General features: G+C 32.4%; 9 protein-coding genes and 1 non-coding gene across 12 annotated transcripts in view; 7 read left to right on the top strand and 3 right to left on the bottom strand.

The window, feature by feature from the left end:
- Positions 1-912, bottom strand: part of LOC114379287 (protein JINGUBANG-like) — a 3,022-nt gene extending 2,110 nt beyond the window's left edge. The window contains exon 1 of the mRNA XM_028337925.1: positions 1-912. This exon is cut by the window's left edge and continues 2,110 nt beyond it. Coding sequence (XP_028193726.1) covers positions 1-802 — 802 coding nt within the window. The 5' untranslated portion in view covers positions 803-912.
- A 12,233-nt stretch (positions 913-13,145) lies between these two features.
- LOC114378055 (proteasome assembly chaperone 2-like) lies at positions 13,146-16,817 on the top strand. Its single transcript, XM_028336566.1, has 7 exons — positions 13,146-13,346; positions 13,588-13,753; positions 13,833-13,891; positions 14,774-14,892; positions 15,033-15,270; positions 15,776-15,896; positions 16,543-16,817. Exons 1-7 carry the CDS (start codon positions 13,287-13,289, stop codon positions 16,620-16,622), a joined length of 843 nt encoding a protein of 280 aa, XP_028192367.1. The 5' UTR covers positions 13,146-13,286; the 3' UTR covers positions 16,623-16,817.
- Positions 16,818-17,813: 996 nt separating this feature from the next.
- On the top strand, positions 17,814-18,593 carry LOC114378056. The gene is made up of 2 exons (XM_028336567.1): positions 17,814-17,943; positions 18,054-18,593. Exons 1-2 carry the CDS (start codon positions 17,850-17,852, stop codon positions 18,287-18,289), a joined length of 330 nt encoding a protein of 109 aa, XP_028192368.1. The 5' UTR covers positions 17,814-17,849; the 3' UTR covers positions 18,290-18,593.
- A 4,417-nt stretch (positions 18,594-23,010) lies between these two features.
- Positions 23,011-26,206, top strand: LOC114378400 (cold-regulated 413 plasma membrane protein 1-like). The gene is made up of 4 exons (XM_028336991.1): positions 23,011-23,277; positions 24,711-24,818; positions 24,913-24,983; positions 25,617-26,206. The coding sequence occupies exons 1-4, from the start codon at positions 23,114-23,116 to the stop codon at positions 25,868-25,870; spliced, it is 597 nt and encodes a 198-aa protein (XP_028192792.1). The 5' UTR covers positions 23,011-23,113; the 3' UTR covers positions 25,871-26,206.
- Positions 26,207-26,555: 349 nt separating this feature from the next.
- Positions 26,556-36,643, bottom strand: LOC114378399 (long chain acyl-CoA synthetase 2-like). The gene is made up of 19 exons (XM_028336990.1): positions 36,373-36,643; positions 35,805-35,868; positions 35,098-35,187; positions 34,957-35,013; positions 34,485-34,533; positions 34,041-34,117; positions 33,523-33,559; positions 33,339-33,433; positions 33,060-33,224; positions 32,446-32,556; positions 32,269-32,356; positions 32,058-32,124; positions 31,898-31,973; positions 31,708-31,825; positions 31,195-31,440; positions 28,365-28,504; positions 28,035-28,217; positions 27,596-27,715; positions 26,556-26,887 (listed from the first exon to the last, which is right to left on the bottom strand). The coding sequence occupies exons 1-19, from the start codon at positions 36,519-36,521 to the stop codon at positions 26,849-26,851; spliced, it is 1,971 nt and encodes a 656-aa protein (XP_028192791.1). The 5' UTR covers positions 36,522-36,643; the 3' UTR covers positions 26,556-26,848.
- Positions 36,020-36,093, top strand: TRNAI-AAU. Its single transcript has one exon. It is a non-coding gene; the product is annotated as a tRNA-Ile (tRNA).
- A 5,579-nt stretch (positions 36,644-42,222) lies between the features above and the next one.
- Positions 42,223-44,560, bottom strand: LOC114378222 (RING-H2 finger protein ATL65-like). Its single transcript, XM_028336778.1, has one exon. The coding sequence runs from the start codon at positions 44,166-44,168 to the stop codon at positions 42,987-42,989; it is 1,182 nt and encodes a 393-aa protein (XP_028192579.1). The 5' UTR covers positions 44,169-44,560; the 3' UTR covers positions 42,223-42,986.
- Positions 44,561-46,345: 1,785 nt separating this feature from the next.
- Positions 46,346-48,526, top strand: LOC114379103 (mitochondrial import receptor subunit TOM6 homolog). The gene is made up of 2 exons (XM_028337668.1): positions 46,346-46,636; positions 48,279-48,526. The coding sequence occupies exon 1, from the start codon at positions 46,451-46,453 to the stop codon at positions 46,613-46,615; it is 165 nt and encodes a 54-aa protein (XP_028193469.1). The 5' UTR covers positions 46,346-46,450; the 3' UTR covers positions 46,616-46,636; positions 48,279-48,526.
- Positions 48,527-50,654: 2,128 nt separating this feature from the next.
- On the top strand, positions 50,655-55,975 carry LOC114377887 (CASP-like protein 5C1). Of its 3 annotated transcripts, XM_028336353.1 has the most exons (5): positions 50,655-51,434; positions 52,543-52,675; positions 52,768-52,871; positions 53,161-53,211; positions 55,440-55,975. In XM_028336353.1, exons 1-5 carry the CDS (start codon positions 51,304-51,306, stop codon positions 55,450-55,452), a joined length of 432 nt encoding a protein of 143 aa, XP_028192154.1. In that variant the 5' UTR covers positions 50,655-51,303; the 3' UTR covers positions 55,453-55,975. The 3 variants fall into 3 exon arrangements, with proteins under 3 accessions (XP_028192154.1, XP_028192153.1, XP_028192152.1); XM_028336352.1 differs by lacking the exon at positions 55,440-55,975 and having other exon boundaries at positions 53,161-53,529; XM_028336351.1 differs by lacking the exons at positions 53,161-53,211; positions 55,440-55,975 and having other exon boundaries at positions 50,658-51,434; positions 52,768-53,155.
- Positions 55,976-57,127: 1,152 nt separating this feature from the next.
- On the top strand, positions 57,128-58,137 carry LOC114377886. The gene has a single exon (XM_028336350.1). The coding sequence runs from the start codon at positions 57,226-57,228 to the stop codon at positions 58,012-58,014; it is 789 nt and encodes a 262-aa protein (XP_028192151.1). The 5' UTR covers positions 57,128-57,225; the 3' UTR covers positions 58,015-58,137.
- Positions 58,138-58,841: the final 704 nt, after the last annotated feature.

Genomic DNA, 58,841 nt, shown 5'->3' with positions numbered 1-58,841 from the left:
CCAAGCACTTTGAATCCGCCACGCGCCACACCTTGAGCGTCTTGTCCCACGACCCCGAGTACAACAAGCCTTCCTCCTCGTCCAGACTCAGGCTCGAAACGGCGTCGAAGTGCTTCACCTTCACCGCGTTCCGGTGCCGCCGAACCTCGACGTAGTTCTTCGGATTCATCGAACTCTTCACGTACTCTTTGAACGTCGGCAAGCTCCCGATGCGTTTATGGTTGCTCGGATTCTTCGACGAAACCTTCCAGACTCTGATCTTCCCGTCTTGGTGGCCGGTGAAGATTTTCCCGCCGGAAATAACAATCGTTTTCACCAATCCGCTGCTTGATTTGAATCCCGTGAAGTCTTTGAGATCCTTCCACACTCTTATGTTCTTGCTGTCAGAGCCGGTGTATAGCAAGTTGCCGGAAACGGCAAGGGAATATATGTGGCCCTCCTTGCGGACGAGGGATCCAATGAGGCCGTTTTCCGGGAGGTCGTTATCGTGGTGGTGGTGGTGGTGGTGGAAGAGGTTTATCGCCGGCGAAGAAGGCAATAGCCACGGAGATTTATTGAAAGGAGAAGAAGAAGAATTGTTATTGCCATTAGGTTGGTAGTTCCATGGGGACATGATGTAGGGAGAGGCATTGTTGCTGCTGTGCCGTTGGTTATTATGGGAGGAGAATTCATCGTCGTCGTGGTTGGAGGTGTAAAGCGACGTCGTTTCGGAGTGCAACAAGGCTCCGAACTTTTGTCTGTGTACGCTGTTGCTGTTTGTTTTATGCTCTACTAACATGGCGCCACCGTGTGCGTTTGTCATTGAACAACTACGGGGTTAGGAAACTAAAAACACCTAATAACTACTACTGCTTTTAGTTTTTTAATATATATATTTCGGAGAATGAATGATGCAAGGGCAAAAATTTGAAAATGTCGAGGTTTGTGTTTGAGGTTTTACTTGTGTGGCGTTGGTATATATATAGCGAGAGTTGGATAAATGTTGGGGTGATGGGTGAGTGACACGTGTGGCGCGGGGGAACCGAGTGAGCCGGTAATGTGCAAACTGAAAATGGCAACGATTCTTTTGTGGGGGAAATGGGATTAATTGAGCTACGTTGCGTGAGGATTGTAATTGAGTACGTGCGTGCTTTTGTGTGTTCCTTCCATAAATGAATGAGAATGCGATTTGTGAATTTGAGATTACTATGTTTGACTTATCAATTTCTATACTGGGGAAGGAAGGGATTATCTTATTTTGACCTTTTTAGCTTGTCAAAATAGCACTTTTCAGCTTATGAAACGACGACGTTTAAAGAATTTACTCATTTTCATACATATGCCGTGTGGCCTTTGGTGGACGGTTTGACTGGATTAATGTGGTTACTAGTACAATTAATTCTATTCTAACACCTATTTACATATTGTTTAATTGGAATGCTAGTTATTGAGTTAATTATATGTTTAATAATGACTATAAGAGATGTATTTTCTTTTTTCCTATTGAGTTTTTTCCCCCCCACTATGTTTTAAGGTATCCTGCTAGCTGAAGGCAGCTTCTTTAATTGCGAAAGGTTTGTGCATGCAATACATTTCAATTCTGTCAGTGATAATAGTCATTATTTACGTAGTCCTTAATGATTTACTAGCACCTGTTTAATACGTGGCTCCATCAGTTTTACACTCAGTGAAATTGTCCTCCTTTTGCATCCCTTGACTTTTGATTGCAGCACTGACTTTTTTATGTGAAGCAAAATTTAAAGTGCAACGTACAAAGATTGACAATGTCATGTTTTGTCATATAATTCAAACAAGTGATCACCTAACTCAATACAATAGAGACAGGTTAATGTTGAAAATGTTTGATGAATTTAATGTCAAATTAACATATACCGCCACGTACACATCTCTTGAATAGTTGATCTGGTCCAAATATATATGTTCAATTAATTAGTATGGGTTTCCAGATTAATTAATAATTATCGCATTGTTTACAACAACCAAAAAACAAACATTTAACCAAAAAGAAAAGAAAAGCAAATTAAATAGCAATAAAAGCATGTATGTTGCTTAATGCTTTTACATATGTCATTAATGTTCTTCGCTGTTTTGATGAGATTCTTAAATCTTAATTGTAAAACCTCTACTGATAATGATGAAGAAGAAGAAACTGAAGACATGTTATATCCGGAAAGCGTTAAGTCGAATTATTTCAATTTATTAAGAATAAGTTAGCAAGTATTTTTTTCTGCGTAAGAGTTTAGATGTATACATAGTACTACATCATTTATTTTTAATATGTGGATCATATGAATAATTAATAATGTATTACAAATTTAAAAATCAATTCATACACGTGACTAAGTATATATATACAACTACGTACAAAGAAAAGAAACATGTGACTAACGTCTATGGATTAATCTATTACTGTTTCAAGCACAATAGTATATTAGAAGGTTCAACACGTTCAGTGGGTCAATAAAATTCCCAATTCGAAGTGCAATCTGAAAACCATGCATATATATATACACAATTCGGTATTTGGGTTTCCATCACAAATTAGGAATTTTTCACATGACACAAGACACTGCCAAAAACTTGGGGTGTCAAGTCAAAATGTTTGTTGAACCATAAGGCCTTTTACGGTACCATAATCCAAAGCTATCAAAAAATGTTCGCAGCCGCGGTTTAATAATGCACTTCCTTTTTGAGCTTACTTAATTGCATATATAATGTCTTCATCGCGACTTATATATATTACACAAATTGCTTCCATCTATCTGGGCGCGTCTTTAATATTGCTATCAAAGTTTCAACGTTAGCTTGAGAACCACTAGTTTTTAGAGTGGAAAAAGTCTTGCCCAGATCGAACTAATACCTGGCAAAAGATCTTCCTCGCTTGTCTTTCCCCTTTCATACTTGCTAGGATCTCAACATTAGTAGAAAATAAATGTTACGATGTCAACTTCAATTTCTGCTGAATATGCATATGCTGCAGTCATAATTCCTTAATTCGTGGATAATTGATGTATAATTATACGGGTGAACGTCAATAATCATATCTATATATTCCATTGATTAGCCAAAATTTTAGGGTAATCTATAAATTACTCAAAGTTTACTACTCTCCTTCCATCTCGAATTAATTACGTCTCCGTAAGTATTTTAATTAATCTTAACATATTTGTCATTTTCGAAAAAAAATTAAAAAATATTAATTATTTTTCTTATAAATACCTTTATTTATTAATATTTCATATGAATATTTAAATAGATCAAGTTTTGAATTTCTCTTTGTAACAAAAACTAGCTAACAAGCTAAAAATTAATATTTATCTATATATATATATATATAATTCTAAAAAATAATTAGATGAGGAGATGTTGTGTAGGTAGAATAATTCTAATTTCTACATATTTCCGACATGGTTTGGAAGGTGATTTGGATCCCAATGCATAAGCATGACATATGTGCGAAGAATGGCGCACAGATAGTCAGGTACGTTTACATATCTACAAGTGGGGATTGCTACATTAGTATTTTATTCAAGCTTTAGTTTTCTGGAGGTGACCGACACCTGGCTGCTTCTGCTTAAGAGAGAACAATCATTTAAAATTGATTAAATTACTCATTTCACAATTTTTACCTTTTAGGTTTTATAGTTCGAAATTTCTTATAATTTATATTTTAATTCTCTTTTAATTTTTATAATTTAAAGTTTTTTTTTTTAATTTTTATAGTTTTTATTTTAATTTTTATTTAGTCTTTATAGTTTGAAAATAATATTTTTAATCCTTATAATTTATATTTTAATTACTTTTTAATTTTTATTATAAAAAAATATATAAAAATAATTAACTACAAATTAGTTATAAATTATCAATTATTATTTTATTATAAATTATCTTACGATAAATTAATTATAAATTATTTATTAATATTTTTGTAATTAATTATAATTAATAATATTACTTATATTTTGATGATAAGGACTAAAAGAAAAATAAAATATAAAGTATAAAGACTAAAAAAATACTTTTAAACTATAGGAACTAAAAATAAATTAAAATATTAATGATAAAAACTAATACCACAGAGACTACATAAAAATTAAAATATAAGCTTTAAAATCGTGAAACATAAGTAATTTAAGCTTTAAAATATTTGAGTTTTTGAATTTATAATTGCATGAAAAGTATCTTCTGAAAATTAAATAAGGTTAATGATTAATTTAATTCCTGTATTTATTCATACTTTACTGTTTCATTATATAATTAAAAAAAATCATATATTTAAAGTTCTTAGACAAACAAAATTAATACATTTTAATCTTTACATCACTTGTCGATAGTGCTAATTTTGAACTGCTACAAAATTCTTCTTCTAGCCGTGTAAAATAAAATTAAAAAACTGATGATAACAGCACAGTTATTTGTATAACAATTCATATAAAAAAAATATAAAATAAAGAGAGAGAAAGAGAGACGAATATGTGTTAAATAAATTATGCGATAAAAAGAGATAGACACAATAAATATAAATATATTGTTATATCAAATGTTAAATGAGTTATTATATAAATAACACAACTCTGATAGATAAATTATTTGAAATTTTCTATTATGGAAGAAATATCGGACATTTTACACTGTAAAAAAATTGTAGCATTCTTAACAACAATGTTAATAATAACATTAATATAGCAAAGATCAAAACATTAAACTTACTCGAAACTATAAAACTTAGGAAAAAAAATTTCATATAAAATCAAAACAGTAATACATAGAAAAACATAAGAACCAAGTTAATAGTTAAACAAATTAGCCATAGTGGACTTGGTAAGATACCTTAGCAGTTTATAGCAGTTTATAATCTATTTTGACCAAAACAAGTCTCATTAGTACATAAATTTATGTTAGTAGTTTATAGCTTATTTTCATAAGGTAATTCAAATAGTTTATAAAATTAAAAGTTAACTTATAAACTATTAGTTAGTTTTTTCTATTTTCTCAAAAAAAATCACTAATTTATTAGAAATCTCCTTTTATCTTTTTTTCCCACTAATTTATAAGCCACTAGTTAGCTTATAAAAAAATCAACGAGTATGCAAATGCAACATAAAAATATAATTTTGTATTTTATGTCAATAAATTTTGAACTGCATTACAGTACTCTCGAGGTTTCAAATTCTCATGTCTTATATGTTAAATATTTTTCGGGCTCTTAAGTGTTAAAAAATTTCGCATATATACCGCATGTATATATTAAAATAGGGAAATTGAAAGTTATGGAAAGTTTGCAATTAACTGTAAACAAAGTTACGAATTAATTAATCTCTATTACATGGGGTGATTATAAATTAATAAAAAGAAATTCTATAGACGTCACCCGAAATCTACAGTATCTAGTCATAATTCGTATTTGGAATTGGACAATATTTATATGTTTTTAAAGTGAAGACATGGCAGAAAAAGAACCGATTTGGCATAAATTTTCTTTGCAGATTGTATTCAGTATTCAATGAATGTATATAAATATTTTCTTTTTGCTGGTAGGTAAAGGTATCCTTATTATATTAGCTTCCTTAAAAATGCAAGCAAACTTTTTTACCTACATTTTGACTTTCATACATATCGCAATTGCGTTAGGGATTGGGAGCCTTCTTGCCCGTACATATACAATCTATCATTTACTTTATATTATCGATCATTCACTTTAGTTTATTATTATTATTATTATAATAGAGAAAAATACACTCCGTGTCTCTTTACATGTTTTAAACTAAAAAAATTTAAAAAAAAAAACTTACAACATAAGAGTAGAAAATAGTTACTAAGAGAGTTAATAGAAGTTTAAAAACTAATAAATGATAAAATAATGTAAAATTTGTGGATAGAAAAAGAAACATTTTCTTTATTAATAGGATATAGATTATTATATCTTTGATCAGTGTATCATCAATCCTCATGTATAAACAAAATATCCTAATTAAGATTAATTTTAGGTTAAAGTGGTAGTTAAACAAAATATTGTATATATCTTGTATAGTTTATTATGTAAATACTGCACTTGTTAGGGAATGTTTCTAAAAGATGTATGGTATTAAAATATATACTGCGCAATTGTGAAGAAGAGAATTTAAGAGAAGAGAAATATAATCCAAAAGTAATATATTTATGCGCAAGTAGGGATCGATGAGGCATGCATGATCGTGTAAGACGTCATATATATATATAAAGCTTGATACATGTGTCAATTTAAATTCATGTGTTACGAATGAACGTTCTGTACGCATGCTTGAATTCAATGAATTGCACCAAGCTCGATCAATTCAAGTTCCAAAGGGTGCTGTTAGTGTTAATTATACACGACTGTGATTCATATTTCTGATCGATACAGCTCAACTAGACAGTATATTTTGTGACTGGTAAACATGCACAAAAAAATGTTTATAATTAATCTGCATGCATGTATACGTGCCAATTGTATGTGAGGCCACAACAAGTCAAAATCTCACCTAAATGTCCCTAAGAATTTGTCTTGGACACTTGGCGAAAAAATGCAAACTTCATTTGGCTAAAAATGCAGAGTTGCTTCCTAGCATGTTTGCTAGCTCGTAGTTGCACCCAGCTACTCTGTCTTGAACATGTACGTGTAAGTGAACAATCCTTGCCGTATTGCTTCGGCTACACAATAATAGAATATAAAAAGTGAAACTCTTAATTCAAGCAAATACTACTTTAGTATTTGATTTTGAAGTAAATGTTTTTCTTTTTTTAATTTTACTTTTTGCTTTTTTGTGTCTGCTGATCATCAAACACGTTATATATCCTAATGCCAAGCATGATCCTTAATTACGTAATGCTATATACTTGAGTGGCAATCTAACTAATTTTTTAGAAGAAAAAAAGTCTCACTGATGAAGGACTATAATTAAAAATCGGGAAGTAGTTGTTTAGCAAAAACTTACACATTCAACATTGCAATTAACTAATCAGGGACAAGTGTCCCATATTGAGCTGCCACAGTTGCTCCGGTTGCATCATCATAAGAATAAAGTATTGAGATATTTTTACAAAAATAGGTTATTATTCAAGTTAAAAAGTTTATGAACTTATTCATCTATTTTTTTTAGATAAAGGTTCTCACATAAATTCTAATATTTTATGAGGGTCCATATTAAAAGAAAATTTGAATCTCAAAAATAGAAAATGAAAATAAACTAGCTAAAAAAAATTAAAAGGCCTAAAACAAAAAAATTTTAGACCAAACAAATGAAAGGTTTACAAGAATGAAAACACACTGAAAGGATCTAACACTAATTAGTTTGGTTTAGGAGAAAAGCAAAGAAAGGAGTGGTAATGGAAAGAAAAGATGAAATAAAGACAATAATATTCTTATTTATTATATATAATATTTTTTTAAGAAAGAAAGACTTATTTATTTCATTTCATTCACAATAAGACTTTCAATTCAGTTAGGAATATTATATAAAAATTGTAATGACTAACATAAAATTCATATGTGCTCTTACAAAATAATGAACAACTTAATTTATTTGTCGTCTAACTAAACATACTACAACGATTGTAAGATGAGGCAGTAGTGTTAAATTCAGAAAAAATTAGCATAATTACTATTCAAACAATCAACTACATATTTACAATCAAGCTCTATAGCAACATGCAACATGCAACATGTTGAGTTGATGTATCCAACTCATCCAAGAGATATATAATATTTTTTATTCAAAATATTTGTTATATATATATATATATATATATATATATATATATATATATATAAAAGACGTATCATATAAGAATGATCCTATTATGTGAGAACAAGAATGATCATTCTCATCCGCTTGATTAAGATGAAAAGCTAAAATTAAAACATTAAAGATTCGTTTAACCATAAATCTCTATAAGATTTATTAAACAAAAAAATCAAGTATTTTAAAATTTTAATTTATATCAAGATCGTCACCACAATTATCATCATCATAAATGTGATTTTTTACTTCTCAACAGATTTTACACATGCTATCCCCATTCTTCTTCTCTCTCTCTTTTTTCTTTCAATTTGTATTTCCTCTTCAATCCAAATTAGTTCACCTTATAGAAGAGATATATCGTGTAATTGGCTGGTTGGCTGGGGTTATGAAGCCAATCATAATAAAGTTGATAATTGCGTCAGCAAGAACGTCAAAGCCTATGAATGATTGGAATTTTTTGTTTTTTTATTCATGATTTTAAAATTATGTTAGTGTTGACAATGTGGCACTCGTTCGTTTCTTATCTTTTGCTATGGTTCTTCATCCCGGAGAAAAAGCAGTACAAGAAGAAAGTAGGTGCTGCTCCTTCTTTTTGCCCCCCAACAAAATCATTGTTTTCTGGTCCCATACTCTTTTTCTTGTGCTCTGCCACAAACAATTTAAATTGAAAAAAAAAAGCTTTTTTCAGCAAACATAGAAATTGTCTGCTTCCATTTGTAACTACTAGCTGCGGATGATACTTCCAAACGGGAAACTTTTTTGGTTTTGCTGCAATGAAAAATACCCTTTACTGTATATAATTAAATGTTTATTATCTTTATTATGTTATTTAAAGTAGTGACGATGATAATAATAATTAACTTAATAGATAAAATAAAGCAAATTTGATAGTACAATATAAAATAAAAATATATTTCAAGAACAGCTAGTTAAGAACTTTTTACTACAACAGTGTCCAGCAAGAAACCACAGGTTTTGTCATTTTCCGTACATCAAGCCTTTTTGTTTTGATTCATAGCTTCAGTTATGCTGACATAAAGCCCAAAAAACTTTACTGTGCCCTCTGTTTGTAAATAGTGATCAAATAGTATTAATACTAGTTTTGAGTTTTGACTATCTTGCTTCTAAATGAAATAATGTCACTTGAATATCCCTATGAGATTCTTCAAAGATTGATCAGTATCATCACTGCCGTATAAACTCATTTGTTAGAAATAATTCAAGTTCCAGATCGTTATTTTTCATATTGACAAATCAATTTCCAATGTATGATGAATTATGATGTTTTCATTATCATTATCTCATTTTCATTTAATAATTAAAGATAATAAAAAATAACAATAAAAACTTCTCAAAAAAGAATTCATACATGTGAAATAAATAAAACTTTATAACTTCATATTATAGTATGGAGGCATTATATATAAATCCTCCGGTTGAATTGAAAGAAAGAAAATGGAAGAAGAGAAAAAAAAATTGAATTGAGAAAAAAATAAAAGAAAAGAAAATTTTAAAATTTTGTCTCTAGAAGTCAATATTTCTCTTCCTATTTTTCTCTTCATTTCTCAAACCTAACAATAAAATGTACATTATTATTCGTATTTTTTTTTTCTTTCTTTTCATCTAAACGTACAAAAAAATATCATAAGAGCGGGGAGAAGATCTAGAACTTCCATTTCTAGATGAAAAATGATGAACCATATGGATCTAAGCTAGTCCTTTTACATTTGGCGAGCTGTTGCAGAATTATTGGTCCATAATCAACATATTGGGGTTAGAATGCCCAGAAGGGACAATGGGGCACACAAGACTCGAGAGTGTGTGTGTGTGCAAGTAACCAAATCATAACTTGATAGCCACCAACCGCTATTAGTGCTCTAGAGATGGCTATATTCTGCTCACTCCATACACATAGCTTTGGCCCATTGATCATACTATTTTAATAATTAATATCAATTAATATTATAAGACAATTATATTAGTTATTTATTATTAGTGGATTTATATGATCAAACTAAGTGAGTCCATTAGATAAACAAATCAGATGATATGGACTTAAATGAACAGATATGTTGGCCCATTAGGAGATATTGAAAACCCTATTAGGTTAACACGCTATAAAAAGACTATGATCCCTAATATATCAAGCCGTCACATATAGTTTTATTCTTCCATCTAAAGAGAGTTACTAAAGTTCTATTAAGGAATAAAGATGTTTCGATTAAGGAAGAACCATGAAATCATCGATTATTTACGGTTTCAGATTCCACTGCATTGGTTGATCAATCATTATGGATCCAGATATTCCTAAAACTCTTCCTAGTAATATAATGTAATATATTCTTGGTGTTTAATAGTATTTTATAAGAATTCCTTAAAAGTCCAACCCATTCCCCACAAAAACTAGCAAAAAGAAGGGTCTATGAGAAATAATGCATGCAGTCAAACTCCTCTTTTGATTCACAAACAAATATCTCCTCCCATGTAGCTCAATGATGGAACAAGATGAGGTATCATGCAGCTTCATACCTATATCTATTTAAGCATTGATTCTATATATATATATATATGTATGTATATATTGTCTTTAACAATAAATGATAATTATTATGAGTTGTTTTGTGACAAATTCTAATTAACTTCTTTGGCCACATGACTTCATATCTTCTATAAGTGGATTAATAATTTTTCTCTGGTCCGACAGGTGTTTGAAGTGATTTTGTGGGGATGATGTTGAATTGACAATATTAATCTAGGAAATGTAGTGTACGTGTCGGGTGCTGGTGCACTGTAGAGTACAAAACAATGAAGATGGGGATAATGCTGAGATATGGATATATGATGCAACCAATAATTGCAATTTCTAGAGCTGTCACGCTTCTTAAGCGTTGCTAATTGCGGTCTGCATACTCAGTTGAGAACAAGAGTAACGTCAAAATCCAACACATGGTTATTTCCAATGACATGACCGGATCAATGCATATGTAAGAAAAATCAATACCGTGTGGTACCAGAGATTTCTGGGTTTAGTAAGATCAGCAAAACCATGCGTACATGCAGACATTTGGTAAGACTTATTAGGTTGTGTTTGAAAACCTGTTTACTTACGCTCAATGTTAATCTATGGTGAGAGAAGTATTGACGTTAAACTTGCTTTAGAAGGTGGGAATCGAAGGATGCAAAACAAACAGACTCTTGGATTCTGTACCTTTTATAATTAAAGAAACCTTACTTAATTGGATATCCTATGTAATGTGTGGATATATATAGATGGTTCTAAACAAAAATAAATAAATTAATCAATTTATTTTAAAATTTACTGAATATTTTCCTTATCAAATTTCATTTATTTTATAATTTATTAATAACATTTATATTGGAAAATGTAAATAGCAATAAAGAAAAATAGAGGATAAAAATAACATCAAAATTCAAAGAGATTAACTTTTTTTCAAAGAAAAAAGACGTAAATTGTGATACACAAATAATGAGTTTGTCATATTCAAAATGCTTCATTTTTTAATCATGCATGTAAGATTGGATATATAACCAGATTATACCAATAAATAGAAGAGTCTTGTTATTTACACCCATTTTTCTAACTATAACCTCATATTCTCCTTTTACTCTCTGAAAATGTGTTTCCAAAATTACATATAACTATTTTAGAAATATATCTTTGAAATTATTATGACTCATAGTTTCATAAATATACTTCTGAAATAAATATATATTTTTAATAAAATATCACTTAAAAATTAAAATAATTGACAAAAAAATAACAAATGTTTATCTTATACCATTGTTTGTTAGTGTTATTTTTATCTTATTATTAGTGTTCTTTAAACCTTATCCAAAATCTTATTATCATCTTATATCTTTATTATTCTTTAGATCCTAATTTTAAATTATTTTCATCATATATTCATTATATAATATTGTGTTTTTATCATTATTATACAATATTTTGTTTTTTCCTTCATATGGCAATGTGTTTCAATGTATATTCATCACTAACTTTATGTGACATTGAATTGTTGACATAGACTTGATTAGAAAATGAATGAATGCACTTAAAGAAAAGAAACCATCGTAAAAAGCTTTGTTTTGTGATTAAGGTGTATAATATAAGAAGTTAGTAATGAACATATCTTAAAATGCAATGTCACATGAAAGAGAACATAAAATATTGTATAATCACGATGAAAGCACAATATTATATAATGAATATATGGTAAAGATAGTTTAAACTTTGGATTTAAAGAATAATAAAGATAAGATGAAAATAAAATTTTATATAAAATTTAAAGAACATTAATGATAGGATGAAAATAAAGTTAACAAACATGGATATAAGATAAGTGTTTATCATCTTTCTTTCTTTTTTTAGTCGGTCATCTTAATTTTTAAGTGATATTTTATTTTAAAATATATATCTATTCCATAAGTATATCTATGGAACGATGAATCATAGTTTCAAAGATACATTGTCATAATAGGTATACATAATTTCATAAACACATTTCTGGAAATAGGATATAATGGATAATTGAGAGGTAGAAAGGGGATACAGCGAGTATAAATAGCAAGAGCCTAAATAGAAGCAGGCCTCTCATCTAATACTTGTAAGCTCATCTTACTTGAACCTCTCTTTTCCTCTTCGCACTGCCTGCCAAAAAGTCTTGCACATACTTATAATTTGACAATTGTTATTCATACTTCCTAGTTTTATTAATATACTTCTTTTTATATTTTTTTTCTTTAAAAAATTTCCTTTTTCTCAAAACTACTTTTTGAAAAGGGCTAAAATTTCAACACATTCTAAAAAGTAGTTTTTACTTGTATTAAAATGTTAATGGAAACATTTGTACCGTTTGGGATAGTCCATGACGATAACATCTTAGTTGCAAAGAACTTGAATGCTTCGCTATGCTTCTTATTGTCATAAGAAATTTACTTCTCAATTAGAGTGAATACTTCATTGTGATTGAACTGTAGGTGCATCCACAGGATAAATATTCCTACAACTTACAAAATCACATAATTTTCACTTTTCTGCTAGATTTGTTTTTTGAAGAAATAAAAAAAGTGAGTATATCAACTTCTAGCAAATGCAAAACAACTTAAAGACAATTGTAGTCCCCATTTCTTTCTCCTGAAAATTGGCTTTCAAAATATACTCTCTGAAATGTGATAATTTTTTAACATTTTCAGAAATTACTTTTTGGAACGTTAGAATTTTTAACCCTTCCAACAAGCAGTACTTTCCGAAATGTGTAACGCATTCGAAAAAGTAATTTCCAGAAAAAATAATATTTTTAATAACATTGAGGTGTAAATATCAATTGCCTGTAACTTTCTAAAGCCCATGCGACGATCCTCTGTTTGGTCTTCCTCAAGTTGAAAAACTTGACGTTGATTAGAAAAGATTGGAAACAGCTGAAAAGAATAGCGTGGCAATCAGCAAAGGCAGAAAGAGCTGAAGGTGTGACACAAAAGTAGCAAATTTCAGCATTAGCGTAGAAAATGGAGTTCGTTCCTGAAGAAGGCAAGCACCTTCACGAGGATTGCTCCACTCTGATTTTGGTTTGTTCGTTTTTTAGGGTTTCGCCCACTCTTTATTTCCAATTCATTCATCTATCTTTTACACCGTTGTGTATTATCTCTATTCTGCAAAAAAGACATTAACTTTTCATCTATTTATTTCATTGATGTATTAGAAATGTAGGGTTAGCTCAATTTTATACCCAACTATCAACTATTAGTCTGGTGCTTAAGTATGTTTACGTATGTTGCATGATTGTAAGTAATTTGTGTGTGTTTTCAGCCTGCTCTGTCAATTGGCAATGTGGGGCAGCTGGTTGCAGATCTTTTGATTTCATCAATGGGATCAGAGAGAGTTGGGTATTTGGATGATCCTAACGTTTTGCCCTGTGTTGGCAATGATGCTTATGGACCCTTTCCTCAAGGAGACCTTGCACTTCCTCTTGAAGGTGCTCCTTTGCTTTGTGCCTTTTTATTTGTTTCTTTTTAATCTCGAATTCTCTGCTCTTTCTTATCATTTCTTTGCAGCTTATGATTCCCTTTCTAATGCTCTCACTATCATCCAACAGAGATCGCCGGTGGTTAAGGTATCACCCGAGGCTGCATCTACTTTTTTCTTTTTATTTTACATTACTTGCCTGAATCTAATGTGCTGATTTTCTGGCTAGTGTATCATTATATGTCATTTGCAATGTGTGGATTGTTCTTTATAAGCTTAGTTGTTGGTACACGGTAGTAAATATTAAATATAGAGAAGCTGAGGCTTCAGTTTTACACTGTTAACCTTTTTTGTGTTCATGAGCATTAACTTCAGGCCCCTTTGTTCTGTCATTCAAGTTTGATATTGAGTGTTTGTGCTCGTTATCACCTAGTTATTATTCCCTGCAGCATATTATCTCCTTCAGGAGTAATCAATAGATTATCATTGGTTTATAATGGTTAGTTATATTACTAGACTAGTGTTCTTGTATATTTTCATGTTGAACATCACAGCTGTTGCCCTACTAATCAGAACTGCCCAAGGCTGTGCATATTTCTTTTATGGTTGGTTTGCCTTCCCCCTTCAAAAGTGGAGGGGGTAAATTCCTAGGATGTGCTTTATATGAACAACTCTTTTTCTGAAATCTGAAATTGATACTTCAACTTTAAAAGGCTATGCCAAATACGCGATTGATTCTTAATGTAGTTTTGAAGAGTGATATGTTTAATTACTTCCTAATTTATGGATCAACAATAACATAGAATTGTGGGTATTTGACTAGTGATTTGGCTGAAATAACTTACAATTTACTGTGCATGCCACTTGTTAATATTAATCTTCTTGATTCTTTTGCACTATATACCTCACGTCCTCACCTTAATGTTAGTTCCTTGCTTAATATTTTATGTTAGCTTTAATGGTGGAATTAATACAAGTAATTCTGGAATCTGTTAGAAGAAATTGCACTAATACATGGTCACTTGAATAGGGTATGATGATTGAGTTTGCAAAAAATATGGCTGATTTTCTTGCTGGTAGTGGAAAGAAGCATATTATTGTTCTCTCCAGCTTAGATTTTGGAAAATGGCAAAAAGTTGACATGTCAAGGTGAGGCAGTATATTTCAAAATAGCACTTATTTGTAATTAAGATATTTAATTCATTTATTTCTATGGTTGTCAACTTGTCATATTGGTTTAGGAAATTGCATTGTGAAACTTCCCATTCTGATATTGGCGATCATATTAGTGGCTTGCAGATTCATTACCTTTCTAGTGCCAACAGCAATGGAACAGATGAAAACTGTGAACAGCTTGGGTGGAAGAAACTTCAGGAGTATGACCCTTCTCAAAAGCATTGGAAACATCTTAGTGATTTAGCTGAAGGAAATGTAACTCTGGAAGATATTACTTCTGTAGAAGATGAGCTAGAAGAAGAAAATTATTATGCTAGCTTGCCTTTTGCTGCACTTTTTTCTTTTCTCAAGGTAACTTACATGCATTTAAATCTGATGATGCCATATTTCTTGTTACTCCTGTAATCATTTAAGTAAGGAAAGGAAAAAAAAGTTCTCATCACTTAACAAATTTGTGATATGATTGGTTCCTGATGTCCTGAACTTTCTTTAAAAAGAATTCCTTCTAATTGGAAGTAGTTTTCCTAACACGGCATGCTCCATTTTGTTTGCATGCCATGATAAAGGCTCTACCTTGATTGCATGCCATGATAAAGGCTCTACCTTGATTGCATGCCGTGAAAGGTGAGGCCAAGTGCATTAGAAATTGTTTTCATATGAAGAATAAATCTCCATGCCAGAGAATAGTAAAAGATAATAGCTTAATTGCTCACCGTTTTATTTTAAAACAAAAAGTAAAAAAAAAATAAGGGGAGCAGGGTGGTTATCCCTTACCTTTTCATTGCAAAATTGCAGAAATAGAGCATTAATTAATATGGATTGATGATGGATATAAGGTTTTGGTTTAATGTATCAGGCTAAAGGTTTGAAGGTCACATGCTTGTTATGTTATTGCTCAGAAGGGGACAACATATCAGATGCTTTTCAATTAGGCGATGCAGTATGTAAACTTCTCCAGCTGAATCATCCTATTACTGGTGAGCTTTCTTTATCTTTGTTGTCTTTTCTTTTTTTTTTTTGTAATGATTTGTACGTTTTATTTATCTTTGTCGTCTTCTATAACGTTTCATTGTTTTTTTTATCAATTGTTTGTTATTTAGCTAAATAATTCATGCATTATTGCATTTGTTTGAATAAATGCACTGTGAAGTTGATGGATTAATTGGTTCAGACAAAAATTGTCTTATCATGACAAGTAATGATGATGTCCAATATCTTTGTTTCCAAGGATGTTATTATGATTCACTATTTTTTTTTTTATCTCCCAAACGTCACGACATGATATTTCTGCGCCGATTTTTCACTTGAATGTGGATTTTGAAGATTAATATTTCTAGTCCCTTGTCCAATTGTTGAGGCTATTTGTCTCTCCTGGAACCATTTCCATCTGAATGATAAATATCCCTAGCTCTCTGCACTGTACACACAATACAAGCTGTTCCTCAATTCCCTTTTAGTATTTATCGTATCAAAATCCACGCAAGTTAAAGATTTAAATGTAACAAAGTGAATAGACATGTTTGTAAGTAAAAAAATTAAAAAAAAAAGATAGAAATATTTGCTATAATTGCATTTTCAGGAATTGCTAATATTTTCCTATATTTGCTATAATTGCATTTTCAGGAATTGAAAGTGGCAAATGGAGAGTTCCACTTTCTTGGATGACTGTGTATGGACCACCCCTAGATGTGTCCATCTTCTAAGGTTGGATTGATGTACTAATTTGTAAAATTAAATGGTGGCTGAAGATAAAAATTATGGTTTTAGAATTTTCTCTCTTTTTTGGAATCAAACACGATATGTGTTATGATGTGATGTGCGTTTAGAAGTGAAGGATCAAGGATCCTTTGATTCGCAAAATTGTAGGAAACAGCACAGGATAGAACAAATGCTTCAAATTTTGTTACTCACAGTAACATGGAATAATTTTAGGTTCCAAATACAAAGTACTAAAAGACACTCATATTCTTATCTCATTTTTTTTTCCATATTTTCTCTCCCCACTCACGTATCCTCCACTATCCCTTTCACAAAACTGTATCAAAACTGTGCTTATGCTTTTCAACTCGTTTTTCTGTGATTTGAAAATTTGGAAGAGCGGCATGTTTTTCACCGTCAACCTCAGTAAAGCTATAAAAAAGGATCCAAATATTCAATTGAATGGGGTTTAGGAGTTTTTTCAATTGCAAATAAGTGGTACTGGTATCAATTCTTCAATTGGAATTGAAACCCTCACGTTAATTTCTTAGATCTCTTTCGTATTCATGGTAATTGAATTTCTTGAATTGAAACCCTAACAGTTGCTTACATAATTGCGCAAGATGAGTTAAATTAGTGAATCCAAATGCTATTGATGTATATTATTTTATAATAATAATAATAATAATAATAATAATAATAATGATGATGATGATGATAATATTAAAATAAAATTATATTTAATTAACTTATATTAAAATGGGTATTTAAGTAAATTTAATATTAGTTTGCTAGTGTTATCCGTTGTTTATCAAACAATGTACAACATGAAAAGTTATTCTGTAAGCAGTGTGGGGATTTTGTCTTCTGAAGGTTATTAATTATAGTTACCCCGTGACATGGTTATAGATTATTAAAAAGAAACTTTTGAATTAAAAAAATTATATCATTTCAAAAGATTTTTAACTTTTTTTTTAAAGCTTTTTTATTTTTTATTTTAATTTTAAAGTAGTTTTCAAGATTAATAAAAAAAAAACTAGCTCAAATTATGAGTTTTATCTCTTTTCGTTGAGTTTGCGTTTCAAAATGTTGAAAATAAAGTTTAAATTGTAAGTAGTACTGCTTATGAACTTAAATATAAGTAAAATTAATTATTTTTTGTGCTAATTAATAACATGCAATTCTACTAATTATATTTTATTGTAAATATATTTCTCTTATTTATAAACTCTATGATATCCAAATCCAATTCTAGTAACATGCAATTCCACACTACACTTTGTAGACGCAGCTCACCCAGCATCAACGAAGGTTTATCCTCCGCAGGTAAAATTACACTTTACGTATTATCTCTTCATGTTACCAACTACCAAGTAACTCGAACCGGATACCTATGATTTCTGACTAACTAACTGAGAGAATGTTATCTGTAATAGGTACTGGAATTCTGGACGAAGCGGAGCGCGTGGGGATGAAGCGTGTCACAACCTTGTGTGTTCATGTTATCGTTCAACGCGCAGGGTGGGTTAGTGAACCAGTTTCCGATTTTGATAAAGTGGATGGGGAGGGTTTGCACAAGCAGCTGGCGGAGGAGATCAGGAGCGTTGTTGCAGCATGTAGTTGGGGACCATTGTTTTCAGCCAAGCTGGAGTGCTCTTCAGTCATGGATTAAGATTAGCTATATATTGGTCATGGCTTTAGGCATATATTATATGGGGATTACTATTCACCCAAATCCATTTGTTATTGGTCCCTATTAAGGGGTTCACACTATTTCTTTCCCCAGATACCCTTTTCACATAGATATGAGTATATTGTATAATTGTGCAACAAATTGTTTACTGAAGGGTGCAAATAAAAAATAAGCAACAGAAACATAATTATGCTATATAATTGTACAACAAAATCGTGTTTTCTTTGTTTTTTTTTTAAAAAAAAGGTGTGAGAAAAAATAATAAAAGCATGATTCCATTGAATACCATACAACTGAATTTCGTTTCTGTTATTTTTGAAGAGGTGCAAAAAAAACCAGTGAAAGCACTATTTTGTTACACATTATACGAAATCATGTTTCTGTTTCTTTTTAAAGGAGATGCAAAAAAAAAAAAAATAATGGAATTATGATTCTTTTTTTCATTGTTTTTTTTTCAGCCCAAAAACAAAAACTGCCCTTCTGTTACCCATTTTCATCTTCTTCTTCCTCTACAAGAACATATCTAATGATGGTGGGGGTGCGCGAAACAAGGGAAGGAATGTGACAATGTGGTGGTGTTTGGACACGGTGCTGAGGATGTTTGGTGCTGGTTGGGCCGGTGAGGGGTCTCATGCTCGCATATCTGAAGTTGGGAACAACGCTTGACACTGATCGTGATATTGCGTTCAAATTTGACTGGTGAAGGGGTCGTGCGATTCAAATCTGACCAATGAGAGGATTGCACAGTGAGGCAATGACACAGTGAGGGGGTCCATTTTTTTTTAAGTAGAAGCAATTTTGGCAAACTAATTATATAAATAAGACTAATATATATTAGATCATGTATAAATTAATTTATATAAAATTTATTATATTATTTTTTAAAAAAAATATTTTTAACTTATGCATAAGTTAATTTTAACTTTTAAAAAAATTAAATATTTTTTATCCAAACATACTTAACTTTGCAACGTTTTCCTGCAATTAATTTTCACCCCTTGCACATGTATTTAATGTGTTTTACAAGTATATATGCCATACATAGTGCATGGATCAACGAAACTTGATGTCCTTGCCCACCCAATCCCCACATTAGACGCCAGTTCCACGCGCTGATCACGAACCCAACCCACATTTCTGGATCAGCCGTCTTATTTATTTGTAAGTTACTATTTATTTCCACAATTCTGGATGAGTACACGCTAAAGAAAAAAAAATGTTTGTTATTTGTCTTTATATATTTATCATAAAAAAAAAACGTTTATGATGCAAGTCAGAATTTCCTCCATATTCACCCATTACATCACAAATGATAGTGTGATACTGTTACTAGAGAACAATCCTTTCAAATAGATCATGATTGTATTAGAGAATACCTTGAAGCTCAATATAATGAAAATATAAGGAATTAGTTTTTCTCAAAATTTAAAAAACAAGACACAAAACAATAATTTAAAGAAATGTTTTAGCAACACTTAAAAGAAAATGAGGATATCATGTATTTCTTTGATTGGTATTCAAATTATCGTAAAATAAACAATTTAGATTATCCATTTAATATAGAGATAAGCCCTTTAGAAAAAAAGATGAAAGGTAAAAAAAACATGGAAATTTTTTTTTGAAAAAATAATAGAATTTGAATATATATTCTCCTTTAAAAGGAATAAAAATTTAAATAAAAGACTTAAAAATAAATTGGTAGATAAATGATACATTAGAAAATGACGTTAACAAATAACAACTAAATTATTTTGAATCGGATTCAGTCATGGCTCTAGACCTAATCCGAAACCAGCATGGTGATTTCCATCTTTAATTAGGTTAACAGTTAAATTAAATTAAATAATGTAGCTCATAATGATGGGAGTATGGCCAAGGGCCCAAAACATCTAACTCCTCCAGACACATATTATCTTTCAGACATATAATAAATGCACCCACTTGTAAGAGTTAATGATGATGGATTCTACACACAACATACTCTCCCATGAGTGGAGAAAAATTATAATAAGCCAAGTTTTCATGATGAGCAAGGGTGGATACAGAAAGAAATATAAAGTAACGAAAAATAAATAGTGTAATACAGCTGTGCATGATACTTACATGTCTCTGTGGCCTCACAATCCACAAGTTCTGATAATCAACTAGAATACAAAATATGGAAGAATAAATTTCTTTTTCTTAAAAATAAGTTACGGAAAAAAAAAGCACTTGAAATATGCTGTGTCTTCTTAACATTACTTTCGTATACAAGGTGTTTGTGTTTATATTTTTAATTTTAATAAAAAAATTGGCTCATCCCAATTCAACTTATCCCTAACTTAATTGACCAGTGAATTGACTGAATCGAGTTGCAATTGGACTAGAATTACAGTGAGCTGAATTTCTTCAGTCCAACTCAACTCTCATCCATGGTAAGTTAGGTTGATATATGCGAATTACAGTTCATTCTGGCACCTTTTAAGACTCATGATATGTTTGAAGGACAAAAGAAAGATAGAGAAAATAATTATGTATATTTTTGTTATGTTAAAGTGAAAAATAGAAAACGGTTTTTAAACTAAAAATTAATTTTCCTTTTTACTTTTATGTTTCTTATTGAAATTTCAAATTTTAACTATCGTCATTTTCTCTCAACGTATTAAAGTGTTGGGGAAAAAATCTTCTTCATGCACAATCAGGATCAACCGTATGGGATACACATAGCAAAATCACAAATATAAATAATGAAAGACACAAATTTTATGTGATTCAACATCTTGCCTAGAATCATAGAAACATTTCAACAAATATTTATTATCTAAAACAAATTATAATTTTTTAAGACAAACTTAAAAAATCCTCCTATTATAAGATCCCCTCTTACTTGGCGTAGTGACCCTCCTCTCTCTAGCTAGATACAGTGACAATCTAATAATTTTCTTTATTAGTGGGAACAAAGAAATAATCTTACGAAGAAAATATTATAAGCTTATAGAGAAATTAGGAACGGTTAAAATTAAAAACTAAAATGGATAAAATTAGTATCAAATTAGTACTAATTTATTTTCTTTATTAGGTTTTTTAATTTTTTTATATTTATTTTTTAAAATAATTATTATACAAGGAAAATACTTATTGTTTCATCGAGGCAAAAACTGACAATTACTTACACATTAAGTAAAAATAATTACTTTGTGGCACAATTTCTCTTATTGTCCCCACTGTACTTCTAGCATTGGCCGGATAATGTCTTCATTCTTCACATGATTCTTATATATAACAAACGTTCATAACTTCCTTCGTAATAAGCACTTAATGAACATTGACAATTCCACATATACACTTATCCACTCGTCATGGTAGTGAGATTCTCCTATAGTCAAAATACATTTACCCATTCTTAGAATGCACCTCTTGACTTTCCATATATATTTATATTATTAATTTTTAATACACATTTATATTAATTTTTGAAAATTTAAATTAATTTTCCCAACACAAAAAATTAAAATCAAATATATGATTCATTTAAATTTCAAAATTTCATTATCATGATTTTTTTTCCAACTCGTATCAAGATCATTTCATAATAGGTTGTGTCATATCTCTAATGATTACCTTCTTATAATTTTCATGTCTAATAAACTAAATCATATTTTAGTAAATAATTAATGAACAAGAATAACTTATCCCACTTAATTTATAACATTCCAAACATTTACATAATGGGTGGTGTCACATCCTCCTATGAATGCACTCATGCACCTGTCGTGTCTAATCAACTAAAGCATGTCATTGTAAATATTTACTTATCAAGATCAACTTACCTAAATTTAGAATAAGTTGATAACCTACTCATTTTGCATTATTATATACACTAATATACACTATGTCGGCATAAAACCAATTCAAACCAAAACAAAATACTAAAAAAAACATCTAACGGCCCAAAAACTAAACCGGTTGTTGAGTCGGCCGAATGTGACATATTGGCCCATACGGCAGGAGGGAGATATGTGTTGCTACGTGGCAGACAGGGCCTCTTTTCCCATTGTTTATTTCCTTTACTTTTTTTTAATACAAACACGTCATATTATATCATTAAGAATAAGAAATTAGATACATGATGGATTAAAGTAAAAAATATGTCTATAAGGAAAAGACCTGGCCATCCTAACTAGCTTCTTATGAGTATCTTGATTGACTTGTCCACATACAAACTTAATAAAAAAAAATTAAAAATACTATAAATTTTTTCCTTACATTGGGAAAGAATAGTACCAAATTCACATGACACCATTCACACAAATGATAGAATGTAAATAAAATTAAAAAAAATAAAAAAATGTCTTTTTTCTGATAATTTGGGTCGACTGTAATTAAGGTTTCTATATTTTTATATTGTTGAATTTGATGCTCAAACTTTAAAAATATGTAAATTTAGTTTTTATTTTAAGCCATTTTTGGTTTTTATAAATAATTAATTAGGAATTAAATTTACATGCTTTTAAAGGTATGGAATACATCAATATAAAAATACAAAATCTTAATAAAAAAAATACACAGAGATATAATATTAGTATAGATAGATGCTGGAATTTTCTTGCGTGTAGGACTTTTCTTGCTGAAAAAGTGTTGAGAGAAAGCAAGAGCAGCTGTCATACAGTCATAGGCTAGCGCGTCTATATCTGCCTTCATTATTGGTAAAGCATTAATCTCCACGTGGCCTTTCCTTATCATAGTGGTAAGATGTGCAATTGTACATATAGCTCTTAATGTTTGCTTTGACTTTGTTTCATAGGCTCCTTTTTGATTACGAAAATGTGGAAGAGAACGGGTTTTGAAGAAGAAGCAGTTCAATTGATCAACTCAGATTTCAGGGACCTAAGTCTAGCTGCTAATAGACTCGCCCATCATGCCATCAAACTTGGTGGCATTGGCTTTGGAGCCTCTTTTTTCGGATTGTTTGCTGCCATTGCTGCTATGTATGTACTCTTCTTACTTCTTACTCTCATTTTTTATTATTTGGGTAAATATTAGTTTATTACTTTTGTTAGAAATCTCACTTGAGTTATGCTTTTATTTCTTCCATTTTGCAATTTTATTCAAGTTCTTTAAAACTGTATCAGATTTTGCTTTCGTTTATCTTTTAATTAATTAATGACCTTCATCACTCAGTTGTTTTATGGATCATGTGAGTGACTCGCTTGCCCAGCAAGCGGAACTGGAATGAATATGAATAAGATGTTGCTGTGATTGGATCTAACTCCATATATCAATCACTTAGTTGTTGCTCTGTTTTTATTATATATGTTACGGACGAGAATACTTTCATGTTAAATTTGTTCTATAACCCTAATTCCTAAGCCATGTTTTCCTTCTCCCCCCACAAGAATGCGGAATAATGCATTCAAACTCTTTTTTTTATCAAATGTTAATTGCTAGTTTGTTAGTAATAGGGATCCAACACACTATCTTTTTCTTTCTTTCTTCTTTCTTAAACACTTAATCAACTTGTATCTCTCCATTCAAACTTTGTATTCATGCTTGTTGAGAAATTTTGATGTACTTGAATACTGGCATGATGTGCAATCAATGAGCCGGTCATTGAATTGGTTCTCAGATGAATTTTTTTTTTAGCTAATTAGATTGATTGCAAAAATATATAAAACTGATACAGCTCAATCTAACTGAACTAGTATGGATAGAATTCATAAGTTAAAAATATAATTACAAATTATTATGAGTTTTACAATATACATTAACTCGAGCGAAATAATTAATTTTATATTAAGATGTAATACATAACTTTATTAATAAGTATGGATAAAATGAAAAATATTGAGATAAAATATCATATAGTATGAATAATTTAAACATTTATGTGCTATGTTTTCTTTTACTTTAATTATTAATAACTGTATATATTTTTTATTAGAGCAATAACTGTTAACGATCAAAATAATTATAATAGACTATAGATTGTATCCAATACAAAATAAGTTGCTTACATAAAGTGGGTGGATGATGAAATCAATTTTGAGTATGGATAAGGTTCATTCGACAGACAAGATATTATTAAAGCAGGTCCACCATCTTATCTGCTCTCCTAATGTTAATACACACGCAGTCAATATCTTCTGTGTTGAATTGTTTGTGGTTATTCAAAGTAATAGTTTTTTATGTTATCCCACAAGGAACTGTGAAGCGCATGTGCATGGTGCAGCCAAACATTTTTCTTTTTCCATTAAAAAAAGTTGTATTCATATAAAAATCCATACAATCTATGTTTAGCACAACAAAATAGAAACAGACTTTGTTAGAGCCAATTGCACAAGCAAGCACACTTTGGAATTTACTTGGTGTTAGCTTTCATAGTTTTTCTATGACTTCCCTGATTATTGTAACATGTTTGCAGTTATCTGTTGATTTTGGATCGTACAAACTGGAAAACAAATATTCTCACAGCACTACTCATTCCATACATTTTCTTCAGCTTGCCTTCATTAATTTTCGACGTCTTCAGGTGACTAGCGTGTCACGCTTTATTGTGTTCAATTTTGTACCATCATTTTTCTGTAATATTAATTTTCCTTTTTATTATCATTCTACTTACGCAGGGGAGAGCTTGGAAAATGGATTGCTGCAGTTGCTGTTGTATTACGCCTTTTCCTTCCAAGACACTTCCCTGGTATGGTATAACTGCTTACAGTATAAGTTAGTGTCTCCTAGAGCAATGTGCTTTTACCCATTGATTAAACTTGAAAACATGCAACTATTTTGCTGCTATCCTTATTGATGATCAGTGTCATTCTAGAACAAAGTACAACCAACTCAACATTTCTTTAGGACAAAACTTGGATATATTTTAGTTTCGTTTCCCAATCAAAATTGAATTTTCACTTCATTACTTCGCTTGATAAAATTTTGCATTTAAACTCAGCATAAGTTACTAAAATAAAATGTCAATATTGATAGGAGAATGTTAAAAAATGGATTATGAGTCTCACTCAACCTTATAAAATCAACTTGTAAAGTGAGGATTGCACCCAACTTATATAGTCTATTTCGGATCTATCATTAATTAGTGTGAGACTTCAACATGTTTCCCTTTTGTCCATAACTACTGTGTCATGTGAGACTTTCAACACATCCCGCTATCTAGGAGTGACCTAAATTTAGGTGGTTTTTTCCAACCAAGAACAACACTCAAAACAATTAAGGAACTACTAACCCACTTGGTATCAAAGATATATATATCAGTCTTCTTAATAATACTAAAAATTAAGTATAAGGTTAATAACCGGTATGATTGTTACTGCAGATTGGCTGGAATTGCCTGGTGCTCTGATTCTTCTTATCGTTGTAGCTCCTTCTCTAATTGCAAGCACCTTTAGAGACAACATTGTTGGGGTGGTAGTGTGCCTCATCATTGCATGTTATTTGCTGCAAGAACACATTCGGGCTTCTGGTGGTTTCAGAAACTCCTTCACTAAAGCTCACGGCATATCAAATTCCATTGGCATAATACTTCTGTTGGTTTATCCCATCTGGGCGCTGGTGGTCATACTTTTTTAGGCACCACCATTTGGACTTGGTTGATATGTGAGAATTAAACCAAGTGTCTTCTGTATCATTCATTTGTTGCAACTTGATATCTATAAACACCCGGCCATTGTTTTGTGATTCATGTTTGTCCTAAGACCTAAAGTTAGCATGTGTTAAAAAGTGGAATAAAATCTCAGTTTAAGTCCTCTGGTTTCATAGAATGTAGCAAACAAAAGATGAAGAGGATTGATGTGGTGTCTTTCTAGCTGTCGTGTATTCATAAATCATGTATGATTTGGGAAATCGTTGTATTTTTACCTGTGGGATATAATATAAATTTACATTTGTTGCTGTTCTGTATTATTACATCATTTTGTTTCCAGCAAATGCATTCCTAGCAACTACAACAGAATTCCCTCTGAACATGAAAACTCAATATGCCAAATAGGTCAAGACACCAGAGGTTTTCGGGACTTGCAAAGTATAGCAACTTTAAAAGTAGTTGCAACTTATTTAGTTGGACTTTCTAGTTCTTAAAAATACTACTTTTATCTTTATCACACTTCAAAAGTGTAATTTCCGCCATCTCTTTAACTTATCATTATCAACATATACTCAAAGCATTGTTAACAAGCTTAAGGTCAAGAGTGGCGTGAAAAATAATACAAGTTCAGCATTACCCTAATCCACTGTATTCTAATGGCTATAGACTTGATGAGGGAACAAGCACTAGGCCCAAAATGGCTTGATAAAAAAAAGGAGCAAAAACACATGTTCCAAGGCCACGAAACATCAAGCTTATCAGAATTTCCAACTATCATTTTGTAATCTTTTTAAGAATGCTGAGTGGATAAACTCAGTTACTATTTCAATATAAAGTTTTATTTGTAGCTTTTCACTTAACTTAAGAACCAAAGTGTACAAAAAATTAAAATGGATTCTGTGGAAACTGTCTGGAATCAGTATAATTGCATATATAATCCCCGATAGCCACCTGGCTCAAACCATCTATGCCTTCGCTTCCTTGTATAGTTGATCAATACACTCCTGTAAATAATGTTGGCAAAGAGTAACATTTTTTATTAAATTTGGAGAAAGATTTCAACATGCATTTTAATTTCTGGTACTCTAACATTAGAGTAGGATTCCTCAAATGAGGAGGACAGAATTTCAGAGCAGATTTTTGTAATGTTTTCACATAGATCAGATTATGGTTCCATAGACATAACAAATGTCAAGGGATCAAATCTGACCTGTATTATGTACTTTTAGTACCACTGGTACTCATTAATATAATATTATTTTTGCAGAAAAAAAAAATGAGTAACATTTATATAATTAGTAAGTGGAAAAAACCTGGATGCAGTTCCTTGTGTGTTGTTTGTATTGTTTTTCAATTAGAATTGGAGTTTCATTTTGGTAATCCACATAATTTTAATGCAAACTATTATCACATGTTTTACCGAATTAAAACTCCAATTCTAATTAGAAAACAGTACAAACAAAACCTAAAAAACTGTTTCTAAGTTTTGTAATTTTGTTCTTAGAAAGTAAAGCACTCCAAAATCTAATTGAAATTATGAATAAGGTAATGCTTCCTATTAGCTGAAACTGGTGCACATTTTGGTACAAACCATGAATCATACTACTAATTCAAGATGTTAAGGAAACAAATAACAAAAATAAAACTGTACTACTATAAAGTGAAATAGAAAGTTACGAATTACAATGTTGATCACAGAACAAGAGACAAACCTTATACTGCTTGAGCAATTGAGGTCTCTTCAACTTGAATGTTGGTGTTATCAGATCTCTCTCCATGTCAAAGGGAATTGGTTCCAAATGAACTGCTTTTAGCAGCTCAAAACCTCTAAGCTGATAGAATATCAATAACGTCAAATGTAACCAGCAAGACCAAAATATAGCGTAACACCAGAAACTAAACGAGTAAACTCTCAGTAGTCCTTGAGATTGTTTGGGTTGATTATTCTCTAACTTGAACAAAATGACATTCAATTTTAGCCTTTCTTAGGTCCAAAACAATGATAAAAGTAAAAAAAAAAAAAAACTAAAATGAATGAGTTTTTTCGAAGTTAGAAACAAACATAGCATTCATGACCTAATTATAACGTAGGACTAATCTGAGTGTTTATTCAAAATTAAATTCATGGATTTGGGCATTCTATATACATACTTGGTGTTTCTGACCAGTGTTGTTGAGCTCATCCAAAATGTATTTTCTTGCCTTTGGATTTTCACATAAAGATTTGAAATCATCTGTAGAATTATGCTTCACTGCCCAATCCTCAAGGGCCTTTCTTTCAGGGACCACCACTGCCACCAAGAAAGATTCAAAACTGTTTCCATAGACCCAAATCTGCATATGGAATATTATACATAAATTTAATAGTTGAGCTATTTGTAAGTCCACTTTCCCAACAAAACTAGGCATCCAACACAAATGCAATGCAATTAATGTTGCTCTAATTTTACTGAATGTTCTATGCTTGAAGCAGAAACATACCGATGTTATAAGGGGGCACTGTAAGTATTTGTTTTCAATATTCTCCACAGCAACATATTCTCCTTGAGACAACTTAAAGATATTCTTTTTTCTATCAATAATTTTCATGGCTCCATTTGGCTGCCATTCTCCAATGTCACCTGTAATGATTTTCAAATTATTTTAAAACACGCTGCATTTTGATGTTCATGACAAAACTCCCTAACTTGATCTCCTATGTGCCCTCTTTGTAACATCCCAATTTTTCGTAAATAAATTTAAAAAGCTTTTTAGTAATAAATAAATAAATAAATAAATATAGAGCAAATAATAGGCTGAGTACCCTAGGTATAAATAGTTATGTTAAGTCAGCTGTCTCCTTTTGGCCTCATTTTCGTTTTTCCCCTTCTCCTCTCAAAACCCTTTCTTTTTCCCGCAGCCCACCAAACCAGTCTCAGAAAAACGACGATCTCGAACCCGTTCACCGTTGGATCGTCGTGAAATTTGAGTATCATGTTCGCAACACAATTCCGAGCATTCTCACCGTTGGGAATTTCGATATCATGTCTTAACTAAGAGAAAAACCATTCGCATTGTAGCCTTTTTCTTTCCCGTAGAAACCCAGAGCTGTCTTGGTAAAACTACGATCCCGGTTTCGTTAACCGTTGGATTACTGTGAAATTTGGATATGTTGTTAGAAATTCAATTCCGCACGCTTCCACCGTTGGGATTTGCGAGATAATATTCGTGGAGGGAGAAAAAGGAATCGTAGGAAGACAGTACAAGTGGAGGTTTCAATCTCTTCTCCGTCTCTCTGACGTTTGGAAATTCTATCGGAGCAGTCGGATGAATAATTGAAAGAATTTCCGGGAACCGCTAGAGATGTTGCTATCGCTGGCTGAAGACACGTGAGCCCGCTTAGAGGTAAGGGATGAGTTATTCACAGTTGGGGATTAGTGAGAACATGTGTAGGGATCCTTAGAGGATTAAATTGGGATTTTATTTTGGGATGTTTGTTAAATTGCAATTTTTCCTTTATGACTATAAATAAAATATTGATGTCCTGATGAAAATTGCTTGATAAATTGTGCTCTTGATATTTGTATATTTGGACCTATGATTTGGATATAATTGCGTAATATTATTTGAGGGGTTTTAGTCCTCATGTTGTGATAGTCTTTTATATAAATTGTTATATTGAGGATATGAAATGATAATTCAAATTGTGAGTATGTAATGAATTGTAGAATAACATGTTGCTTTGAGATTATAATATTGTTATTGAGATTGAGTATAAGTGTAAAGTTGAACATGTGTTAATTTGTGAGATACGTGTAAACATGTGATGGTGGATTGTGACACTATGAGATGTGAAATTGTGAATGAGTTCTAGTTGTGGATAAGTGTGTAGTTAACACTTGATGTGAAATTACTTGTGTTGTAAGCTATGAATTGTACAATACCCGACCAGCGTTATCTTGAGAAAAGCGTTGATGCGCAGTGTTAAAGAGAAAATGTAGGTTTCCTATTTAGGAACCAGTGTTAAATCGTAGCGCAATTGTGTTGAACGTGTTTAAAACACGAGTGTAAGGTCGTGAGTATTGTATAATTCATGAGCAGTGTCTGCATGTAAAAAAAAAAATTATTTTAGGGGTTGGACCTGAATCAGGAGGGAGAGGCCCTGACGGACTCTTCGGAGTGTAGGCCTTGGGGGTCACCGGGTTTGAGTGCTCCTTTAAGCCTATGTTGATCTCATATGGTTGGAGCATTCTCGCAAAACATCGTGACCCTGACTGGTCTCCCTATGATCTTACTTAGTGAGAGTGACCTGACAAACCCATTGTGTGGTGTGTCTTGTTATGTACTCCTAAGCGCCCCAGGGTGGTTTTTCACTGACATGGTACCACATTGCATATAGAATTGAGTCTTAGCATAACTATTGCATATGCTTGCTAATTGATGTGTTATTATATCTTGATCGAAGTGTGGGATTTTTGTGTAATGTGATTGATAATTGAAAAGTGAATTTTGAATGACGAAGTGGTGAAGTTACGTGAACTATGTTTAAGCAAGTGGTATCTCATTTATATAATATGTATATTTAATTGTCTTGTTTCTCTATTAGCTAGGAATGTGATAACTCACTCCCTATGTGTTGTTGTGTTTGGATCCTGTGATGATCTTGAACTTGTGTTCGGGGGAGCAGATGAATAGGTGGATGACTATGAAGAACCTCATGCTAGAGGACACGGGAACACCACGCTCTGATAGGATGTGACATTAGGATATAGGTTCTATATTAATTGTATGAGACTTATATGACTTTCTTTGAGTCGAGATGACTTTATTATTTATTTGGACAAGTTTGAATATGATGTAGAAGAAAGTGAATGTGAGCCTTTTACCCATTTGAAAAGCTTGTATTTAAAAATGTTTTAAAAATACTTTTAATTAATATTTGAATTTTTATTCCTTTATTAATATATATGTGAGGGGTAGAGGGTGTCACACTCTTCACTGGGATTCCAAATTTAATGACCATAGTTGAACTAATTCTTATACGAAGGTCTTTCTGGATTGCTCAATTATCAATGAAAATCCCCTTGAGGCCTTGACCATTTCAACACAGCATATCGAGAAATTACCTAGTGTTAATAGTCCATAAACCCCTTTTGACTGTGTATATGCCATTCTATCTAGTAGCAGTTTACATGATTCTGAGTGGTGTCTAAAGTCTAAACAACTAAGAATACTGAACCATTAAGTGGAGAATCCTAATGAAGCTTGGAAAAAGGAACTCTTCATTGGCATTGTAGACCACCGTTTATTTCACAACAATATGAGGGTTTACCTGTATGAAACCAACCATCAACCATAACCTCTTCAGTAAGATCTTGATGCTTGTGGTAACCAGAGAACAAGGTATTCCCTCTAAGGCAAATTTCTCCCCGGGCTTCACTGGAGAGTGCATCATACCCCATCTCTGGCACAGATTCAAGCCTGGACTCAATGGTTGTCATAGGAACTCCAATCGTTCCCATCATAGAAAACACATTGCTTATTGCAGTGAAACACCCACCACAACTTTCGGTAAGACCTGTCACATCAAAATGATAATAAATTAACATTGCATAATTAAATGGCTACACACCCTCATAAGCAAGTGGATTAGAAATATGATTAACATGTAACTAATACTTCTATAGAATGCATTTAAGAACAAAAAAAGTAGAATCAAATCAAGGAATGCCAGAATCATGCTACAACAGATTAACAGAATTAAAATTTACTATTGAAGAGCTGTCATAAAAATGACATAAAACAATACACCAGCACTTTTTAGCAAAAGATGCAGATACCATACCATATCCTTGTGACATAGTAGCTCCAAAAGTGACCCTCAAAAACTCCTCCACATGCCTAGGCAAAGGAGCAGCTCCTGATAACAGGAGACGAACCCGTCCACCTAATGCTTGTTTTATCTATCCATAAAACCAATATTTCAATTTTCAAAACGAGTTTCTGAACAAGAATCACAGAGTAAAATAGAATACCTTATCAAACACAAGCTTATCAAACAAAGGTGCTGCTTTGTCTTGGGGAAGACCCTTCTCCAGATATCCCAACTTGCTGTCAGTAGATTCTAGATTAGTTTGCACTAGGATAGAAGTGGAGAAGTCTAAAATGGTAGTAGGGTTTGGTAGCAGTACATACTAGTTATATGCATATTGAAACAATGTACTTTGCAGTGCTCCTCCAGATGAAATTTTGCTACTGATACCTTCAGGCACAAAGCATATAGTCAATGCTTATTGGACAACATAGTTAGTACTTACAAGAGTACATGTAGCTTAAATTCAATACTTAGAGCACTATAGCACATACCAAGATAAGAGCGCTAGTACAAGAAGCATTCTAGCCTTACCAGCATAAACACGATCATAAACTCTAGGAACGGCACAAAATAGAGTTGGTTTCAGTGCTTGAATATCTTCCATCAAGAATCTGACATCCTGCCAGAATTAACATAACAAAAATCCGTGAGAGAAAATATTAGATAATGAGCCAGAATTTAATAATAGGAATTGAATACAAAACTTACGCCTTGCCAAAATCCAATTGAGGAGCCCTTGTAAATGCAATAGGTCTCCATTATCTGGTCATATACATGAGCAAGAGGAAGGAAAGAAAAGTACACGTCGTCTTCTGTTCCCTATCAATAATACATAGTTTATGCTTCATGTGAGCACATATCATTACATAAATATGACAAGCTCATACATGTCTTTTTCCTCTTCATTCATCTACTTATAGTAGAATATGACTAACACATTCGGCATATGTCCCAAGTCCCAAGAAAACTGATGAGCTTTAATTTCTGTAGCATCAGGAAACTTCATTAAGTCTAGCCATGCATTTATCTAATTCATGGAATCATGGAAAAAATATATGGCACCTATGTTCTGTACTAACTTTAGAGACAAGGTCCTGAGCACCATGTTATTGTGAGAATGACAAAATAGAAGTGCACAAAATGAAAAGGAAATGAAGCCTTGAAGACTAGCATCACCTACAATTCTCACATACTTGTAAATAAATAAATAAAAAACACAAATGGCAAAACTAATAAAAGTTTTTCTGAGGGGTGGAGGTGGCAGATTTTTCCCTAGCTTGAAAAATATAACATGAAACTAGTGAGAAAAATGATTATCTTACCACTCTGTCAGTTAAATTAAGTATTTGGTCAATAGACAACACTTGAGTCATGAAAGCCTCATTCTTAATAATGACCCCTTTGGGCTCGCCTGTTGTTCCACTTGTGTACATGATTGTGCAGATGTTAGTCTTCTTTTTCAGTGGAAGGTCTAAATCCATATTTCCCTGGAGAAATGGAGATACAGTATCAAGTATTAAAAAATCTACTTCACGATACTCAATCAAAATGACTCTATTAATTATAAACATCAATATTAAATTAAGAATCAGGGTTCCTACCAACTGGAGAAACTCTTCCCACGAGAAGCAAGATGCACCAAGCTCCTCAGCTTCCTTCTTTTGTGTGGTTGAAACATTACCAAAACTCACAACAGCTACATCAGTAAATTAAAGAGGTTGGTTACCATTAAAAGATGGAAGACAACTAATAGTAACAGAGACATAATAGACACATTTGACTTACTTTTAAGACTGGAACACCGATCAAGGCATGACAAAACCTGTGGAAACAGTCATCACTTTAGTAGGAATTGAGGGGGAAAACAAAAATATAAGAGAAATACCCAATGCTGTCCCAGATGATAGGATAATTATCTTCAGGAAGCTCAATGGATTACTTAAAATGTTACAAGAATTAAAGCAAATAAAAATATAAAAAAGGACTGGCAGTATGTGCAACATTCTATCAATTTCAAAATATAATACCTGATTTTAACTATTGTTTTAAACAAGTGGTTTACAGAAAATAAATTTATATAACTCATTTTAAAAGCTACTAATGAATTTCTGATCCTACAATTTGTAACAAAACAGATTGATGGCCAATTGAAATAGTTATATGTTGAAGGTATCTAACATGCAAAGCTAGCATCCAGAATAATAAAGGGAAAGAAAAACTCTAATATGGTTCATCTTGCTGAAATCAAAATCCCTCCAAGGAAACAATAAAGGTTATGCTCCAAGAAATATGATAGAACTTACAGAAGGAAACTTGTTATCCTGTACAAATGCAATCGAAACTTCAGCATGGTTTATGATAAACTCCACAGCATTAGGACCTGTTAGGCATAAATTTAGAGTCGTTTTCTAGCTGAATGACACGAGTGTAAAAGATACATGACAAACTCTGAGTTCCCGAATTCCTTGGGAAATTTTTTTAAAGGTTTAAATATATTTTTGTCCTTAAAATTTAGTATTTTTTTGTTTTTCATTCTTGTAAAATTATTTTTTTGTTTTTAGTCCTTAAAAGTACCTTAAACAATGCTTTGAAGAGTGAAAAAAACATTATCTAAAACCTCATAAAAACCACAAGGACTAAAAACAAAAATACATTAAATTGCAAAGACTAAAAAGATATTTAAGCCTTTTTTAAATAAGTAAAAGCAAACACATTGAGAGTTATTGGAAAAGGAACAAAACACAAACCCAGGGTGTCATATAATGGGACATATGTTACTGCATAACTATTGCAAGCCTGCAAACAGCAAATTTGAATCATGTCACTCAAGTCCCACTGGAAAAATTGCTGAGGATGAAAATACAATATAATTATAAGGTATCAATCCTTGTGATGTTAAGTGAAGAACAATAATACAAACAAGGTTACAAAACTAATTTTTTAGTTGCCTATTCATAATTTTAATTAGGAACAATAGAGAAACGTTACCAACGCACTCTTTCTAAACATACTCTTTAATTACTGAATGAATTTCCAATGTGGGCACAAATAAATATCATGAGCCCACTCTCTATTAGGCGAGTCTGTGTGAAAGAATATGTAGATATCATCGCTCTTCAACCAAATAATTACTTAAATTTAATTTTATCCCTAATTGTGTTTAACATACTAAAAGGGTTGGTTAAGTGTAATTTCCCCTACAAAAACAAGGTGTCTTACCTCCATTGCAATTATCCATTCGGGGCAGTTGGACCCATATATGCCACAACGGTCTCCCTTGTTATATAAAAAGAACGAGTTAGATTTATTGCATACATATTTCCCAATACATAGTATCTTAAATAGAGCAAGATGGGTTACAGGATTGACATCACGGCTCCTCATGGCGGAACCCATTCGGATGGCAGCATCATAAGCCTCCTGATATGTGATCCATTCATAGGGACCCACCTGCAAATTCAGTTCAATGTTCACATAGTGTACCTAATGCATGTAATGTTCATAATCTGTAATGTAATGTTGGAGGATAAATTTGACATAATTTTATTTTGTACGATCAAATTGAGGGATCAATTTAACATTAAGTGTGTGTTTAGATGTTTTCATTATAGAATCAAATTAGGATTAAAATTCAGTATAAATTTATTAATCTAACAAAAAAGTTACTCAAAGTAACATCAATTAAAAGCTACTTAAAGTTAAGAATAAAACTAATATAAATTTTTCGCTAATTGAAAAGTGTCAAACAGATCAAAACTAAATCAAATTTGATTAACTATAGACTCAAGTTTGGTGGTTCCAAATGTGAAATCAAACAAATTCTAAGTTTGACGACATAACATAATTATTATATTTTTACATATATACTACAAAATTACTGTATTTAAGAAAAAATTGTTTTCTCAATAAATAACACATAAGGAGCTGGATTACAAAAATTGATAGGCTACAAATAAAGTCAAAACTAGAATTGCCAGGCTACTTCTTGTAAAAAGAAATAAAAAATTGTCAAGCTATTGTCAGTAAGAAATGATGGAAGAAACAAAAACACATGAAAAAGTTGGTACCTTGGAATCGGATTTTTGACGCCGACCCAGCATTGGGTTGCTGGGGCACCTCGTTGTCGTGTCCCTGCATAGGGAATCATGGAAACTGCTAAGAATGATTTCTCAAACCCCACTACAACTACAACTCACTCGACCACTTCCAATGCAATCTCCATTAGAGATACACCGTTTTTGTCTTTTGATGAATTACGTAGAGTTTGAAGTTTCTAACAAATGGCCTATTAGCTCAGTTGGTTAGAGCGTCGTGCTAATAACGCGAAGGTCGCAGGTTCGAAACCTGCATGGGCCATTTTGTTGATTTTCAAACTGTTTTTGGATTTTAATTTAACATCAAATATAGTTATCCAGAATTCATGAAATGAATTAGCTAAACATCTAATTTTTATTTTTATTTTTTTATTTTTGGACCTGTTAATGTCTAAAAAAATGCGTGAAATGCAAAGAATGATTTGACTTCTAAGAAGAACAAAACCGGTTTCCCTTGAGTTTTTCATCATAACTTAAAAACGTTTGTGCATTATGTACATAAACATTGGAACAAGGAATGCTATGTATTAATGAAAGTGACCTGAAGAATTCCCATGGAGATTCAAAATGAGAAGGTAAAACAGTCAAAGCATCCTTGGCATAAATGCATCTGTAGACAGGACCTGCTGATGGCTTTTCATGAGTTGCTGGCCTTGCCTCTTCCACCTTCACGGTGTACACCTCCGGCATTTTGAGTGGGGATTCGATTGTTAAACAAAATGGTGGTATTTTGTTGTCTAAAAAGCCTTTAAAGAATGGTAGTAGTAGTAGTAGATGGCGTTAGAAGAGTTGGTTGAGCTGAAAGCTGAAGCAATAAATTCCAAGATTACGTTTTGGATGAATATCTCAACTATTTATGTAACGGGTTTTTTTATTAGCCTCTCTATGCAGTTTGCAACACTAGTCTGTTTTCAGCACTGCAACCACCTTAAGCATTTATTTTCTCTGTCAAAGTTAGGTGTGAAGTTACCTTACCTCTTTTTATCTCTCATCTATCGTGCATATAGACAACTAGCATTTTTCTTCGGTAAAAACTAGAAAACTAGTATGTAATTAGTGGGTGTTTAGAAAATTATCTGATATCTTTTGTATATTTAAAATATCTACCAATAAAAAAATTGTATTTGAAAATGAATAAAAAAGGATAATAGTCACTTTTGTTCTTCAATATGTAATTCGCTGACAAATATGTTCCTGAAAAATTAAAATACAAAATTTGGTCTATGAAATTGTAAAAGGTACGACAAATATATTCGACAGCTTTGTCACCGAAATGATTGTCAACGTGGTTATCTCTAATTGCCAGCATAGGAGTATATTTGTCATCATATTTTTTTTTACTTTTTTCGTCTTCTTTTTTTTGCTGTCAAATGCGTTCCTGAAATATGAAAATAAAAATTTTAGTCCTTAAAAGGGTAAAAAGTGCAAAAAATATATCCGGACGTTAATAATAGATTGTGATTAATTATTATAATTTTGAAAAATTTATAATGACTGCGACAAAATTTTGGGAGAATTATATCACACCAGTAAGTGTCTGTTTCCGTTACCTAATTTTTAAGTTTCGTCAATGATTGAGACATGCATAAAATATTAACAACGGAAGTGAATTTTTATTACTTTTCTTTGATTACAAACAAATCAATCTTATGATTGTTAACTCTTGAATAAATACTATCAACATAGAAAAAGAAATTGTAAAACAATAAGAAAATCATTTTTTCTATTTAATCAAACACTATTTATTTAATTGTTTTTTTTAAATAAATTTTTTATAACAAAATATGAATGTCTATTAGTATATGCAATGATATAAAATTATAAATTATAATAAAAAGTTTGTTGATTTTTTTTAAAAATCATACACAATTATTTTTTATTGAATGATCATTTAAAAAATCATAACCTTAAAAAAAATTATTTCAAAGAAGGTGAATGTTTTTACAAATTAAAAGTGTCATTGCAATTACAATTTTCCCTAAAAATTATTCATGAACCTAATTTAATTATAATGTTTTATAATAAGCATTTTTTTACTTGAACCTTTCATCAAGCATGAGAGTGTAAAAAAATTATTTATAGTTTATAAAACAAGAATATTCTTTTTTCTTCTAGATTCAATTTAATTTACGAGTTTGTTAAAAAAAATGTCAGTCATTATAATTTTTTTTTAAAAATTTATAATAATTAGTCACAATCTCCTATTAACGTTTGGATACATTTGTTGCACTTTTTATACTTTTGAGGATTAAATTTTATATTTTCATCTTTCAGAAACGCATTTGTTAACGGAGTAGAAAGACAAAAAAGTTAAAAAAAATATTTTATGACAAATTTTAATAATCATGACGGACGGAAGTTAACCGTCGAATATATTTGTTGCGCTTTTTACATTTTAGGAGACTAAATTTTATATTTTTATTTTTGAGAGACGCATTTGTCACAAATTACACATTCAATAATAAAAAGTGAGTATTTCTCCAATAAAAAAAGTATCAAAGTACCGAAATGCTCATCCAAATAATTCTTTTAATACTAAGATTAAACCTTACTTTGTCTCAAAAAAAAAAAAAAGGAGAAGATTAAACCTTACTTTGTTGCACCGCCCCTCGCCAGCTGTAGTGGTTACTTACTATTAGTAAGAAAAAAAATGCTAAAAAACATAGTATGACTGTATATGTTTACAAGAACTTTTTGCAACTTTATGTAAACTTAGGATTCTAAGACTCATTTTGGAAAACTTTTCGATAATTGGGTAACTCGGTTAAAAAATTATCAATTTTCATGATAGATCAAGAAAACAATTTACAAAGGAAAATAAAATAAAATAAAATAAAAAGTAATTGAAAACTTGCTTGAAATCTGTTTAATACTTTGACGAGTAGTGGATTTGTACAAATTTTAATGAAAAAGTTCGAAACCTTTATTATATTGTATAAATTAATATTTATAAACAAAAAAGCATGAGTACACATAACTTCTAATAATTAACTAGTTCTAATAACTTTTAGCAGTAATCACCGATGATAACTTCTGATTTTCATTCTCCACCATTAATACTTTTATTGTATCGATTCTTCTTCTCTTCAAATTTCATTATTTTTTATAGTAGTGGTGTGAAAGTAAAATATATTGACAGAAAAAAATATATTAACACTTATTCAAACTAATTTTGTTCAAACTTATTTTGTTATAAACAGTATAACCATGATGGTAAACTGTTGAGTTTTTTTAATATAAGTATTTAATTGAGTTACATATTTCAGACTGAAATCCGAGATCATTAATAAAACAAAAATTATTCCGTAACAATTGATCAACACGTTAATATCACATCTTAATTCTTACGAGTTAGCTAGGAGTGCATAGTAATTGTATATGATTAGAAGATAATTAATTAAAGTTTACTAATGTAGGCGAATTATTGGTCTCAGCTGATAAAGCCACTTGGCTGACCATTAATGTAACACCCTGAATCATCCGGCTAATGAAAGTGTCATTTTCACGGCTCACGCTTTGACTTTGGACCATAGTTCGTCTTTTATTTGGTGTAAAAAAATGAACCCAATGGCCGATGGTCAATGACGCTTTCATTCTGGTTAAGAATTTTATTTGACTGTCTAGAAATAAATTGATTTTTGAAGATTATCAATTTTCTGTAATAGAAATTATTAACAAGATGAAGTTTTTTATCCGCACCTGTTACATTTGTTTTAACGTCTTGATATAGACCTTCTTATATTAGGGAGATTTTTGATTTTCTCTAGCTGGGTATGTTCCGTTTATTGTTGTATCATTTTGAGTTTAATATAATTTATATTTTGTCCAAAAAGAATTTCATCAGCAGGAATATTAAGTCAAACCTCTTTATATATATATTCCACTTTCACGTTTTGTTTCTTGTATTCTTCACCGTGCCTTCCCAAGTAGTATTGACATTTTAACAATTGGGGTAACGATGAAATGAATCATGCATCGAAAAACAAAATGATACTATATGGACAAGTAAACAACAACAACAAAAAAAACTTTTTAGATTGGTTAGGCAACTCGTGTGATTTTCCTACAAGAGTAGGTTAAATATCAGTGACTTATGTATATCCAAATTCCAAAATAAGTGATGTATCAAGTTAGTTCACCCCTAGAAAAAGAAGTTTGCATTGGTGGGAATTGTTGTAACAGAACTTTTTATTAGGTGATATTCTCTATCATAGCCATCTTTATGTTCTAAACAACAATCGTGTACACTTCCCTAGCTAACTTAAATAATCATCATATGCACTACTGATCAACCTTAATTGAATACTCACAGCAAATCAATTTGTCTCTGCGTTCAGCCTACTGAGAAAGTGGATACCGGCCTACCTACACATTGGATAGAAATACATTTATTTTCTTGGCAATCTGAATGGATGCATTTAATTTCATAGGACTATTTCGCAAGCACATGATGTGGACCCTTTATCAAGCATGTATGCCAATTGTCAAACTTTCTATTGCTATTAGAAACATTTTTGTGGATACTAAAAACAGATACTAGTAGATTAGGCCGAGTCCGAAAGAAAATTGTGCGTTGAAGTGAATTGTTCTAAATTATATAGTACTATTATATATTTATATCTGTGTGTGTGAGAGAAGTAGAGTTCTAAAATTTTAATTTGTAAAGATAGTTTCTAAAAGAATCGAGAACTTCTCGCCTTATCATCAAATTACTAGCATTTAGCAGGCAATTGAAAAGATAAAATAATATATTATTTTGAATAAATAGTAATCAAGTAGTATTTGAGATTGTAATTCAGTTCACAATACATATGGTATTTGTGGGAGAACATTTAAATTCGATTATCATATTAGAAAGGGATAAAAATTTTTAAGTGTAATTAAGTCTCGATCTAAGATTGATCTTATAATAAGTCAAAAAGATCTAAATTTACAAAAATATATTAAAATATCATTGTGTAAACATGACAATAGGATAAAATAAGAATAAGTATATGATTGTCTATTTTCACTTCCTCAAAATCATTCCGGTACTCATCCTCATCTTTGATGAGTATAAATTTTTTTTCATCTTGTTTCCATTAGGTATCATGTATACCCATACCTGCCATATAATTAAAAAAATACATTCTTTTGCAAAAATAATACATAAAAAATTACAAAGCTAAAATTATTTTTTTAAAAAAATGAACAAAGCTAAAAACAATTGAATAAAAAAAAATATTTTAATAATTATAGGTGTAGGGTAGTGTACGGAACGGATAGATACATATCCATATCCGGTCTCATTCTTATTTTAAAAAGTTCGAAAAAGGACATAACGATATCCGCCAGTATCAATTTATTTGTTATGGCTACCATTTTGAAAAGACTAATATCCTAATTAGAGTGATACTAAACTAAAAAAAGTAGTGTTTGACACACAAATAAAAAAACAAAATTAAATTATCTGTTTTGTTGTGTTCTTGTACTTTTATTAAGAATCAATTATAAAAATCTTTCACGGCAAATAAATAAACTACTCAACAAAATAAAAAATAAAATCCATACCTAACTTTTTGTGCTATCTTTTAATGTTAGCTGCAACATTAATAATGCATGTGACTACCACAGATGGATATTACAGAATTTTGATAAGGCAACCTCTTAACTCGATGTCAATGCATGTCTCAGACGAATTATATATCCTTTCCGTTGGCCACGTATTTTAATTGGTTGTTCGAACAAAACAAAAATGCAACAAAGAGGAAAGATATCTCGATATAGTTTGTTATGCACTTTGGACCAACTTGAAATCTAATGGGCCGATTTGTACACTTACAACTCAGAAGGGTTAGGTTTGGGCTTGAGGACAGGTGAATTGTGAAGTTCACGTTGACTATGCACGATAGCTCCAGAAGTAAACGACTACTAGTATTGCTAATTATGGGTAAAAGGAAGACAAACGAAAAAAGCTACTACCACTATTGGTGGCCAAAATGCCAAAGCTGGACTATGCCTTTAGATATGTTTTGTCAGAAAAAGAAAAAAGTGGTTTCATGGAGTGCACATTTTGAGAGAGAGCACGTAGGTAAATTCACAAACATAGGGCGTTGAAAGGCATGGGGTAGAAATTGATGTAGACAAAAACGTTACAGCAAAACATCAAATTACACTTAATTTTTCCATATGCAAGGCTCCACATAGCCCTTCACCACGTAAACTTTCAGTTGAGCCAATTAGTTGAAGAGCCAAGTAAAATTCATTGTTAATTTTGGTAGAAAGACATTATTTACAGCAACGTTAACACTCATTTTATTTATTTAAGGGGGGGAAAGTGAGTTTAGCTTCCCCAATCGGCATCAGTTAAGACTTAAAAAAAGAAAGAAAAAAGTGTGAATCGGACATGGCATTGATCACAAAAGATTCCAAAATTCAAAATCTTATAAATGGCATTAATTATCAGACGATGAAAAAATTCACAGCAGAGTCACACACTAAACGAATCAACCAATGTTGCTTGTCAGCATACCCAATGCCACAATTAATGCCTTGCGTCTGTGGGCATAAACCTAGAGAGTCACCTAGGTCACACTATAACTAATACACCACCATGTCATTTGCATCTTCAATCCTTACACATGGGGGGGGGGGGGGGCTTTCAGTCGGTGCCATAAAGAAACCACTACAAAACTCCAAAACCCCTCATCAAGAAGCCAAAACCCTCTTGAGGTTGTAAGATAGTACTACATGAAAATACAAAAGGGTGGCAAAGTCCAATTCTTCACTCATTTATGAGCTTCCTCTTTAAAACCCTCTATCCCCACCACAGTCTGACCATAGGCACAGAGAATAATTGATATAGTTTAGAGAGAGAAAAAAAAAAAACTCTCTTCAGTCTTCAGTCCTCACTTCTCACTCAGCATGAAATGTCTTAGTTCTCTCTCCAATTAAATGCTCTTCCTACCATCCCATTAATGAGTCTCTACAAATTGCCAGACCGTCTCATTAAATTAAATCGCATGCGACCACCTCCATTAAATTCCTCCTTGAGCTCACCCTCCATCAATCTCCGATCAACCGTCTCACCAATCACCCTCCGCCACGTGTCCTCTTGCCGGCCATTCCCATTCATTTCAGAAAATACTGTTAACATTTTCAACCCTTCCTTTCTTTTCACCTCCGGTTAAACCTCTCCGGCGACAGCAGCGCCTCGGGATCCCCGCACCTCAGCCGGCTCGACGAGAACGCCGCCGCGGCTGCCACCCCCGAGGACCGCAGAAACATCGGACTCGCTATCGACTTGCTCCGCCGCGACGAGCTCCCCCCGCTGCCGTACCTCACGCTCGACTCCGACAACGGGAAAAAACCCCTCCTCCGGAAGAACGGTGACTTCATCCCTCTATAATACCTGAACGAAAACACCCTCGGCTTCCCCAATGATCCGAATGGCGAGGGCCTCTTGCTCCAGAAACTACTACTCCCTCTCCGGTACCGCCACGGCGACGCCGTCGCCGGTTCCATCACCATCCTCTCCGACGCCAGACTCCGTTCAAATCCAAACGAGTAAGACCTCTTCAGCAGAAAATCCCTAAAACAATCCTCTGAGTTAACGTTCGCATGGTTCTGGTTCCTCCTCGGAGTGTTCTCGTCGACGCAGGGAGTAATCTCCGACACGGAGGATATAGCCACCGCCGACGCAGGCTGCGGCGGCAGATCGATGAGAGGATCTATACTGATACGGTGGAGAATTGTGTCGTCGTCGAGGCTCGGTCGGATTCTAGCGGCCATCATCGGAGTGAAAGGTGAATCGGTGCAGAGAACTCCAGCGCGGCAGAGAGGACAGTTAGCGTGCGAGCGAAGCCACGCGTCGATGCAGTCCACGTGGAACGTGTGTGAACAAACGGGAAGCGTTCTTACGTAATCCTCGTCTTCGAATTCGAGCAAGCAAACGGCGCAGTCGTAGCGAGACTCATCAAAACGCGCGTCGTATTTCGCTGTATAAAGCGAGAACGGGATTGTTTTAATAACCGTTTCGTCCAAACCGTAGGGGGAGAACACGTGCGGTCCGTCGAAGGGAGAATCGTAGGGGAGGGACTCGAGGTCGCCGACGGAGGAGGGGAGGAAGCGGCGGCGTCGGAAGCGGCGGAGGAGGCGGTGGAAGGGTGGTCTGAGGTGGCGCGCGATGAGGCGGGAGTAGGTGACGACAAGAAACGCGGCGGCGACGACGACGACCATTGCTATTAAGGGCGGAGTGAAGTCAACCGCCGGCGAGTTTGACGTCGGGGGTAGGAAAGACTTGCTGAGGATTGGTGTGGGAGATGGGGCCCAATGAGGTGGCTGAGAAGGAGGCATCATCGTGGGAATAACAAAAACAGAGGAATAGGGTTTTAGTTTTAGAGTAGTTCTACAAACAAAAACAGAGCAGAGAGAGAGAGAGAAGACTGTGCAATTGGGTAATGCAAAGAAAGATACAAAGGTTGACTGTGGTTGTGTGCTTCTGTGTTTTTTATTTTCTCCTTTTACGCGCACTCACTTACGAGTATTGTGGTGGCTGCTCTGCTCCACGTCGGCGTCGTTGGTGAAGTTGAGGCCAGTGGGTTGTTTTCCCATGCTATCCTATCACTTTCTTTTGACGACACGTCATCGATTACTGCACGTCTTCACTGCTCAATGGATTCGCTACGACTAGGTTTCTTACCTGAGAAGCACAATATCTTAGCATCTTCTTTCTTTTTTAACCTGATATGGTCATATAAAACATACTAGTACTGGTGTTTGTGTATTATCAACCACCAACACTTCCCTCTTTAAGACCTTACTGCAATTAATTTTAAATCTTTTTATTAATAACCTTATTTATTTTTATATAAAGAATGTATCAAATTGGTTTCATCATAAAGGGTCAAGGGAATAAAGGAGGGATAGATTTTAGGTTTGAGTTCCAATTTTCTGACTAACAAAAATTAATATACTAATAAAAAATATTAAATGTTTTTAAAAAGTTTTTAACATTTTAAGTATAGTTTATATTTTTATAAAATATTCAAAATAAATCATATTAACCACAATGGTTGTGTGTTGAAATTATGCAACTATATTAGCATTTATTTTAGGGGATATGTCTGCTTTAAACCATAAGTTGGGGGTTAGTGTGATCTCATTTCTTCAAACAAGATAGGAAGTAATCCGATCACGATCATAATCGACTAAAGCATAAACTTAAGGAACACTTAAGCACGTGACCGCATATGCACTTAGCAAAATGGAATCCAACTGATTTTCCTACCAGAATTTATATATAGATATCTCCTCTCAGAGTAAGGACAACTCACCTCAACTACTTACGACCTCCTGAGTGTTGGAATCCTTACAAGTGAAACGACCCTTGTTCGTGGAACCTCTTCATCCATCATAGTTTTGTCATTCCGATGACCTATTATTTGTCCCTTCAAACTCTTATCACAACAATATTTAAGGAGAATATTGTTGTCCATAATAATTTTATTCAATTCAACAAAAAATATTTAATTATTAAATTTTTTATTAAGTTTAACTTTAATTGAATAGATTTATGGAAGTAAAAATTTCAAGGCTTTAATAGAGAAATATTAATTGATACAATTATAGAAAAATAAATACTAATTAATAAGAAATAGATATAATAACATAAAAAAAGAAAAATATAGTATGACAACCTGAGAATTAAAATTGAGGTCGGAAATAAAACATAAATAAAATTGAGAATTAGGCTAAAATTATTAATTTTTTAAAAGAGAGGACCAAAATTATATATTGAACCAGGATGGAATTTACATTCAAACTTCATCTTTAAAGTAATTCACATTATTAATATAATCAATAAAATAAAGATAGATATATATCTTTATTACATCTTGGATTATACATTTATATTGCATTTCTAATAGTTTTCATACAAGCAATCCACTTTATTCCAGTCAATTCTATTTTAAGTAACTCAATCAATTTTCTTTCCAATTAAAGTTTCTATTAACAAGTTTTTAGCTCACAAATATCCCTTATTCCTCTCTCTCTTTCTCTCTCCAAGATTTCATGTTCTCTCTCATATATTTAATACAAATGTTAAATAACTTACAAATAAGTAATTGCTTATATAAATATTTTTTTCCAAGTTTAAGTAACTCAAAAGCACACATAACATATTTTTTTAATAAAATTTTATAAGTAATTTTCATTATAGATGCTTTAACAAACCTCATGTGATTTTAGTTTTTCAATTTCGTGTCATCTAATGCAAGAATCTAATCAACAAGCTGTTTCACCTTTTTTCCACCTTCAGAGTTAAAGTTACATTGCAATCACATATTTTGGAAATTTTAAGATTATTGTTGTCTTGATAAGTGGCTTGAAATTTGGATTAGCTAGATTGAAGTGCTCGTGGATTAAAAGAAAGAAAATGGTTAAATGGGCCGATGGGCTCTATATTGGGCAGTGTATACCCCTATCCTTACGGGCCGTGATTGCTATTTGTTTGGAAAAACAAAAAGAGCTATGATTAAGAAATCCATGTTGAGAGGTGGCAACAGAGAAACCCTAAATTGAAGAGAAGAGTGAAGATTGAGAGTTAGGGTTTAAGCGAGATCAGAGAAGAAGGCATCATGTTTCCGGGAATGTTCATGCGCAAGCCTGACAAAGCTGCAGCACTGAAGCAGCTGAAATCTCACGCGGCCATGTTCGGGACATGGGTTGTTGTTATTCGAGTCACCCCTTACGTTCTTCACTTTCTCTGCGCCGAGAAAGAGGAACTTAAGCTCGAGCTTTAGCTTCTCAATCTTCCCCGCCAGGTACCTTCCTCGTTTATTCTGAATTCTCACATGATTTTTTCCTGCAACTCACTCTTATTTTGTAGTGAAAAGTTATGGATACATCTTTAACAGAGCAAAATTAAAATATAAATGGTAGAATAATTACTCCCATAAAATCTTTTTATTTTCCCCTTGAAATATTGGCCTTTGTTTCTCCCATACCTAATGTAGCTTAAGAAGTAAAATTTGTACAGACAGGCGGGTAATATATGCTGTGCCAAACCCTGGAATTTACAACCTTAGCTGCAGTAAATTGGATAATAAATAATGAATAGAACAATGACAGCATTTTATGTGGTGTTTACATCCTGAACACTGTGCTGTTTCTAGTAATTGTTGCAAACCGTGATTGATATTACATAGCTAAACTGATGTTATCTTGCATCCATGTTTGTGTAAAACCTTTTATGGGTGGTCTAGGTGACATGAATTGTAAGTTACATACCGACATGTGATTAACATTTATTTCAACTTATGATTTTCTCATGCCTGCATGTTTTGTATCTGCATTGCCAATCTAATGGTTTCCTTGGTTGAGATCTTACTGAATAGATTTTGATATTCAAATGATAAAATAGTATTGGTTTATTGGAATATGGTTGGATTATACGATGAGTGGAATTTTGGAGGAGTGAGCTTCTTGTCTGTCTTTACTGAGCATCCCTCTGTTTTTCATTTCATAAGAAGATCAAGAGAGTTGAAAACCCCCCTGGAGTGGTGTGCCTGGAATGCAGTGAATTGCAGCCATTCTTGACTGCCACTGGCTCAGATACAAACCCCCCTTATTTCACCCCTTGAACAACGATGTTTGTGCTGTTTAAGTGGGGGCCAATCTTGGGATTTCGCGTTTCACCCTTTTTAATTTATCTAACCCTATTTTCCACTCACATGCCTTTGGAAGGCTAAATGACATTGATGTCTTCTCTCTTCTATGCAAACCTTCTGAGTTCTGACCCAGAGCTCCCAACGATGTTTCTGGCCAACCATTGTACTCCGAAACTCTGAAACATTTTTCTCTGCTCTCTTGCTGTTGATATCCTTTGGGGGGTATTCTGTTCATGTCAAATAGGGGTTTATTAAAAAAGTTGGTCATCCCACTATCCACTATCCCTTTTTGGGTCCGCTTCTCCCTGCCGCTATCCGGCATGGACTACTATGGTCCTATGCTTGTCTTGTTTGGCAAAGATGAACTTCTAACATCCCCTTGCCAATAGCTATTGTTTAGTGTATTTGCTGTCTCAATCTTGTAGTGCTGCACTCACTATTTTGTCCCCACTTCTAATTTTGACCTTTTGGCCGAAATATTATTCATTTATGGTGTTTTTCTGAATATTTCTATTTAATTATGATTTCTCTCTCTCTCTCTCTCTCTCTCTCTCCCCCCTTTTGCAAAAATAAAGGAAATCCAATACCGCTGTGTCTTCCACGTCTACCCATGTAATGCCGTATAAGTTTATAGCAGTGCTGATAAAAAAAAAAAAGTTTATAGCAGTGCTTTGCTTTTTTATTTGCTTATGTTAATTCTAATTGGGCAGTTAAATGTTTACTTCATAGTTGCCTTTTCCCTCGTTTGACTACGTTTTGTATGCTGACATAGTGACGTTCTTTTTTATTGCTGCAGTGGATCTTCAGGAGTAGGATGTGTCCTTGGGTTTGGGACAATAATGGAGTAATGTTTTTATGTAACCTTGAAATTGTGAGGCCATGATGATATATTGAGTTTAATCATATTTCCTTTTGCATTTGGAATATAAATGTGTTTGGACTAGTTGTGAAAAGATAAACAACTTCAATAGTGAATTATAGATATACTCAATTATTGTTATAATTGATTATATGAAATTTAATCTTTGGACGTGTTTGGTGAAAGTTGGTTATAAGATAATATATATCTTTAAAATTGTTTAAAAGAATAATTTTTTCAACACAGGGAAATTGAGTCTAGTAGAAGTTTTTCATACTTTGAATAAGATTGTCTTTGAAGACACACCCGGGAGAAATAATTCTTTATATAATAAAATTACAAAATAATATGAAATTATTTATACTAATTAATTTTGTTTATAAAATAATTAGTTATTTAGAGTAAATTGGGAAAATAAAAATCAAGTATCACTAATTTCTGATTATAATTTTTTTTCTTATTTATACTATAATTACCGAATAATGATGTATATTCTAAATCATATGGTGAGGAGATATTTGACAACAATTTTCATTGTATGTTGTTTTACGCAAATAGGCCCAGAGCATCTCCAATATAGAATCTTGCAAGTTGATTTTAGTAATTTTATTAAGATCTGAAATAGGATGTTGAATTTTTATGTGGAGATAAACAAGAATGGTCAAGATATGCATCTATTTAAAAGAAATTGATTTTTTTATTCATAAATTGATTTTGTATTTAATTCTTGTATGACTTACAAAAATGATTTAAAATCTTAAAGTAAGATCTACTATTGGAGTAAAACATGAAAGAGATGTCGAGTAAAACATGAAAGAGATATCGAGAGTGATGATATTGTGGAGTAGAAAAAAAGTGATTAAGATTATAAAATAAATTTTTTTTATTGGAGATGCTTTGAAGATTATTTTAAACTTTTGAAATTTCTGTTCACAAAGAGGTGGTTTATAATTGGTTCCTAAATAGAAAATGTTAAAAAATGAGACTTTTAGATTTTATAAGACAGAAAAGTTAAAGATAATTTTTTTATTTTTAAATTTTGGAAAATTATATAATTTTTTTATAAAAATGAATAAAAGATTAATTAGTAAATTAGTGCATCAATAACATGATGACTAAAAAATTAATGTTAATTTATTTTTAATTTTATCATTTTAAAAATTTATTAAATCAGTTAATGTCCATTAAAAAAATTTACCTCTCTATTTTCAAAATTGCACCGTCAAATATACTCAATAGGAAAAAAGGCGAGGGAGTGACGGGATTTTTTTTTTGTTCAGCCATTTGCTTATCTTACCCTCTGGTTTAAATAAAAGAAAATCCATGTTCCAAACCAACATGTTCCCAAGGAAAAGAGAATGGAGGGAAATAAAAAAATTTAAAAAATGGATTGAAGAGGGGAAAAAAAAGAAAAAACTATTCTTTTTAAAAGTTAGCTTTTTTCTCTTTTATATTCCTTTAATAAAATAAAAGTATTACTATTTATATTTTTTTTCTTCTTTATTTCCTTCCTTTTTGTCCAAACATATCATTAATCTTTACCTTCTAGACAGATTAGCGATGTGACTGGAACAGTTAGTAGTTTGGTTCAAGGTTGCACTAGTGTGAACAGCCGGTTTGGTTTTCACGAAAAATGGTTTATTTCTTGTATGTTATCCATAAAAATTGAAAAAAGAGTAAGTATATATTCAATTATCTTTAAATGTTAATACCTTAACCAAGTTTGAGTGAAATTAAATTTAGATCTTTTTTAAGCAAGATTTTGGATGAGTTATGTGGATGAAAAAAATTAATTGATAGGAAAGATCTCATTATCTTTCTAGTTTTTTTTAGCATAGATTAATCATCAGCAATGAAGTAGATACTATGTACCAACAATAAGATTTGAGTCTGCTTGCACAAATTGCACTTGCACATATGGGGATGTTGCAGCTAGTGTACCGTTTTTGTTTATCACAAGCTAAGGTGAGACTCCAACACTGAGTTTAGCACAAACGAACAGAACTGAGAGTCCTTATAGGCTTTTGTCCCCCAATTCTAGTTTCCCCGGTACCACTTGCATTGCATCACATGATCACATCATTTTCCAATGTAAATGGGCACAATACTGCTTTGACAAATGGCGAATCCGAGTTCCCTCTTTAGAAAGCACTGGTACAAAATTTGCCGCTAGTCATTCCATTGATAAATTCATTTTGGACACAAATGCTTCTCTTGTCCTGTCTGGTCCCTATCAACTTAGACTAACGACCGTTCAAAACCATATAAACAAAAATCATCGAATATAATATAAAAATAAACAAAAAAGGGATCAAATCTTAAAGCAAAGACAGCAATCTTTTGAGTTTTGATCACCCTTTTGAACACATCTCATCTCAAAATATTTTACTCTTCTATCCACCATGATGAGGCTAGAGTGGAGAAGGCAAAAACGTTTCTGCTTTGAACAGAAAAAGTTAGGACTCACCCCATTAAAGTGCTGTCAAAGAAATCTCATATATATTTAGCGGCAGCAAGGACCTGCCACCGAAAAACGAAGTAGCTCATGTGTCAACACCACCATCCTAATTAAAGCAGCAACATTATTGCTCAAACAGCATACAGAAAAAGCCTATGCGCAAAGTCCAAACTTGCACCTAACATAAACTTGCCGGAATTCTATCATGAAGTTTCTATTTGGAAGAGTGAGGTCTTCGTTGTCATAAAGTGCAACCCCATGTCCTCATTCTACATATTCGATTTTCTTTCCTTTCTTCCTTGCCTTGTTTCATTCTTTGCACAAGGGAGAAAAGGGGTCAAGAATTTTGTACAAACCTTGGGAGTTGTGAGATCTTATCTGTTATAGATGATGTTTTTGTACCACGAGAAGGTTTCAGCTGAAGGAGAAATATGATAGTGGAATATCACAAGGAAAGAGGAAAATCCAGAAATAGTAGTATAGTACTTCCTATGCAATAAGTAAATGGATGGACTACCTGGCTCTGTGGGCACCAGCGCTAGCTTCAGTCTGAGATTGGGTCAGACCATGTTCTCTTCTGCTTCCCTTCTCTTTATGTCTCTGGGGGTTGAATTCTACAGCTACACGGCTTTCTGGTACCTTTTCTTTCTCCCTTTGCCTGCTCCACTCTTTGTTGTTGTTCTAATCTCAAATGGTCATATTGCTTGGCTTGTCCTTCTAAGATTTTTTCTCCCCGCCATTCTGCAGTGTTTTAGCCTCTCTAATGCTTCTTTTTCCTTCTTATATATGCTATTCATAGATCATCTCATCTAGCATGAGTTTATTCAGCTCAAAAACAGGAAAAAGAATAATTAATTTTTTTTGTCAAGGATGATATTGGTCTTTGATTTTATTCAGCTCAAAAACAGGAGAAAGAGTAATTAATTTTATGCCAAGGATGATATTGGTGGATGATTTATTTCTTAGCAAGATTCCTCTTGGAGTAGACATTTCTACTTATGGGTCAGGTTGCTTAATCTTAGTGCTGTCATTTCTTTATGGACTGGCGGAAGAGAATTAATTCAGTTGTTTACATTTAACTTTCCTCCACCCTTTGGCTACTGTTTTGCACCGTGCGATGAGACAGAAAGATGTTGAATTTCGTTATTCTATTGCCAATTTTCTACTAAAATCTGTATTTTATCTAATAATCTAAATTCTAATCTACGTAAGCACCAAATCTCTTTTCGCATATATGGTGTTAAGACTTAAGAACTTGTCGGTACAATGAATTGACATCAGAGATATCTTGGTGATCCAATTAGTGAGAAGTGACGAAACTATATATATACATATGTAAAATTTATTATGAATTCATTATAAATTCTTCTCCTAGAGAGCAGAGAATTATATCAGCAAGAAAGTCGTTGTTATTAGTTCTTTACAGAAGGTTTGTGACACTATTAAATTCTAAAACAAAAAGCTTAATTTGTATTATTAAATTGTGAATTTCAACCAAAATTACTTTTTCTCCCATCTCACTATTTACACAACAAAGCCGAAGTTCAGGTTTGTCAGCACATTTGAATCTTTATTGATAATCTTCTCTATTACTTGTTAAATATGGTTACCTTTCTGCTTCTGTTATTTTCATAATTGCATCACAAATGGTAGGAGCTGAGTAGACATCACTTGCACCAATGAATTTGTTGATTCTTCTGTTAATTAACTGGTTTGTTTTTGTGTTCACTATCCATGTCCAAGCTATTTGGTGACAATTATGGGGTTGGTTATACCATGGAGTTTCACATTAGCATTGGTAGATGGATATTCTGTTCTGGTCAAATGCCCCATTCGTCAACCAGGAATACTGTTGATTATTGTTGTGGGAGATTGGGTATGTAGTTTCTGATCCAAGTGCTTATTAGCAGTTGATGTAGATAGATACTGGCAACCATCTGTTTTGTGACTCAAGTTTATTTGCTGTAGGTATTATCAACCCTCACACTAGCAGCAGCTTGCTCAACAGCTAGTGTTGTGGATCTCCTTCTCAACACCCATGGGTCTTTTTGCCCTCCAAAGCTTTGTAGCAGGTACAGGATATCTGCAATCATGGCCTTTTTGTCATGGTTTCTATCTATGGCATCCTCTCTATTTAACCTTTGGCTAGTACCCTCTTTGTGATTCTCATTTAATTCCCCTGTAAAGTTATTAGATTAATAATTATTTATTTATTTTGTATTTATTCCCCTTCAATTATAGCATGAGAAATACCAGGGGGGCAGGATTTTAAATGATGTATATTTATAGTTACAAAACTCATATAACTTGTATTTGGAAAAGTTCAAAGTATAGAAGATCTCAATGTTGAACTGTACACAGGAGCAAAGTACATCTCGAGTGCAATGAAAGTCATGCTCAGCTTCATAGCAGGTACACAAAATCGACAGACAAAATAAACAGTTGAATTTCTGAATTACAGTATGATCATTACATGGCACCAGATAACAAAATAAAAAAGAGAGCATACAAACCTCCCAAATCGAACAGAAAATTTGAAGAGCTTTCCTGAACGAGTACACTTGTTTTAATTAAATGGCTCATATCAAGCCAGTGTACTTTAATTAATCGTCATTCCTGCTGCTATACACAGCTAATTAAATTCCTGAGATGTTGTATCCTTTATAAAGGCACCTTTTGACATCTAAAATATACCCTGGGAATATTAAGACAAGTAAATGGCTTTAACTACATCCGATGCACTAAAAACAGATTTTCACTACAAAATGTGCGACGCTTGTGTTCAATTAGCATTTGGTAGCATTGTTTGTATGTATAATGCCATCTATCTTAAGTTAATTATCATATAATAACTATTCTGTATCGAGCCCAACGACAAAAACGGATCAGTATACAGTTCATTATCACCCCCCAGAAACCCTATAAGAAAATTATTTTCACCAGAAGAGGCAAAGTAGAAAAAGCTATTATATATTATTTCTGCATCTGATTTTGGAGCATTTCTTTCCTCAACGCTTCTGCCATTTCCTCGTTCCCTTGTTTGATATATCCATCTACAAAAGCACCATACATTTCAGAATTCTGTTGAAACCCTTTTCCAACCATCTCTGCCTGAACCTTCAATGCTTCTTCCATCCTCCCCTCAAAACACAACCCCTTTGTCAAGGCCTCATAGCTCTTTTCCATTGGAATCAAATCAAATTTACCAACTGCACACCTCACAAACTCCAGAGCTTCCTGAACCCTACCCTTATCACAAAGCAACCTAATCATTAGGTCAAGGATTGGAAGCATCAGGCCTCAAATCCCTCCTAGCCATATCCTTATAAACAAGAACAGCCGAATCAACATCCCCAACATTGCAATAACCCTTGACAAGATGCTCATAAGTTGAAGCAGTGGTGCCAACACCAGCCACTGCCATTTCCCTGAAAACTGTTTAAGGATTTGAATCGCCATTCAGATCTTTGTTGTCCTTCATTTTTCATTCGCAACTTCTTAGTATTCAGGCTAAATAATCAAATTTATAAAATGTAAAATGATGATAAATTGATATAAAAAATAATTATGACAAAATATCATAAATGAGTTTTGTTTCCAAATTAATCATAAACTTGGTAACTTAATAAATATGTTTTAATAAATATAATTTATTATCAAATTGATATTTAAATATTATAATTTAATGACATAATAATTTTATAAATTTCACGACATGATTAATTTGTGATGTCTTTATGCATTTAATAACTAAATTTGTATTTTTTATTTTTGAAAACTTATTTATCACCATCACACTTTCAATAATTATGTAAAAAATATGACAAATGAGTTTTGCTCACAAATTAACCCTAAACTTTGTAGCTTAATAAATTTGTCTTAAAAATTATAATTTCTTGTAAAATTGATATTTAAATATTATAATTTAATAATAAAATAATTTCATAAATTTTACGATATGATTAATTTATCACATTTTTTATACTAACAAAATTTATATTTTTTATTTTTAACACTTCTTTATTACCATCACACTTTCAATCACAAATTTGATTATTTATTCATTTTCACTATCACTAAAAATGTCTGGTCTGGTAGCTGCGTCATTGATTTGATGTACTAATTTGGTGCATTGGGTTAAGAAAAATACATAATTAGCTCATCTTATTAGTATTGAAGATCCAATAGATTAATTGAATAACGAATGATTGGAATAAGAATGGGAGCAAGAAACAAGCAACAAAGGGAAAGATCAATAAACTAAGCTTCTAAAAAGTTCTACTTAGTGCCTTTTTCTTTAGCTGTAGCGGTTGACTACTTTTTATTTTATTTGAAAGTAATCACTAATTAGTTTGTGAAACTGGTATGGTCTAATGGGAATAAATTTGTTAAACTTAATATGGGATTTGGGTCACCCAAAGTAGATGCTTTGACAAAGTAACAGACCCTTTATTTTTTCCTTCTTATTAAGTTGAATTGGATAAATGAACCGTTGCCTTGCCTGGTTGATTTCTTTGCAATATATGTCTGGTATTTTCCTTACATACAGATCCATTCCTATCCCATACCATTCATTCAAATAATTTTAGTTAACGTAGGTAATTATGCATATAAAACTCAAAGAATTGGTTTCAATGCAGCTGCCAAAGATGATTAGTTTGAAAGGCTTTAGAGAGGGAAGTTGGAAGGAATACTTTCATTGTTGATAAGGACAAAACAGAGATCAGCACCAATAACGGAGACCAGAAAAGAGAATCATATTAAACTTTCACTTTAGATGAAGATCACGAGAGTACCATTGCTGCAGCAGAATTGAACGGAGAAAGTAACCAACCAAATGGCTAAAACACTTTGACGAAAGATTCCAGATGTTTGTTTCAGTGGTAAAAGAAACAAAAAGAAAAATGCTAAAAAAAATTAAAGGATATAGAAAAAAAAGATCAAAGTAGTATTTCGTCATTATTGTTCAACTGGGTTGCTTAATGCTTCTAGCATTTGTTCCTCAAGAAGTGAGAAGCAATACAATTGAGAAAGGGTATATTAATATAGCATAAGTTCTCCTCAACCACTTATCTCAGCCACTGTGAAACATCTATCACATTGTAACACGTTACAACCACTGTGCAGCTTCCATTAAATGCTTTTATGAATTGGTGGTGATGGTAATGCTTTGCTAAGAAAATCCCATAACCTCATATGTCATAAGGTCCAACTTGTCATGTACTATAGATATTTAAGTATAAGAACTATCCGAGAATCAGTTCCTCAGAATTGCATCATGATGGGTCATTAGCATTATTGGTGAAGATACAAATGGATAAGACCTCAAATCAAGGCATGATTTCAATTCTTTCCTAGAACCGAATGGACTTAAAAGATTAGAAGGTACGAAACTACTAATTATACAAAAGAATTTATCCCCTTCTTCCTTTTTTGTTTCAAAACTTCAATCACGGAAGAAGGTTGCGTGTCTCTGATTCTCAATCATCCTAGCTTTCAACTAAGCAAATCCAATTATAGATATTCAAAGCCCTTCTTCATTCTTTGCGTATGTTGAAACACGCGAAAATTCAATAAATACCAATGTTATCTGTACCACATCATTCAGACACTAAACTATTGCCAAGTAATTCGGTCCATTTTAATCCAACTCGATAGATGCTAAATTCTTATTCTGTAATGAAAAATTCATAGATTGCAGAATAATCTTCATGATTCCTTCATTATCTTTTTAAGTTAAAATTAACTTATCCACATTATCTTTTTAAAAAAAATACAAATTGATTTTATCTTATACAACAAGTTGAATTGATTTTACTTTCTTATTTTTCTTCTTCTCAGAAATGATTACAGAAAACCTTGTTAAACCTCTTGGCATACACCCTTTTAACCCTCCTCTAACAAAGTAATCCGAACTTATGAGTTACTCCCCTGCACTTCTCAGTTGCTGGTTCTACATGATTTGCATAATACAATAACCAATTAATTTTATGTACAGATTGAAAACTTGTGCAGTAGACTAATATGTTAGACCATCAACCAAAGTAAACCATAATAAAAATAATTTTAAAAGTCAATTAATTTATCATACATAATTATGATTAGATGATTTTGTAAAACTTTGTATAGTACCAGTACATAACTCTTTTTCTCAGATAAAAATAAAAAATGGTATATATTCTGTGGTGGACACCGCAGAATATGCCTTATGTCCAGCTCTTTTCCTTAGCGTTGACGTGGTGATTCCCATGAAGCCTCTATTTACCACCATCTTTGGAAGAGGCATAATTCCTTTTCTATTGCTTCTACCATAAGCCAAAAAAACCCAAACCACTCTAATTACCCCTCATGCAACAGAAATCCACAATTCCACATCACACACACCCTCCACATATAAATACAATTACCCTTTGATGTCAAAAACACATGGCACATAGCCACAAACCATCCTCAATTTCTCATCAAATCAAAACTCATACATACACAAATAACACAAAAATGAAATACAGTGAGATATCCCATTTCAGCCACCCACAGCACAAGCTGAGATTTGAGTACTCAGAATTCCCCTTCAAATGTGATGGCTGCAAGGAAGTAGGCATAGGATCACGTTACAAGTGCTCCATCTGTGACTTCGACCTTCACATGCACTGTGCCATGATAACCTCCCCCACCTTGCTCCACCCTTTCTACACCAAATGCAACTTCCAGTTCATGTCAAAGCCTCCAGGTGACACGCCTCGTTACTGCAACGCGTGCGAGAAGGACGTAAGAGGCTTCTTGTACCACTGCAAAGCGTGCGGGTTTGACCTCCACCCATGTTGCGCCAAGCTACCGATGGTCCTTGATGATGGTGAAGTGAAGCTGTACTTGTACAGAAAAGTGAGTTCACCCTGTCACCGTTGTGGCAGAAAAGGGCGTAGCTGGAGTTATAGGTCAAAGTGCAAGAACTATAATCTGCATGTGGCGTGTGTGAGGGACATGTTGGTGGAGAATTGGCACGAGGTGTATGTTAAAGGAAGGAGTGTGAATAGCAACATTCCAAGTCTGAGGAACACACTTTACACTCCTCATAATAGTAGAAGGAGTAAAGGGAAGGTGAAGAAATGCTGTGAGATTGCTGGTTTGGCTGTGCAGGTTGTGATATCAGCTGTGTTGGGAGATCCAACGGCTCTCATTGCAGGCCTTGTGGGCTCGTTCATGTCACGGGCTTGATCATGGGCACAACAGAATCTATCAGTTTAACTTCAAAGATTGTAAACAACTTCAGTTCACTACTTCATTGTGGTTGTGACTATGTTAATCTCACTTAAATGTGTGGTTCAATCTTTCTTCTCACATCTCAATCTGACTTGCATGTATAACAATTTATAACAATTTTATTTCTACAAGTAAGAGAGTTACAAGGGGTGAGAGATGTAAGGGTTTGAATCTTTATTATTAATATTTTTATAAAACCAACTATTAATATTTATTGATAAAAAAGTAAGAAAAAAAAAACTAAAAAGAGTAAAGGATGTAACAGGAGTGAAAGAGGAAAATAAATGATGTTATATACATTCTTTTATGATAGTTTTATGTTTCATCATTTCTTGTTGTTCCAGTGGAAACTTCTAATGTCTTATTCTTATAACTAACTAGGCACATGCGTATTTTTTAAATAAGATAAAATTTTGAAAACTTTAAATTTTAAGAAATGATTCTTGGAAGATTTTATTTATTTATAGCAAATTTATGAGTAATTAATTCAAAATAAAATATAAAAAATATCAATTACAAGCAAAATGCTTGAAGTTATAAATAGGATATGTATATAATTAATTTTAAGAATGTGATTCCTCCGTTCCATAATTAAGTGTAATTTGTTAAGAATATATGCAAAACCAAACTACTTTCATAAAGTACAGACTCAAATAAAATGCAGTACTGGGCTACATCGAACTAGTAAGCGATTTGGACCGAAACGAACCAGCTTCAACAAATTGAGCTATTGCTTCTTGCACTCCCTTTTTATCCTTCGGGATGACCAATCCAGAATGTAA

This window comes from Glycine soja, chromosome 12 (assembly GCF_004193775.1).
Source record: "Glycine soja cultivar W05 chromosome 12, ASM419377v2, whole genome shotgun sequence".
NCBI classification, from domain to species: Eukaryota; Viridiplantae; Streptophyta; class Magnoliopsida; order Fabales; family Fabaceae; genus Glycine; species Glycine soja.
Note: the sequence above shows the minus strand (reverse complement) of the source record. Positions and strands in the feature narration are given on the sequence as shown.

What these genes read in the sequence shown, in the direction of transcription:
- LOC114378222 (XM_028336778.1), bottom strand. Translation starts at nt 44,168, where the DNA reads ATGATGCCTCCTTCTCAGCCACCTCATTGGGCCCCATCTCCCACACCA.
- LOC114377886 (XM_028336350.1), top strand. Translation starts at nt 57,226, where the DNA reads ATGGCACATAGCCACAAACCATCCTCAATTTCTCATCAAATCAAAACT.
- LOC114378399 (XM_028336990.1), bottom strand. Translation starts at nt 36,521, where the DNA reads ATGCCGGAGGTGTACACCGTGAAGGTGGAAGAGGCAAGGCCAGCAACT. An exon ending in TACTATGTCACAAGGATATG is followed by an intron (nt 31,441 to 31,707) that starts GTATGGTATCTG and finishes TTGATGTGACAG; the next exon opens with GTCTTACCGAAAGTTGTGGT. An exon ending in AGTGCCCCCTTATAACATCG is followed by an intron (nt 28,218 to 28,364) that starts GTATGTTTCTGC and finishes TTCCATATGCAG; the next exon opens with ATTTGGGTCTATGGAAACAG.
- LOC114377887 (XM_028336351.1), top strand. Translation starts at nt 51,304, where the DNA reads ATGGATGGACTACCTGGCTCTGTGGGCACCAGCGCTAGCTTCAGTCTG. An exon ending in TACAGCTACACGGCTTTCTG is followed by an intron (nt 51,435 to 52,542) that starts GTACCTTTTCTT and finishes TCCATGTCCAAG; the next exon opens with CTATTTGGTGACAATTATGG. An exon ending in TTATTGTTGTGGGAGATTGG is followed by an intron (nt 52,676 to 52,767) that starts GTATGTAGTTTC and finishes TATTTGCTGTAG; the next exon opens with GTATTATCAACCCTCACACT.
- LOC114378055 (XM_028336566.1), top strand. Translation starts at nt 13,287, where the DNA reads ATGGAGTTCGTTCCTGAAGAAGGCAAGCACCTTCACGAGGATTGCTCC. An exon ending in ATTGCTCCACTCTGATTTTG is followed by an intron (nt 13,347 to 13,587) that starts GTTTGTTCGTTT and finishes GTGTGTTTTCAG; the next exon opens with CCTGCTCTGTCAATTGGCAA. An exon ending in CAAAAAGTTGACATGTCAAG is followed by an intron (nt 14,893 to 15,032) that starts GTGAGGCAGTAT and finishes CGATCATATTAG; the next exon opens with TGGCTTGCAGATTCATTACC.
- LOC114378056 (XM_028336567.1), top strand. Translation starts at nt 17,850, where the DNA reads ATGATATCCAAATCCAATTCTAGTAACATGCAATTCCACACTACACTT. An exon ending in CGAAGGTTTATCCTCCGCAG is followed by an intron (nt 17,944 to 18,053) that starts GTAAAATTACAC and finishes TATCTGTAATAG; the next exon opens with GTACTGGAATTCTGGACGAA.
- LOC114378400 (XM_028336991.1), top strand. Translation starts at nt 23,114, where the DNA reads ATGTGGAAGAGAACGGGTTTTGAAGAAGAAGCAGTTCAATTGATCAAC. An exon ending in TTTGCTGCCATTGCTGCTAT is followed by an intron (nt 23,278 to 24,710) that starts GTATGTACTCTT and finishes ACATGTTTGCAG; the next exon opens with TTATCTGTTGATTTTGGATC. An exon ending in CCTTCCAAGACACTTCCCTG is followed by an intron (nt 24,984 to 25,616) that starts GTATGGTATAAC and finishes TTGTTACTGCAG; the next exon opens with ATTGGCTGGAATTGCCTGGT.
- LOC114379103 (XM_028337668.1), top strand. Translation starts at nt 46,451, where the DNA reads ATGTTTCCGGGAATGTTCATGCGCAAGCCTGACAAAGCTGCAGCACTG.